At 35.2% G+C, this 72,089-nt stretch overlaps 5 protein-coding genes across 20 annotated transcripts; 3 read left to right on the forward strand and 2 right to left on the reverse strand.

Moving 5' to 3' along the window:
* Positions 1-2,308: 2,308 nt before the first annotated feature.
* LOC114403114 (phosphatidylinositol N-acetylglucosaminyltransferase subunit A-like) lies at positions 2,309-20,896 on the reverse strand. 15 transcript variants are annotated; one of them, XM_028365866.1, is made up of 11 exons: positions 20,588-20,709; positions 19,415-19,481; positions 18,350-18,434; positions 8,900-9,043; positions 7,568-8,140; positions 4,073-4,227; positions 3,792-3,882; positions 3,520-3,636; positions 3,334-3,437; positions 2,846-2,936; positions 2,309-2,764 (listed from the first exon to the last, which is right to left on the reverse strand). In XM_028365866.1, the coding sequence occupies exons 3-11, from the start codon at positions 18,353-18,355 to the stop codon at positions 2,678-2,680; spliced, it is 1,368 nt and encodes a 455-aa protein (XP_028221667.1). In that variant the 5' UTR covers positions 18,356-18,434; positions 19,415-19,481; positions 20,588-20,709; the 3' UTR covers positions 2,309-2,677. The 15 variants fall into 15 exon arrangements, 13 of the variants coding, with proteins under 13 accessions (XP_028221667.1, XP_028221668.1, XP_028221669.1 ...); XM_028365867.1 differs by having other exon boundaries at positions 19,415-19,531; positions 20,588-20,699; XM_028365868.1 differs by lacking the exon at positions 20,588-20,709 and adding an exon at positions 20,461-20,488.
* Positions 20,897-21,737: 841 nt separating this feature from the next.
* On the forward strand, positions 21,738-32,763 carry LOC114401446 (ABC transporter G family member 3-like). The gene is made up of 15 exons (XM_028363956.1): positions 21,738-21,891; positions 22,609-23,244; positions 23,349-23,428; positions 23,896-24,182; positions 24,303-24,474; positions 24,714-24,827; positions 24,931-25,055; positions 25,526-25,724; positions 25,826-25,912; positions 30,880-31,034; positions 31,225-31,315; positions 31,471-31,587; positions 31,670-31,773; positions 32,171-32,261; positions 32,343-32,763. The coding sequence occupies exons 2-10, from the start codon at positions 22,773-22,775 to the stop codon at positions 30,997-30,999; spliced, it is 1,656 nt and encodes a 551-aa protein (XP_028219757.1). The 5' UTR covers positions 21,738-21,891; positions 22,609-22,772; the 3' UTR covers positions 31,000-31,034; positions 31,225-31,315; positions 31,471-31,587; positions 31,670-31,773; positions 32,171-32,261; positions 32,343-32,763.
* On the forward strand, positions 31,114-32,429 carry LOC114401867 (phosphatidylinositol N-acetylglucosaminyltransferase subunit A-like). The gene is made up of 6 exons (XM_028364447.1): positions 31,114-31,133; positions 31,225-31,315; positions 31,471-31,587; positions 31,670-31,773; positions 32,171-32,261; positions 32,343-32,429. The coding sequence occupies exons 1-6, from the start codon at positions 31,114-31,116 to the stop codon at positions 32,427-32,429; spliced, it is 510 nt and encodes a 169-aa protein (XP_028220248.1).
* Positions 32,764-33,663: 900 nt separating the features above from the next.
* On the reverse strand, positions 33,664-34,152 carry LOC114401868 (transcription factor TCP21-like). The gene has a single exon (XM_028364448.1). The coding sequence runs from the start codon at positions 34,150-34,152 to the stop codon at positions 33,664-33,666; it is 489 nt and encodes a 162-aa protein (XP_028220249.1).
* Positions 34,153-60,720: 26,568 nt separating this feature from the next.
* Positions 60,721-69,491, forward strand: LOC114401410 (protein argonaute 4-like). 2 transcript variants are annotated; one of them, XM_028363927.1, is made up of 23 exons: positions 60,721-60,939; positions 62,601-62,855; positions 62,964-63,169; positions 63,269-63,490; positions 63,584-63,720; positions 63,796-63,893; positions 63,989-64,086; positions 64,204-64,369; positions 64,495-64,611; positions 64,699-64,806; positions 64,987-65,049; positions 65,179-65,292; positions 65,368-65,533; positions 65,618-65,730; positions 66,061-66,198; positions 66,332-66,462; positions 66,726-66,791; positions 67,148-67,211; positions 67,285-67,396; positions 67,473-67,546; positions 68,601-68,695; positions 68,796-68,827; positions 68,932-69,491. In XM_028363927.1, the coding sequence occupies exons 1-23, from the start codon at positions 60,847-60,849 to the stop codon at positions 69,105-69,107; spliced, it is 2,844 nt and encodes a 947-aa protein (XP_028219728.1). In that variant the 5' UTR covers positions 60,721-60,846; the 3' UTR covers positions 69,108-69,491. The 2 variants fall into 2 exon arrangements, with proteins under 2 accessions (XP_028219728.1, XP_028219729.1); XM_028363928.1 differs by lacking the exon at positions 60,721-60,939 and adding an exon at positions 60,955-61,129.
* Positions 69,492-72,089: the final 2,598 nt, after the last annotated feature.

Raw genomic sequence — 72,089 nt, forward strand, 5'->3', positions numbered from 1 at the left:
CTCTGATCATTTCATATAAAAAAAATTATAAAGGAAACCGGAAAATAAAAAAGATTAAAAAGAATCTGTTAGACACGCTTTAAAAGGGTATGACTCACCAATAAAACACGATTTGACTAGTGGCTATCACACTCGCACGTTTAACGTTTTGTTTGTTTTTCTTGGCCACGTTTGTATCTGATTTCTCGTTAACTTTAAAAGGAAGTTTCTTGTAATGTTATTTTATAACGAATAATGAAAATTTAAACATGATAAATGTTCTTAACATATTTTTTTAATATGTTCTTTATAATTGAGTGGGATTTCAATAATAGAAAATATGAGTCTAGTAATTACTCTTTGTTGTATGAGAATCTAATTTGTGAGTAATCTAAATACTTCTGAAAGTATTATTTGAGTATTAGGTTTGTCTGAATTTCAGTAAATTTTCGAAATTCAATTTACCTAAATTTTTAAATAAAGAAAAAAATATTAATTTATACAATTAAATAGAATCTAGGCGTATTTTACTTAATACAAAAGCATGAAAACAAAGATAGACATCATATTTCAACAAAAGAGATTTTTTTTTTCTTTTTAAGGGAATTTGAACAGAAGTGGTGATCCATTCTTTTAAGGGAATTTGAACAGAAGAGGTGATCCTCAATATATTTGATATTGTATTCCTAGTATTCCTTCACTATTACAAAAAGCACATTTAACATCGTCAAATTAACATCAATTTTATACAGAATCGATGTTAAGGTAAACGTGATGGCATATTTGTAAATAATGTATATTCCTTAACATTGGTTTTCCGTAAAACCAATGTTAATTAAAAGACGTTCACATCGGTTTTTTAAAAAACCGATGTTAGCACCATTTGTTAACATCGGTGTTTTTAAACCCGATGTTAACATATCATACAATAACATCGGTTTTTTGGAAAACCGATGTTAACGTCTTTTAATTAACATCGGTTTTACGAAAAACCGATGTTAACGAAATGATGTTAACATCGGTTTTTCTCAAAAAATCGATGTAACGTTAACATCATTCGATTAACATCAGTTTGTTATTGAAAACCGATGTTGGACTCATATTTTAAAATTTCAGAACCCGACCCCTAGCTACTTTCCTCGCGCTTTGTTCTTCGCTTCTTCTTCTTCGCGACCGTGAGTACAGCTTCTTCAAGTTCTTTGTACAGCTTCTTCGCGACCGTGACACGTAGCCACGTTACCTAGGTACAACTTCTTCTTCTTCTTCTTCTTCTTCTTCTTCTTCTTCTTTGTAACCACAAGGACCTTAGTCTTTGTTGTCTTCTTCTTTTTCTTGTTCTTGTTCTTCTCTGTTTGTTTGTTTGGGGAACTTGTGCTCACTGGAAGGATGTTTGTTTGTGTGTGTTGCAAGGAGTTGGTTTGTGGAAGTCGTGCTTGCTGCAAGGATTAGGTTTTTGCTCGCATTGTGTCATTTTGAGTGAGGAAAATTATTTGATGTCTAAGCTTCATTTCGTCTAACCTACTATGTCTGTGTTGTTTCGGTTCGAAGGGCAAAGTGGTTTTCTACTCAACCTGGTTGTAGTGAAGAAATTCAGATGTTTATCTTTATTGTTTACTCATTTGTTGAGTTTTTAGACTTTACTTATAAAAATAATTTATCAACATCTATTTTTTTTCTTATTATACCATATCACTTATCATACCTAAATTTTTTATTTTGACTTCTTTTTCTTTCTAGATGTTAATTAACATTTGGTGTTCACCTATCTTTTCTCCTTTTAACAACTATAGATCGATGCATTTGTATTAACTTGTTTATGTTTGTCAAGGTACATCAAACATAAATCTTTGCCTCACATTAGATTCACATAACGTAATTTAATGATTTTATAAAAATTCTTAATATAAATGTTCATAGTTTCTTCTAAAATTATTTTCATCCTATTTGGCTTACTCTCAAGTGAAAAAAGCTCTTATAAAATCCTAACAACACACTCTAAAGCACATTTTTTTAAAAAAATACTATCTCCTATTGGCTAGAATAGAATTTATTACAAATTACAAAATTGAGCCTCACTTTTTATTTAACAAAACTCATTGCGTCACTCTATGATTTTGTAGTTCTTAATAATTTTAATCAATGATAGAAAGTAGAAAGTATGTTAAAAAGAATATGTTAATAGTGTATTATTGGCACTCCTCCTATTCAGATCTCACATTTTGAATGTGGGTGGGACTAATCCACTTCTAAGTATCGAGGCTGCTGCTCTCAACATGTTAAATCAATCACATGACAGCAGAGACCATAACTGTATTATGTGAGCTATTTGTTTATTAAATAGCATTTACTTTTCATTCCATGAAAGGGAGAAAAAAAATCTCATTTCATAGAAAGAGCTGGTGCCTATTTGGATATCAGGATCACTCTACAATTACTTCTGGTCCTAGATGCTCCTGTACAGAATACATTCGAACTTTTGATTTCACAGACCAAATTAACGTGCTTCGCTAAAAAAACTCAACAAAGTAAAGTTGACAACAATATTTACACTAAATTAGCACATATTTATGCAACAGATTGATGATTATCTCCATTTCAAGATCTGGGAACTTGGGTTAGTGTTAACAGCACTTGTATTCTTTTGATATTCTGCAAAACAAAAACTCCTTTGGTTCACCAAAATAATTTATCACATTACTCATTTCACTGAATTTTTCTCCAACATCTCTTCATCACAGCTGCATGGAAGAGTGAAATCTGGTACCTCCTCTATATCATCTGCAGGCTAATGATGAGAGACATTCAAGCGATATGGTTACAAAAGGAACATAAGATGAAAATGTCAAACACATCCAAGATAACCTACCTGCCATAATTCCAATAGCTGCCATAACAAGAATCCAACAATCATAACCAAGAAGAAAAGCTTGCCCGCCCATGCTCCACAAAAGAGGTATCTAAAAGAACAAAGACTGTCAGCACTGGTAGAAATAACTCCTTAATTCATTACAGCAAGTATACTTGAATATTGAACTGACATCACTCCTTAGTTCCTTATAATCAGATTCAGGTTCCTCCTTCTATTTGAACTACTAGCCCTGTAAAAAGAATTGCCATGATAGTATGCTGCCGAATGAAGATCCAAAAATACGTTTCTTGTTTTCCATACCAAGTACCAACCAGCTTATGCCTTATGTTACAAGCAGATTAAACAAATTAAGCTGAAGTAATTAACAAGGTCACATAACTAAAACTGAATGAACAATGGAGTTCCTATTACAACTATCAACTATATGTGTATTTGTTACCATTACAATTTACAAGTAAATTGTACCAATGATGTTTAGAGAGTACCGTGAGAGACGTTCAAGTAGATTTTGATTGGAGCACTTGAAAGCACGATCATATACAATTTCAGTCCTTTTGGCAACATCATGCCAGTTGTAGAGTTCTCTCATCTACAGAAATAACAAACAAAAAAGGAACTAATTTCCCCACTAAATGCATCCACCAGAAAGACCATTTAAACAACAAACTCACTCGATTATGCATGGCTTGCGGATCAATTTTTGGCAGCATAGATATTGCCTTTTGAATTGCATGCACCATATCACCAGGATCAGGTTCTGCCAAAACAATCATTTCATCGGGCAAAACCTATAAGCAAAGAAGTGAATTGGTACAAAGCCCCTCAAGATAGCATTCCAAAATTATGGAATTGAGAAGAAACTGAAGTCCATAACAAGACAAACTATATAAAACGCATATATTCTCATACTGAACAGGTATAGACAGAAATATTTTGCATCTACCTCGGGAACTCCTCCGACACGTGTGCTCACTGTTAATAATCCACAACTTGCAGCTTCTAATATGGCTATACAAAAAGCTTCTGTTAAGGAACTGAAACAGTGCAAACATTATTAATTATTAAAAATAGATATGCAATCAAGCATTGTAACTGTTGCTGATCTTGAGAACCCCAACATCTGACAATGAAAGAAACTCAATCATCTAGGATTCCTCAATGTCCAAAATTAGACAACAGATTGAAAAGCTTAATGTAAGGAGAGATTTGCTAAGGAAGCCAAACCTGTTTAAGAAGATGTGCCCAGATATTAGAACAGATCGGACTTGTACATGTTGCACAGCTCCCAACATTTCAACTCGATCTTGAAGAGAATGCTTTTCTCTCATCTCTTCCAACCGCACACGCTTAGGTCCATCACCTCCAATAATGAAACGAACCTTCAAATGGATATATGAGTTATGCCTTTGAAAGTCAATAATTACCAAAAAGAAACTAATCCAAATCATTCCTATATCATTACATATTTCTCTTGGTACTGGCTTCCTGTATGAGGGCATCTATAATGATAATGTATGCCCTAAAAAGATAGCTATCTGTCAACAGATAAAAAGTTTAAATCACAGTGAAGGCACATACTTGAGGACTTCAATCAAGTTTAGTTCAAGCACTAAAAAGGATTAATATCAAAGGTTATATGAATATACTTTTGGTAAACATACAGAAAGCTCATTCTAGAGCATTTATCAAAGGATTAGTACTATGTACATTGGCCAAAATACCAAACAATCTTTGATAGGTATTCCCCTATCAGAGACTCTGCAATTTGTATTAAAAAGATAAAAGGAAGGAAATACAGATAACAATCTGAGAGCAGAGATCCCTCATGTCAGAGAATAACTCTAGACTCCCAATCCTAATCAATTCCCTCCGTGCCTTAAAATTCCCCTCCCCTCCACTAATAACAGACTCTCCGCAAAACTTCTCTCTCCTCTAACTAACTTCCAATCTCATCCCTCCTAACAGAATAGAAACTGAGCTATTGGGCCTTTGGGACCTTTGGGCCTGCAAGTGTACACCTTAAGGGGCCTCCCTACATTAGGCTAGTTCTCATCAATGTCATCCGCTACAAAATCTGCCTTGTCCTCAAGGCAGAAAGAAGGAAACTCGTCCTTGATTGAAGCCGCAATTTCCCAAGTCACCTCTTCAACTGGTTGGGACTTCCATAGGATCGACCACTCCAAAGTGGAGCTCCATTGCATGGCGATTACAGCCTCAGGTTGAGGGATTTCAGGATCCCCTACTTCCATTCCAGGTGGTAAAGCAGCAGCCACAGAACCGCGATTGAGAGAGCGCTTTAACTGGGATACGTGAAACACTGGATAAATCCGTGCTGAATCAAGTAGCTTCACCTTATAAGCTACTTCACCAATTTTGGAGATAACCAGAAAGGGGCCTAAGTATTGGGGATAGAATTTTGGATTGATACGTCGGGCTACTAAATGTTGACGATGTGGACAACGCTTAACATAAACCCAATCACCTACGACATATGTAACATGTCGACAGTGAGCATCAACATGTTTCTTCATAGTTTGTAGGACCCTGTTTAGATGGTATTTCAATTGATACAATGCTTCGTCGCAGTCGATGAGAACGGAGGCAACAGATTCAACTTATGTTTCTCCCACCAAAAAACGAAGCACTGTAGGGGGTGGGCGACCATACACCACCTCAAAGGGAGATTTGGTGGAAGCTGAATGGGAAGAAGTGTTGTACCAGAATTTTGCCCGGATAACCAGGAATACCATTGGTTGGTTGTTTCGTCTGCCCATCGGTTTAGGGGTTATAGGTGGTGCTCATGCGCAGAACTGTGCCCTGAAGCCTGAAAAGTTTCCCCCAAAATTTACTCAGAAAGAGGGGGTTCTCGATCAATAATAGAATTGGGAAACACGTGCAGTTTGGCCACATCTCTGATGAAACTTTCTGCAACTGTTTTGGCTGTAAAAGGGGCAATCCTGTAATAAAATCCATAGAGATATCTGTCCAAACCACCTCTAGGATGGGAATGGATTGCAGCAGATCGGTTGGTGACATGGCCTGATACTTATGCCACTGGCACACATCACAACGAAGGATATATTCCATTATTGTCTTTTTCATACCTTTCCAATAGAAGGTTGCTGCCATCCGTTTGTTAGTCTTGGTAAATCTGGAGTGTCCTCCTATTCAATCAACAAAGTAGGAATCAAGTTGGAGCTCTTAGACAATATAAGTCTGCCCTTGAAAAACATTAAACCATCTCTCAAAGTATAATCAGACATGGCTGCTGGGTTGGAATGCAAAGCCCCCTTGATTCAAATCAAATCCCGGTCATTCAAAACCTCTTCACGAAGCTTAGGGAAATCCACCCAATATGGGCTTATAGAAACAACATTAAGCTCGGCTGATTTAAATTGACAGGACAGAGCATCCGCTGCTTTGTTCTCTGGGCCAAGTCTGTAAATCACCTCAAATTGAAACCCCATCAATTCAGAAAGCTAGCATTGTTGATCCGAGGTTGTAATCCACTGCTGCAACAAATGTTTTAGGCTTCTACGGTCGGTGTAGACCTCGAAGCTCCTACTGAAAAGGAAATCATGGCGCCAATGCTGAACCGAGAGTGCCAACGCCATGATTTCCTTTTCATACACAGACCTCTTTCTTGGTCAGCATTGTCAAGGGAGGACAATCTTGCCATAATCTTTCATGAATCTCATGTATTAGCTCGTGAGGCCCAAGAATCCTCTCACTTATTTTGCTTTACAAGGAATTGGCCAATCCAGAACAGCTTGTACTTTCGAAGGATCCATGTTAACTCCCCGAGCAGAAATGATGTGTCCCAAATACTCAATAGAGGTCCAGTTTTGCCACAACTTGAAAATGTCTATATACTAACTTTTTGAATGTAGCCCCAAGTAACTATGCCCAATTTCTTCCCCTTTAATCTTTTAAGAGGAAATTTGGGGGAGCTAGATTCTTCACTATCTAAGCATAAATTTTGAAAATAGATGACCTCATGCATGTTCAAGTTAGCTGATAAAAATTCATTGATAACAAACAATAAATGACAAAATGAGCAAAACTATTCTATTACTAACATTCCTTTGTGCCCCATATAATTATTCATCATAAAAGTAGGACCAACATCCAAAGTAAAATCATCACTCCTTTTTCTTGAAGGTCAACATGAATTATCCTTCTATAGAAACAATATGATGTTTTATTTTCCAGCAAATTTTCTCAGGTAAATTCTCTAATTATCATAAAAAAGAAATGTGAAAAGAACTCATTAGGGAATTTATAAAAGCTGCCAATAAACCATTGCATCAGAATTTTATTATTATTACTAATTTACTATTATTATTATTAACATTTGGGTGAGTATTTCATAACAGCTTTGAGGTGACACCAAATAAGTGATTGCTAAAAATTCTAATAAAATTTTGAGGACTTAAAAATTACAAAAACGGATTTGTTTAGTAGATAGCACCAACTGCAGCTTTGAAAGCCAGTCCTTAAGCTGTTCTGAATAGCATCTATAATATAATTGTTCAGAGCAACAGAAAAAGCACCATAAAGAGATTTTACCAAACTAAAGTTTGCAACTTTAAGCACCATAATATAAAGGTAAAGCATTCTGAAAAGGGGCTTTAGCTTATTAACATTTCTTCCAAGATGTCAGGGCCCAAATTTCCTAGTTATGCAAAACAAAAACTAACAATATTATCAGCAACTCACATTGGGATGTAATCGGCATACTTCTGGAATGACTTCAACAAGCAAATCAACTCCCTTCCGATAAACCAATCGGCTGATAACAACAATAACAATTTCTGATCCACTTGGACGATCCACTGCTGGCTTGAAAATGGCAGTGTCAACAGCATTGGGTACGACAAAAACCTTTTCTGGTGGCAAACCTGACCGCAACACAGTGTTTTCCTTGCTTGTATGGGAAACACATATGGCTTGACTCACATCTGCCAAGGTAAACTGCAACACCTTGTTCATGTGGATGCTTCCAACATCAGCAAAACCGTAAAGTGAATGATCAGTGAACACAACCTTGTATCCCATGGTTCTTGCATGCATAAGAGCTTCATGACAAAATGTTGAAAAGGCTTGATGCCCATGCACCACTGTAATTCTTTCTCGAATAAGAATAGTTCTAATAATTGGTAGTAACCCATAGAAGGTCGGTAATGTATTCTGCATAACAAATGGACTCCATGGAATATAGTAGACTTTCAGACCACCGGTCATATATCGGACCCCAGATCGATTTCCATAAGCATGAGTTGCAACCACCACCTGAATAGACATTTTATTTGAATTCACATCATTTCAAACTACCTCAGCATAATTAAGAAAAAAGAGTAAATTACTCTCACTCCCATTAGTCCCATATATTTTGCATTTACTACACAAACCTCCCATCCCCATCTATAATGGAAACCTACACAAATCTCTCATGTGCAACTAAATCCAAAATGCTACAAAACCTAATAAACTTGTTAACTATGTGTCCACTAGGTTTGCAAGCAAATCAATTTATGGCTCGCATTCCAATGTAAAAGATGGGATTAATTTTGGCACTCATCTCAATCAACAATTCAAAATCAATCCTACCAAAATTTAAAACAAATAGGCACTAAACTGTTAGCTATTGTTAATTAATTATCACTAGTCTGCTGGATCCAGATAGCCTATAGTCAGCATCATTTACACATGCATTCTCATAATTAGTAATTTGAAAGTGTCAAATCAAAAGATCAGATGGCTCATGTTTTATCTCAAATAAATCAAATTTAAAACACACTTTTGATATTTGAGCCACCCAATCTAGTTGACAAAAACTGACAGCATGAATGTATCTAATTTCGGACTGCATTGAATACATTTCCCAAGTTTGCTGCTACCCCCAAAATTGCATGTCTAAAAAAGGGGGAGACTGCATTTATTTTGGCTTAACGGAACCTTCAATTCAGCCTTTCATCAAATGAAAGCATTGTGATAGAAATACAAAGGTATCATATTGAATCAGAGAAAGAAACAAAAATATAGGCTGACCTTGTGGCCTAACTTGAGCAAACACTGTGAGAGATAATATATGTGATTCTCCACACCTCCAAAGTTGGGATAGAAAAAATCTGAGACCATCAGGATTCTATGCTTTTGGGAATCATCCATCATGTCCCCTTCACACACAGATGGCTGCAGAATAACAGTATTAGATTAGTAATTTTAATCAGAAAACACGCATTATGCAAGAAATACAAAATTTTGAGCCTATACACTCTGAAGAAATAAAGGCTCTGCAAACCCAATACGATCGAGAATGAAATCCAGGTCCCTAGTGGAAGCAATAGTGCTCCCCAGTATCCCTTTCTTACTAGAAATATAATTAGATAAATAGATCCTTACCAGAAAAAAAATTTAATGACCGAAACAAAATTTAAGAGCGGTGATTCAGTGTCAAACACAAATATAGATTTTTTTTTTTTGTTTGAAGATCAAATATAGAATGTTGCTTTCGAGCGAAAAGGACACGAAATAACTCCAAGATTTTCTACTTCCTACCAATTTTGAACTAGGGTTAATTTATCTATGCATTGTTTATCTAAACTTAATGTGAAAACTTTAAAGAAAAATAAAGGTTTTATAATAAGAAAATACTAGACTATCATATATTTTTGTTGAAATACAGTCATATGCTTTATGCTATAAACTAGTAAGTGATCCGTGCAGATGTACAGATCAGGCCGGTCGTTATGCATTTTTTTATGAGTACAATTATTTGTTTAAAAATAAATAATTAAATATGAGATAAAAGTAAAATATTTTGATCAAAATCAAACCATAGAGGCATCTTATATTCTTAAAATTATAAAAAATTAACATGATTGAAAATGAAACAAAATTTTAAAAAAAATACTTATATGTCTAATTAATAAATTTTATAAAAAAATATCATTTTATAAGTTAATTACAAAAATTAAGTGTAATATATTTTTAAATAAAATTTTAGACTTAATTAAAATAAACTTTTTATAAAGAATATTCTTTACAGACAGACAATCATTCTTAAGTTGAATTAAATATAAATATTGTAAACAACAAAATTTTCTTCTAAGTAATTAATACAATTACATTCATAGGACTCAAATTTAAAATCATTAAGCTCGACAATAATCCTATGTCATATCAATTAATACATGCATTGAGTGATTAAAATTTATTACATAACAAATTAATTTAAAAGCTTTCTTTTAAGTATTTAACCCTGTTATATTAATGCATTAATATTTACTATTGAGTAAACAAATTAATTAATGAAATCTATTTTATTTAATTAGATATTTAAAATTTAAATCCTTAAAAATAAAATTATATAAAAGTGTATCACATATTATAAATTATAATCTTATAAGTAATTACATTTAAAATAATTATATATTCATAGTGTTCTCGAATATCAGAGTCTTAAAAAAAGAAATTATACGGATTTTTAAATATTTAATTCCAGAAATAAAAAATATTTAATATTGTGTAAATAAATTAATTAATGAAATCTATTTTATTTAATTAGATATTAAAAATTTAAATCCTTAAAAATACAATTCTAATAAAATGCTCGAATGAAAATATATCCCATATTATTATCTTATAAGTGATTTGATTTAAAATAATTATATATTCTATAATTCATAGTGTTTAAATATTAGTGGTCTTAACAAAGAAATTATACATATTCTAAATATTTAATTCCAAAAATAAAAAATATTTAATTAATAAAAACTTATTAACAAAATTACATGATAATTTTATATATTTCACTTTAACACATCATTGGATAACATCCTCTCGAAAAAGAGAAAAAAGCACAATTGTGCTTCAGATACAAAAACACACCCTATGACATCTAAAATTTATAGAACGACCTAAACCATAACAATACCTTACTACTAAGAAACACATCATCATATCACCCTCAAGAATCAAAATACCCCATCATGCATATAAAAGACTCCCAACATATATAGTTATGAATCTTATACATCAAAACTTTTAATCACACCCCCTCTAAACAATATTCTATATTTGGACCACTGAGATACCAACTTCAAATCATTATTTTGAAGCTTTCTTCAAGTAAAATGAATACCCCTACACGCCTTTTCATGACTCGAAGTATGCTAGAAGAGCCCAACGCTAACTTTATCTTGCAATAGCTTCGAAATAGTCCAAATTGAATCTTATACCATATTGTCTTTGCCAAAATTCGGTCTTCTTTATAGTCCAGTAACCCAATTCCCACATACACAAACTCCTTCAATAAACCTCCATGCCCACCAAACATTTGATACCATGCTTGAACAAAAAAAATATCACTCTTCAAACCATTATCTCATTCAGACATCCCCATGTAAACTCTGGAATTAAGAATCCAACCTGATTAAGGATATTGCAAACCTCTCCCTTCTAGTATTCATTTGCCAGGAAAACACCTGTACAAAAATGTGTTTTTTCCAGCCAAATGAATATGATAAAAAGCACAAGCAGAGCAACAATATACAATAAACATAGTCCCTAGAACCCACCCACCTATAACACAATGCCAAATAACGATACCCCTCCATCTAAGAGCAAAAAATGCTTACATCCCGTGCATATCTCAACCTCCTCCCAAAAAGGCTAAACATCAGACCCAACAAAAAGGTCAAGAATCTTAACCTATACAACTACAAAAAGGTCAAGAATCTTAACCTATAATGAGATATTAATAATTAGATATAAGAGAGATGAGAGAAAGGGATAGAGAGAGAGAGAGAGGGAGAGGGAGAGAGGGAGGGAGAGAGAGTCGACAACATGAGAGAGAGAGACAGCATAGCCAGAGACAGAGGAGTAGAGAGAACATCCACCGTGAAAGAGGGAGAGACAGCAGGGGGGGAGAGAGAGAGAGAGTGTTAGAGCCAGAAGGAGTTCTAGAGGGAGCCACGAAGAGAGTCTCAGACGACACCGTGCAAGGAGCAGTGCTGCCTACAACCAGCACTGGAGTTATGCTCATCACGGAGACCATGACGGCGACGTGGACAACAGGTCCATCAGCAATGATGGTGAATAGGTCCAAGTAACTCGTACGAGGAAGATGATCACAGCAACTCACGGTGTGCCATCAAGACCCAGAAACAACCACAGACTCGATAGAACAGTAATGTGGAGAGACAAGGCTGACATCACAACCTTCTATTTTTGTAGATTCCCTGATTGAGTGAATGAGAAGGACTTATGGCAGATATTCCACAGATGGGGTACGGTGTGGGAGGTGTTTATCCCCAAAACTAAAAACAAGGAAGGCCATAGATATGGCTTTGTCAGGTTCAAAGAGGTAGAAGATGAATTGCGGCTGGAACGGCAACTTAATAACAACATTTTCTTCGGCAAGACGAAAATGTTTGTTAATCGGCCCAAGTTTGAACGGGGTAAGATAGCCAATAGAAATCAAAAGAATCACTTTACACCTGATAATGGCATGCCACAAGGTGTGACCAACTATGGTCAAGGAGTCCCGCACACAAACGTCAACGGCGCAAGACTTCGGTCTTATGCTGAGGTGGTTACAATGGCCTCGCCGGGACAGAGCATCTTATACAACCAGAGGCCAGATTTTTCACAAGCTTCACAAGACATACATAGGCCGTCGGTGGTTTTCAACACAAATATGGACCAAAAGGAATGGCTCCAGAAGGCGTGGGTTGGTCGTCTAAAAAACAGGGGGATGTTCCAAAAGGTAGAGGATGAGCTTAAGTGGGTCTTAGACCCTGAAGTTATTCCTTGCTACTGGGTTGACGATTGGATCATCCTTCTCAACTTGGACGATTCTAAGGCCACCCAGATTATGCAAGAGGAGAAGACGCATGGCTCCACACCCATCCTGGACCTTCAGAAATGGTCCCAGGATATTCGCCCAACCCATAGGCTCGCCTGGATACTTCTGTGGGGCTTGTCGCCGACAGCGTGGGAGTCAGAATACATGGGGAAGGTGGTAGCGGCGATCGGCAATATGGTGGAAGTCGATGAACTGGTGGAACAGAGGCGACACCTTGACGTCGCAAGAATCTTAATCCGGACAACGATGAAACCAGGAATCCGAACGGAGTTGAAGGCGGTCATTGACGGAATCGAAACCACTCTTCATGTGGTTGAAGACACGACATGTTTGGGTACGAGGTTGGACCAGAATAGGATAGCCTCCCGGATGCCGCCGTCTCTGTTCTCGACGGAGCCAAATAGCCCTGTCGCTACCGAAACTGACCTATATGGGGCTGATTCCATGCGTGAGCCCTCTGAAGGTAGTCCAGATTATGACGGCGCCGGTTTCTCCACCGTCGGGAGACTGGACCGCGATCTCCATATGCGCCGTGACCATTGGGTCCAAGCCATTGGGCGCTGCAGCTTGGACCGGTCCTCCACCGATAACGATGACATGGATTATCCACATGAAGACAACGAAATTTTGAACCTTTACCCAACCGTTGAAGCTGCTGTTATGTCTCAGCAAATTAGCTCTGGTCAAAAGGTGGTAAGTGGGGTGCATTAAATGCTTCGAGTCAGGGGAATAGGAGAGAGAGTATTCACAAACAAGCACCGAAAAGGCAAGTTGACTCACTTGCCGGTCAGCAGAGGAATCCATTTGAGGAAACCTCTGCATGCACAGACCGCCCAGCAGAAGGAAAGCAGGAACAGCAACATCTGAAGGTAGTAAGCCTACCAACATCCTCTGCCCAAGCCGACAACAGGGACAATATATCCCTAGACCAGAATGGCATAATAAAGGAAAAGGGGGATATGGGCCTCAGACCTCCAGGCCCAATTCCTGGCTCTGCTGATACTAAATATTAAGTTAGAAGAAAAACGGTTGGGGGGGCTAGAGAACAGGCCCAAAATAACCAGCAATTGGCTGTGGATCCTTTAACATATCCTATACAGGCTTCTCCTAACAAAGGAACCTTGAAGACAGCCCATACCAATACAATATCTCACCTGGAATCAGAATGTAAAAAGCGGGATGATGGGTACGGGCAATCAAACCCCCATATCATCCTGGAAAGACAGTGTGCCTTAATAGAAGAAATGGGTTTGACCCATGGTGAAGACAGCATGAAGATTCGTGAATTGATGTCAGAAATGGAAAAAAGGGACACCAAGCTTGCAGTTGAGATGGGTATTAAATATGTTCAACCATGATTATTCTCTCCTACAACTCAAGAGGATTGGGCAGGGGAATTAAGTGGACTGCCATTAGGAGGATTATCATGAAACAGAAGGTGGACCTTGTCTATATTCAAGAGACAAAAAAGGACTCTTTTGATAAGGCTATTTGTCAATTCATGTGGGGAGACTCCTCTGTATCTTGGGACTTTGTTCCATCAACCCAAGCATCAGGTGGCTTGCTGTGCCTGTGGAGTAACTCTGATTTCCAGGTTGAAAGGAGGGTCAAGGGAAGCCATTTTCTAATGTTGGTAGGCAAATGGGCAAAAGAAAACCAGTGGTTGCATATTGTCAATGTCTATGCCCCATGTGACCAAGCTGGGAAAAGGATCTTGTGGGATGAATTGAGACATCTCAAAGCCTCCAATCCCAATGGCCTATGGTGTGTCCTTGGAGATTTCAATTCTATTAGAAGCCAGGATGAGAGAATCACCTCATCTCAAAGGACTGTTACTACCTCAGATATCTCAGATTTCAATAACTGGATATCTGAGATGGAGCTTCATGATGTTAGATGCCTTGGAAGCAATTTTACTTGGTTTAGGCCCAATGGCAGTGCCAAGAGTCGCCTTGATAGATTTCTGGTGTGTGATCAATGGTTATCCTTGTGGCCTAATACCTCATAGCATGTCCTTCAAAGAGACTTCTCGGATCACTGCCCACTCATCTTGAAGACAAAAATGGTGGACTGGGGCCCTAAGCCTTTTCGGGTTGTGGATTGGTGGTTGAATCAAAAAGGCTACCACTCTATGGTTAAGGAGGCTTGGACTGCAGATCAGCAGGGTGGTTGGGGTGGAATTGCACTTAAAAACAAACTGAGGAACTTGAGAAACTCCATAAAACAGTGGAGTAAAGAGAAGGGGGACATTAAAGCTAATAAGATTCAGCAGTTGAAGCAGAAGCTATCTAATTTGGAGACTCTTGCTTCCCATAGAACTCTATCTGAAAGTGAAGTTCAGACCAAGAGAGCTTTGCAACAAGAGCTGTGGGATACTGCAAATGCCTATGAATCCTTGATGAGACAGAAGTCTAGGGCCAAATGGATCAAGGAAAAGGATCGTAATTCAGCTTATTTTCACAAGCTGATTAATTTCAGAAGATGTTCAAATGCTGTTCCTGGAATTTTCATTGATGGTGCATGGATTCAGCAGCCTCATCTTGTCAAGAATGCAGTGCTTACCTTCTTCCATGAAAGATTCACTGAACAGAATTTTCACAGACCTACCCTGGATGGGGTCAATTTTCCTATGATTCATCATAATCAAAGAGAGGGGCTGACTGCCCCTTTCTCTGATTCAGAAATCAGAGATGCTATTTGGAGTTGTGCTGGTGATAAATGCTCGGGGCCAGATGGTTTTAATTTTAGATTTATCAAGGAGTTTTGGGGGCTGCTCAAACCTGATTTTCGAAGATTTGTGGATGAATTCCATGCTCATGGAAGCTTTCCTAGAGGCAGCAATGCCTCTTTTGTGGCTCTTATTCCTAAGATATCTCAACCCCAGTCTCTAAATGATTACAGGCCCATCTCTCTCATTGGCTGCATGTATAAAGTAATAGCAAAACTCTTGGCAAATAGGTTGAGGATTCTGCTGGATGAGTTAATTGATGAAAGGCAGATAGCCTTCATAAAAAATAGGCACATTCTCCATGGAATTCTGATTCTCAATGAAGTGGTGGATGAAACTATTCACAGAAAGAAGCCTGCTATGATTTTCAAAGTGGACTTCGAAAAAGCTTATGATTCAGTATCATGGTCTTTCTTGGACTATATGATGGCAAGGCTAGGATTCTGTCCTAAATGGAGGAAGTGGATTTCTGCTTGCCTTCAATCAGCCACCATCTCAATTTTAGTAAATGGGAGCCCTACAAAGGAACTAGTCCCATCTAGAGGACTGAGACAAGGAGACCCTTTGGCTCCTATGCTATTTAATATAGTGGTTGAGGGCCTTACTGGCATGATGAGAGAGGCTTAATAAAAACCTCTATAGAAGTTTCTTGGTTGGGAAGCAAAATGTGCCTATAAATATATTGCAATATGCTGATGACACAGTTTTTGTTGGAGAGGCTTCTTGGGATAATATTATTGTGCTAAAGTCCATGCTTAGGGGCTTTGAAATGGTTTCAGGTTTGAGGATTAACTATGCAAAAAGCCAGTTTGGGGTTGTCGGTTTTCAGATCAATTGGGCTCATGATGCAGCCCAATTTCTGAATTGTAGGCAGCTGGACATTCCTTTCCACTACTTGGGAATGCCTATTGCTGTAAAAGCTTCCAGCAGGATGGTTTGGGAGCCTTTGATTAACAAGTTTAAAGCTAAGCTCTCCAAGTGGAATCAGAAGTTCTTATCTATGGGTGGCAAGGTCACCTTGATAAAATCTGTCCTCAATGCGCTTCCTATTTATCTTCTATCTTTCTTCAAGATTCCTCAGAGAATAGTAGATAAACTGGTGTCTCTTCAAAGAACATTCATGTGGGGGGGAAATCAACACCATAATAGAATTTCTTGGGTCAAATGGGCTGACATATGCACTCCAAAGATTGGTGGGGGATTGGGGATCAAAGACCTGTCCAAATTTAATGCAGCCTTGAGAGGAAGATGGATCTGGGACCTAGCCTCCAATCATAAGCAGCTGTGGGCCAGAATTCTAACTTCTAAATATGGAGGATTGTCAGATTTGCAGAATGGTAGGGATAAAGGATGGCACTCCCAATGGTGGAAGGACCTTAGAAACCTTTATCATCAGCCTGAATTTCAAATTATTCACCAGAATATGATCTGGAAGGTTGGTTGTGGGGATAAGGTAAGATTCTGGCAAGACTCATGGCTGGGACAGGGATGCAGCCTTCAGCAGAAGTACAATCAATTATTTTTTATTAGCAGACAGCAAAACCTTCCCATCTCTAAAATGGGAAAGTTCTATCAGAATACATGGAATTGGGATCTTAAATGGAGAAGGAACCTCTTTGATCATGAGAATGAGCAAGCAATAGCTTTCATGGATGATATATCTGCTATTTCTTTTCATCAGCTGCTGCAGGACTCAATGTTGTGGAAAGCAGACCCTACTGGGATCTACTCTACTAAGTCAGCATATAGCCTCTGGCTACCTACCAACAGACCTGGTCAGCACAGCAGGAACTTCAAGATTCTATGGAAGCTTAAAATTCCCCCAAGGGCTGAGTTGTTCTCATGGAGGTTGTTTAGAGATAGGCTCCCTACCAGGGCTAATTTGCTTAGGAGAAATGTGGCTCTACAGGATACTATGTGTCCTCTTTGTGGAAATCACCAGGAGGAGGCTGGGCACCTTTTCTTTCATTGCAGAATGACTATACGGTTGTGGTGGGAATCCATGAACTGGACCCGGACTTTGGGAGTTTTCTCAGATGACCCTGCTGCACATTTTATCCAATTCTGTGATGGGTTTGGGGCACAGAGGAATCACAATAGGCGCTGTGTATGGTGGATTGCTTTAACTAATACTATTTGGCAGCATAGGAATTCCCTGCTGTTTAAGGGCACCCCATTTCAACCTCCCAAAGTGATGGATGATGCTTTATTTCATGCATGGTCTTGGCTTAAAGCTACGGAGAAGGGATTTAATATTCCTTTTAACCAGTGGTCTACCAATCTTCTGGAGTCCTTCGGTTAATTTGTAATATATCCTTAATAGTGGGGTTTTTTGTTGGGATTGCTTTTGGAAGGTGGCACCTTGAGTGCATTGTATCTGTTTCATTCAGTACCTCTGGTACTGTATGTTTTCTATATTAATAATACTATAATTTTGCCTTCCAAAAAAAACAAATTGATATGCCAAGATTGGAGACAAAAACTGTTGTAAACAAACATTCATGAGAAAACCTTACAAAGCAAAAGTATATATTGTAAAAACTAATCCTAACATAAAAAATATCCAGCACTGATAGTCTTGCACAGAATCCCTCTTAGCATACCTGTAAAAATCTATACTTCCATATGGGTCACTTCTACGTTCAAAAAAGATTTTACCATTTCCTATTTTTTCTGGTGAGACAAAGGAAAACAGAGGGCGCTAATCTATTAGCCAATAAGTGTAAACTAATACAATCTGAAGTTACTTCAAAAAAATTTAAGTGAGGAAAAAAATAAATACTAAGCTTAGCTAAAAGATGTGCTGGCTTATTAGCCTCTCTGCTAACATGATTGCATTGGACGTTTTCATCAAGTGAACAGTCGAGAGGGGATTAAGATTCAACTATAATTTTTCTAAAACCTTCATGCCAAATCAAGCAGAGGCCATGATAGGTCCCCCAAAGTTCTGCAATTTAAAGTACTGTCTCTAAGAATTCCACTGCAACCTGTTAGAGGAAAGAAGATATCAATTGAAGCATTAACTTTTACCCAATCAATATGAGGAGGCTGCCATCTTATAGCACTAGAATTTGTTATTTAAAGTTTTGATTGAATGACTCACATAAATCCTAATATTCACTGGCTAAGGAGAAGTCTTGCATGGATTTTTTAATGTCCTTGCTAGTAAAAACCAAATTATTTATCAATCTCCAAATTACATCCACCAAAAAGCCAAATAAAAAGTGTCAATCATTAGGAGAAGCCTTGGTAGCCAAAGTTACCAACCAAATACATACTGCTTCAGAGTAGTGATTATAAGAACCAACAGCTAAAAAAGCATACATTCTACCCCAAAACAAAGAATTGTCATATATCGTTAACTCCACACACTACAGCATCTGATAATAAAGCATTCAGATTCTAGGACCGGTATGCTTTTATCTCACCAATTCTCTTAAGTTGGAGCACCATAAGTTTACCAAAACTACACTGCACTAACTGAGCATATGACTCTTCCTTTCCTTTCTATTCACGCCCCAACACTTCCTAAACTCACCCAATATGTTTTCATAACTCAATGCTCACTCATCTCAGCCCAAACATTCTAAAACTTACTATTCACGCCTAAACACAGGGTTTTTCACATCCGTGATCATAATCATATATACAAAAATCATCTCATAATTAATTACAAACACTTAAACACTTAAAAAATGCTGCAATCTAGTTGGATCAAAAGCAAGTCAAGGATTATTCCAGCTTGAGGTAAAATCATGTAATGTAGGATATACTACACCACCAAGGATATTCCCCATCAGAAACTAAGCTGTGGGGATCACTATGTTTTGGCTCAACACACAACCACATGATTCATGCACAAATCCACATTAAAATCTAACTAAAATTTATAAAAATCAGCACAGGAAAATCTAATAAAAAACCAGTGAAGAGTTTGTATATTCTGGTTTTCTACTCTGCCTCTTACCTGCTCTGCTAACTTCAATTGGAAAATGGAGCTGCCGCAGTAGCTGCTTTGAAGATTGGAAAGAGGCCTGAGAATGCAGGATAGCTTATTGGGGTAAGATCAAAATATGCATATTTCCTATGAAAAAGATCAAAAACAATACATAATAATTGTAAAAAATTCAATCCATTTGGTTCTGGAATGAGATGGATGCTTGCTGAATTTATGAAAGCTTCATACAAATGGAGTTCTCATTTTACCAAACTGATGATATTTTAAAAAATTTCTTAGCAACCTAGCCTTCAAAGCAAAAGTCAATAGATAGAAAGCCAAAAGAAAAAAAGTCAGAAAAGCAACTATAATATCTCAGGATTAAAGAAAGTCTGCAAAAATCAGTGGAAAAACATACAAATATGTTAAATTGACTGGTCCTCCTGATATAATTACACCAAACTGACCAAAGCACAACTACATTTTGATGACTATTGCTATGTGATAGCAACACTATTAGAGATAGAGACTACATGATCAGTTGGTCCCAGGTTCAAATGCCAACGGAAGCCAAGCTACACTGCCTGCACTTAGGCCTCCCTTGCCCGTTTCCACACTACTTCCTGGACCTCTTTTATAACCCAAAAAGGAAAAGGAAAAAATTCTGATATTCTAAAGAGAAGGTTGGATCAAGTCAAAAAGCAAAATATCATTTTAATTTTTACCATTTTCTGATATAGACCTCTATGTTTCAGCTATAGGATACATATTTATTCAGAAACTAATCAAGTATATATGTATTCAGGACAGAAAAATCACAGTAAAAGTAGGTATATTACAAGTAGTTGTAAAAAATCCACAATGAAACCAAATGAAAATCCCAAATGGATACCCTCAAAATAAAAAATACAATATAATGCAGCACAGAATCAATAGTACGTTATGAAACAATTCCCAAATTAGGGTCCAAACTCATGCTAGTAATCATCTATTCAAACACATTCTCAATATTGAGTCAACATCTCAAAGGGTAAGTTCACAAAGTCGCAGTTTCAGGCAACAAAGTTTCAACTTACAACAATAACAGCAGAGGCAAACGGAGATAATTTTTAGGTTTAGCGATTGACAACCCGTAAAAAATGAGGTTTATATAACATTGCAAATAATATGTGTATTTCTATTTATAAATTTCAACTTGCTCACCTTGAATTTGAAATGCCAGGAGCCCGGAGGAGCGTGCAATATTTTTTTTTTATATAGCCTAGAAGGTTCCGTGAGTCCCGAAGCTGGCTGCTGTCCCTTTTCCTTCATCTACAGGTGTCAATAAAGAAAACAACCAAGTGAGGGACTGGGCTGGTGGCGCCCAATACTATACCCACTGCGATCATCTTCTCCATCTTTGCTCCCTCACAAGTTTTTTACACGCGGAACCGTCAGTGCAGCATGATCATGGGCTGGGCTGGGTTATGCTGGGCCTCCAACCCAACCTAGAGCCATTAGCAAAGCTTAAAAGAGGATTCGTATTCAAAACTTCTTATTAAGATTTGCACTAATTAGAAATTCTAAGAAAAATTATTCCTAATACTCTTTTTAGGGACTCCGTATTTTGTTTTATCACACTAAAACCGAGGTGAGTTCTTAAACCATGACATGGTGAACACATAATTGAAATGTCGTTTATAACTAATTAATTGAACAGTGTTTGTATGCTTTGCTAAAAAAGCATGATATGATGTTAGTATTTGATAACATAAATATAATTATTTCAGGTTTGATTTAAAAAAGGTTACCGGATAATATAACATTTTTATTATATTATTAATATGGAATATTTATCGATGATTAATTTATGTCGAAAAACTTATTCGATCACTTTTAATAGGATTTTTTTTCTTCTAATCACATTTTTACTTGAATGTCTATTTTAAATTAAATGATTATTATTTAATTTGAAAATAATTATTATTTTGTTTTAAGTTCAATTGTTAAAAATTTTGTTTTTTATTTACACCATTGATTGCTAAATTAATTATTATTTAAGTTTTATCTAATTAATAATAAATATTTTAAGTTTTTTTAATATTTATCAATAATAGAATTTTCAAATTACAAAAATTAAATCAAACTAAATTATAAAAAATTAGTTTGATTTAAATTTCATAAATAATTTAAGTTGAACTAGAACACATCATAATTTTTTTTATCTTATTCAGACTTTTTAATCCGAAATGGTACTAAACTGTAGTGCAAACATCCATAATTTTTAACTTATATGAACTAGTTCCTCCCATTAGAGTAAAATTCCCTGGTCTTCTGTATAATTTATAACTTCAAATCCTACCCATCAATAAAGATCCAAGGGCTCAAAATAAGCTGGCTGGAGAAGGCTGGAGACAATGGTGCAGGAGAGGATCGGCATCCGTCATGCCGCTTCTTCACTCTCTTTCTCTCTCACTCTACACTCTCTCAAGTCTCTACACATGCTTTGCTTAGATACTTAGATGCTGGTATGTACCACGTTGTTCCCTCTCTATTTTATACACTTCTTCTTTCCTTTAACCAAGTTTGGTCTTTTTGGCCTTCATTAAGGTTGAAGCTTTTGTGGGGTTTTCAGTTTTGTTTTGTGGGCTGGTCAGTTTAACTTAGCTATATATATAACTGTGGAGTCTTCATCTTTTCTTCTTCTTACAACCCCTCTTTATTTATTTGGGTTTTTTATGTTTAGTGTGTTGTGCTAAGTGGTAAACGAGTAGTAATGTCAAAGAGGTGCATAAGGCATGGTTGAGAGAAGGGGTTGTCTTACTTGGATATCACGGGTTCAAGGTTTGATTTTGAGGTTACTTATCTCACTTTTAGAGGGAAATAGATGTGGGTTTTGTGTGTTTATGGAGATGAGGAATAGGACATCCCTGTGTTCCTTGCATCCCTCAATGTCCCTTTTACTTGTTAAGGTTCTGTCATTTTTCTTTTTGGATTTTTATCCCATTTTGCTTTTTTTTTTAACCTATTGTTTTATTTTGCCTTGCATTATTAATCATTAATACTTAATGGTGAGTTTCTATTCCATGAAAAGATAGGGAGAGAGACACTTCATTGCATATCCAGGTTGTCATTGTGGTTGCTGTTTTTTGTTTCATAAACAAGAAGAAAATTGTGATTTGGCCTTGAATTTTGTCCATTTATTTTTCTTGATTTTTAATTTCGATTTTTGATTTGCATGGCAGGTTGTTGGTAGACAGTGTTCTTTGTGTACAGAAAATGTTCTGTATGAGAGATGTGTATTGCAAACAGTTTGAATGCACAGTTGAATTAGTATGCTACCAAGGGGATTCTTCTGGCTGTTAAATGATGTTTAAAATTTGATACAAGGTAAAAGAAATTGGAAGTTATGGAAGAAATACAGTCTCAGTCAGATCATTATAGATCTTCATCATTATCGGCAAGCAGCCCAGCAAGTAGGGTGCCATCAAGTAACTTTTTCTATCTGCGTAAGCCTGGTTCACTCATGCAGCCAATTTCTTTTGAGGATTCACCTGAGTGGGATGATACTGATATTGATGTTAGAGTTGAGGAAGGAGGTGACTCTATCAATGTTGCATCAACGCTGGCTTCTCCTTCTCTTTCAAAGCTCAACAGCAGGTCCCTGCAGTCCCCATACCTACCGGAGGGTGCTGTTATTCCACGGAAAATTGCTGGGGCTTCTGTAGCCTGGAAAGATTTGACCGTTACAATAAAGGGGAAAAGGAAGTACTCTGATAAGGTTATTAAGAGTTCAACTGGTTATGCGTTACCTGGTACCATGACCGTGATTATGGGGCCTGCTAAATCAGAGAAATCTACCTTATTACGAGCCATTGCAGGTCTTGAAGCATGCTTCCTTTGTCCTTTCTTACCAAGCATTTCATGATCTTCCCATGTATATTTGAATGGTCATAGCTAAAATGGATTTTTCTCTTTACCTCAGGAAGATTGCATCCTTCTACCAGGATGTATGGTGAAGTTTTTGTAAATGGAGCAAAATCACAAATGCCCTATGGGTCATATGTGAGTTCAGCATCTCATTGACTGTTTAATATTGAATCTCCATTGTATTTATAGCAGTGTATTTAAATAGCTGATATAGCGCTACTGTAGTGCTATTGCATTGTGGAATTCCTTGGAACCGCGATCGCAACTCCGTCCGCTGTTGCGGCTGCTATGCTGTTGTGGTTGCAGTGACTGCGGCATGCATCTTGCATCCTCTTGTCATCTCCAGCGAGTCTCTGGCCAATTGAACAAGAGTTAATATTATTCCAAAAGTATCTTTGCAATATTTGTCTTTCAGAGATTAACATTTTCTATTATAGAAGTTCATTTGCATCACAAGTACTAAGTTTTGGTTTTTGAAGGTGGGATCACTAGGTGATTACTAGATGATTTTGTCTTGTTCTTTACTTACCTGATTTATAATTGTTAATTTTTAGGTTGCACCATTTATGTATCTATATTGAAATTTGTTTCTTAATTTTCAGGTTTATGTGGAGAGAGAAACCACTTTGATTGGATCCCTCACTGTGCGGGAGTTTCTGTATTATTCAGCTCTGCTTCAGCTTCCTGGTTTCTTTTGTCAGAAAAAGAGTGTGGTAGAGTATGCTATACATGCAATGTCTTTAGGTGATCATGCAAATAAACTTATAGGTGGACATTGTTATATGAAAGGACTTCCTAGTGGGGAGAGAAGGCTTGTTAGCATTGCCAGGGAGCTTGTGATGAGACCACGTATTTTATTTATTGATGAACCTCTTTATCATTTGAACAGGTGTTTATTTTAATTCTTTTATTCCTTTTATGGTAATAATTATCTATCAGTTGTTTGGTTGTGTTCTGTATTTTAGAGCCATTTTTGTTAAATGTTTGCTATTTATCTATTTTTCTCAAGTGTCTCAGCACTTTTAATGATGGTTACATTGAAGAGACTTGCAAGCACTGGTTACACTCTCATATTGACCATCTATCAGAGCAGCACAGAAGTCTTTGGCCTTTTTTACCACATATGTCTACTTTCAAATGGAAACACCCTCTTCTTTGGAGAAACATTAGCTTGCTTGCAGGTAACTTCTAGACATTCTTGAATCTTGCACACAAAATTTGGTTAATGATGAAGTAGTAATCCTTTTTTGTCTACTGGGGCATTTGATTTTTTATGCTTTGTAGGGATACTATATTATTGATCAAAGATGATTTTTGCAAGATTGTCTTGAACTTCCTGTTTTTGCTAACCTTCTCTGATAGTACATGGAAATTTGAATACATATCTTATTACTGACTTCTTTAATTTATGTTGATGAAGCACTTCTCAAATGCTGGATTTCCTTGCCCAATCATGCAAAGTCCTTCTGATCACTTTCTACGTGCAATTAATACAGATTTTGACAGGATTATTGCAATGTGTAAAAACTGGCAGGTAAATGTTTCTAGTGAATTGATGGTTGATGTGCTCGATGCATTTTGTGTCTCTTATTAGATTTTTTATGGTACAAAATTAACATTATTGCATCATATAATAGGATGACAATGGAGATTTTTCTTCTGTGAACATGGACACTGCTGTTGCTATACGCACGCTTGAAGCAACTTATAAGTCATCAGCAGATGCAGCTGCTGTTGAAACTATGATTCTGAAACTTGCTGAGTAGGTATATATATTATCCAAGTGTTTTACTGTAATGTTGTGTGTCTTGGATGACCCACTAATCCTTTATTTATGATGGGCAAATATGATCTACATTAATTACATAGAATCAATCTAATCTAAGTAATAATAAACAAATCCCTAATTGCTCTCTAATGATAAATAAGAGAATAATATATAACTCTAACATATTATAACTGCTGAAATAGAAACGTTGTACAAGTTATATATTCTATTAATGTGGACTGGAGTTTCACCATAGGTCACTTCCTTCACAAATACTATCATATTACAAATTGCCTATTTATAGATTTTAATACATTATTTATACTTATCATTTGCACTTCTCATGATAGCCTACTTAGAAATTTTTTTCAGGCTTTATTCTGCTCTGCTCTACTGCATTTAAAAGGCAGTTAGTGTTGGATGTTGAGCTTTGGAGTATTTTTAAAACATGATTGATTTTGCAGGAAGGTCCAGTTCTCAAAAGCAAAGGTAAAGCTAGCAAATAGCAATGCTAATTGGATAGCAGTTTTGATATGGAGATCTTTATTAGTTGTGTCAAGGGAATGGAAATATTGTTGGCTGCATCTTATTCTTTATATGCTTCTCACGCTGTGTATTGGAACTGTATTTTCTGGTCTGGGGCATTCTCTGTCTTCTGTTGTGGTGAGTATGGACATGAAAATTGCATTTATATATGCCAGCTGTTATTTATAGATACCGTTATGATACTTAGGAACTAAAATTTAACATCTCTCAAATTGCAGACAAGAGTTGCAGCAATTTTTGTATTTGCATCATTCTCTTCCCTTCTAAGCATTGCCAGGGTGCCTGCACTTAAGAAAGAAATCAAGGTAATTTTGTGCTTGTTTTACTTTACTGCAATTTATTATTTTGCCTTGATGTGCTAAATATGCATATAATAACTGTAGTTTGTTCATTTGGCAAGTATTTTTATATGGTTGAGCCATGATCTCCTGAATGTGGTCCTCAATTACAACAATAGGAGTAGTAGTTGATAGAAGCGATGTCGTTTGGTATGCTAAGATTTGTTGAGTTTACATATACCTCATGATGAGCTAAATTAACTTCATTAGACTTCTCAGGCTGAATGGACAATGCTTTTTCATGAGCCTTCTTAGTAAGGGACACAATAGGATTTGATAGGCACTTCATCCAGGAGGGGAGTGGTCAATCTAGTGGTATATGGTGCCTATGGAATTCTGATATATGGAATGTTGATATTAGTCAAAGTTATTTTCAATACATTCACTTGAAGGTGGGATGGAAAAGGCAAACCAATTGGTTTCTTAGTATGGTGTATGATAATCCTCATTACTAGCATCACAAAGCTCTTTGGAAGTCCTTGATTAACATAGTTAAGTGTTCCGCTCTTTTACAACTGCAATCAACAAGTGTACTGAGTCACAAGTAATATAAAACGGTAAAAACTGAGTATCGAATCACAGGGAGTTTGTTTCATTCGGAAAAGCGTTCATTCAATAAGTAGACATTTGAATAAAATCATGAAATGGAAATAAACATAGGATATATTTGCAATTCTAATGATAACTACAAAATTAACTATGTAAATGCGAGAAATAAACAGATGATTAAAACGTTGGGTCCTTCTACTAAGTAACTTGATGCAATTAAAGGTTTTTCTCTATTTAAGGTTGTTTCTGTGTTCTATTCCTTCGTACCCCATTGCCCAGAGGCTCTTCGCTATGCGAAGGTATGGGGGAGGGATGTTGTACGCAGCCTTACCCTTGCATATGCAAAGAGGCTGTTGTTTCTGTGTTCTATGCTGAGGGAAATTCTACCAAACATCGATTCCTCGCATGAATGGACTAATTTTATTTAAACCTCGTTTTTGGATGTCTCGTTGAACTTAGCCTAAACGAATCACATTACAATTATAGCATATTAAAAATTAAATCTCTGTACTCCGTGTCCAGACATACAGTTATCTAGCCCTGCTTTATCCAGTTCTAAGGATTCAAAACATTTTCCAATGTTAAAAATCCTAACTTTACACACACATGGGTGATCAGTCCACAAGCATGCAATAATTAAATGCAGATAGAAGTAATGAACACATTAAAACAACATTAAATAGATAATAAAGAGTATTTACATCAAGGCTCAGCATAAATTCCCAACAAAAGCTTTAGCCTTCCATGGCAAGTTATCACCTTTCAGTTACAATAGGAGGTTTTGGAAGCAAAATTCAGATTACATAATGATAAGGATGTCTCTTCCACCTCTAAGAACCTAAAAATCACTCTCAAACCTAGAATCCTCTTGAAAGCAGAGGTTTTTGGTGCTCTCTTGCCCTGTTGCATGTCTCACGTATATCTCTATTCTTCCACAAGCTAAAGACTCCCTTTTTTTCGCCAACTTCAGCTTTTAAGGGTTTTCTGTCCTCGAAGGCTCGCTTAGCGTCATTTTTGCGCTAAGCGCGAGTTAGTGATTTTTGGCTGAGCGAGTCAAAACCCACATTCTAAGATGGTATCAAAGTCTATCCTAAATCCATTAAACGGGTCACCCACCATGTCATCCATGCACCAAGCCCAATATTGTCTGGGCATGAGGAGATGTGTTGAGAAAAACTCATGTCCCAGATTGACTAAACGTAAGGCCACAATAGAATTTACAAGTGGGAGACAACCCTCATCCTATGAGCTAGCTTTTAGGGTTGAGTTAAGCCCAAACCCACACTCTATGAGTTGGAATGGGATACTTATCCATACTGTTGCCTTCTTCAAAGAAGGCAACAGTATGGATAAGTATCCCATTGGATGAATTGAGTATTGCCTTCTTATGGTTTTGGCCTAGTTCAACTCATACTGTTGCCTTCTTATGGTTTTGGCCTAGTTCAACCCCAAAAGCAAACTCATAGGGTGAGGGTTGCCTCCCACTTATATATTTTATTGTAGTCTTATCTTTAGTCGATGTAGGACTTGAGTTTTTCTCAACACCAACCATCAATGAACTATTGGATGAATTGCATGGTTCTCATTATTTCTCAAAGATAGACCTTAAGTTCGGGTATTGCCAAATTTGTACGAAGGAGCAGGACGTGCCCAAGACAGCTTTTGGTACCCATGAGGGTCATTACGAATATCTGGTCATGCTGTTTGGTCTTGTCCATCAACATTTCAATCCACAATAAACTCAGTTTTTTGTCCCCTCCTTAGACGGTGCGTATTGGTTTTCTTTGATGATATTTGGTTTACAGCTCCACTTGGCATGATCACTTATCTCATCTTGCTGAAGCTGTCTTTTTTATACCATCATCAACTTGTTGCTAACCATAAGAAGTGTCTCTTTGGCTTGACCTCTATTGAGTATTTGGGACACATCATTTCTGCTCGGGGAGTTAACATGGATCCTTCGAAAGTACAAGCTGTTCTGGATTGGCCAATTCCTCGTACAGCAAAAGAAGTGAGAGGATTCTTGGGCCTCACAGGCTAATACATGAGATTCATGAAAGATTATGGCAAGATTGTCCACCCTTGGCAATGCTGACCAAGAAAGAGGTCTGTGTATGAAAAGGAAATCATGGCGTTGGCACTCTTGGTTCAGCATTGGCGCCATTACCTTTTCAGTAGGAGCTTCAAGGTCTACACCGACCATAGCAGCCTAAAACATTTGTTGCAGCAGTGGATTACAACCTCGGATCAACAATACTAGCTTTCTGAATTGATGGGGTTTCAATTTGAGGTGATTTACAGACTTGGCCCAGAGAACAAAGCAGCGGATGCTCTGTCCTGTCAATTTAAATTAGCCGAGCTTAATGTTGTTTCTATAAGCCCATATTGGGTGGATTTCCCTAAGCTTCGTGAAGAGGTTTTGAATGACCGGGATTTGATTTGAATCAAGGGGGCTTTGCATTCCAACCCAGCAGCCATGTCTGATTATACTTTCAAAAATGGTTTAATGTTTTTCAAGGGCAGACTTATGTTGTCTAAGAGCTCCACCTTGACTCCTACTTTGTTGACTGAATAGGAGTACACTCCAGATTTACCAAGACTAACAAACGGATAGCAGCAACCTTCTGTTGGAAAGGTATGAAAAAGACAATAATGGAATATATCCTTCGTTGTGATGTGTGCCAGTGGCATAAGTATCAGGCCATGTCACCAACTGATCTGCTGCAGCCCATTCCCATCCTTGAGGTGGTTTGGGCAGATATCTCTATGGATTTTATTACTGGATTTCCCCTTTTATAGCCAAAACAGTTGCAGAGAGTTTCATCAGAGGTGTGGCAAAACTGCACGGGTTTTCCAATTCTATTATTGATCGAGAACCCCTTCTTTCTGAGTAAATTTTGGGGGGAACTTTTCAGGCTTCAGGGCACAGTTCTGCGCATGAGCACCACCCATCACCCCCAAACCGATGGGCAGACAGAAGCTGTGAATCACGGTTTGGAGACCATTCTTCGTTGCTTCACGTCGGAACAACCAACCAATGGTATTCCTAGTTATCTTGGGCAAAATTCTGGTACAAAACTTCTTCCCATTCAGCTACCTCCAAATCTCCCTTTGAGGTGGTGTATGGTCGCCCACCCCCTATAGTGCTTCGTTTTTTGGTGAGAGAAACACAAGTTGAATCTGTTGCCTCTGTTCTCATAGACTGCAATGAAGCATTGTGTCAATTGAAATACCATCTAAACAGGGTCCTACAAACTATGAAGAAACATGTTGATGCTCACCGTCAACAGGTTACATATATCGTAGTTGATTGGGTTTATGTTAAGCTTCGTCCACATCGTCAACATTCAGTAGCCCGACGTATCAATCCAAAATTCTATCCCCAATACTTAGGCCCCTTTCTGGTTATCTCCCAAATTGGTGAAGTAGCTTATAAGGTGAAGTTACCTAATTCAGCACAGATACATCTAGTGTTTCGCGTATCCTAGTTAAAGCACTCTCTCAATCGCGGTTATGTGCCTGTTGCTTTACCACCTGGAATGGAAGTAGAGGATCCTGAAATCCCTCAACCTGAGGCTGTAATTGCAACGCAATTGAGCTCCACTTTGGAGTGGTCGATCCTATGGAAGTTCCAACCAGTTGAAGAGGTGACTTGGGAAACTGCGGCTTCAATCAAGGACAAGTTTCCTTCTTTCTGGCTTGAGGACAAGGCAGATTTTGTAGCGGATGACATTGATGAGAACTAGCCTAATGTAAGGAGGCCCCTTAAGGTGTACACTTGCAGGCCCAAAGGTCCCAAAGGCCCAATAGCTCAGTTTCAATTCTGTTAGGAGGGATGATATTGGAAGTTAGTTAGAGAAGAGAGAAGTTTTGTGGAGAGTCTGTTATTAGTGGAGGGGAGGGGAATTGTAAGGCACGGAGGGAATTGATTAGGATTGGGAGTCTAGAGTTATTCTCAGATTCTTATCTGTATTTCCTTCCTTTTATCTTTTTAATACAAATTGCAGAGTCTCTGATAGGGGAATACCTATCAAAGATTGTTTGGTATTTTGGCCAATGTACACAGTACAAATCCTTTGATAAATGCTCTAGAATGAGCTTTCTGTATGTTTACCAAAAGTATATTCTTATAACCTTTGATATTAATCCTTTTTAGTGCTTGAACTAAACTTGATTGAAGTCCTCAAGTATGTGCCTTCACTGTGATTTAAACTTTTTATCTGTTGACAGATAGCTATCTTTTTAGGCATACATTATCATTATAGATGTCCTCATACAGGAAGCCAGTACCAAGAGAAATATGTAATGATATAGGAATGATTTGGATTAGTTTCTTTTTGGTAATTATAGACTTTCAAAGGCATAACTCGTATATCCATTTGAAGGTTCGTTTCATTATTGGAGTTGATGGACCTAAGCGTGTGCGGTTGGAAGAGATGAGAGAAAAGCATTCTCTTCAAGATCGAGTTGAAATGTTGGGAGCTGTGCAACATGTACAAGTCTGATCTGTTCTAATATCTGGGCACATCTTCTTAAACAGGTTGGGCTTCCTTAGCAAATCTCTCCTTACATTAAGCTTTTCAATCTGTTGTCTAATTTTGGACATTGAGCAGTCCTAGATGATTGAGTTTCTTTCATTGTCAGATGTTGGGGTTCTCAACATCAGCAACAGTTACAATGCTTGATTGAATATCTATTTTTAATAATTAATAATGTTTGCACTGTTTCAGTTCCTTAACAGAAGCTTTTTGTATAGCCATATTAGAAGCTGCAAGTTGTGGATTATTAACAGTGAGCACATGTGTCGGAGGAGTTCCCGAGGTAGATGCAAAACATTTCTGTCTATACCTGTTCAGTATGAGAATATATGCGTTTTATGTAGTTTGTCTTGTTAAGGACTTCAGTTTCTTCTCAATTCCATAATTTTGGAATGCTATCTTGAGGGGCTTTGTACCAATTCACTTCTTTGCTTATAGGTTTTGCCCGATGAAATGATTGTTTTGGCAGAACCTGATCCTGGTGATATGGTGCATGCAATTCAAAAGGCAATATCTATGCTGCCAAAAATTGATCCGCAAGCCATGCATAATCGAGTGAGTTTGTTGTTTAAATGGTCTTTCTGGTGGATGCATTTAGTAGGGAAATTAGTTCCTTTTTTGTTTGTTATTTCTGTAGATGAGAGAACTCTACAACTGGCATGATGTTGCCAAAAGGACTGAAATTGTATATGATCGTGCTTTCAAGTGCTCCAATCAAAATCTACTTGAACGTCTCTCACGGTACTCTCTAAACATCATTGGTACAATTTACTTGTAAATTGTAATGGTAACAAAAACTTATATAGTTGATAGTTGTAATAGGAACTCCATTATTCATTCAGTTTTAGTTATGTGACATTGTTAATTACTTCAGCTTAATTTGTTTAATCTGCTTGTAACATAAGGCATAAGCTGGTTGGTACTTGGTATGGAAAACAAGAAACGTATTTTTGGATCTTCATTCGGCAGCATACTATCATGGCAATTCTTTTTACAGGGCTAGTAGTTCAAATAGAAGGAGGAACCTGAATCTGATTATAAGGAACTAAGGAGTGATGTCAGTTCAATATTCAAGTATACTTGCTGTAATGAATTAAGGAGTTATTTCTACCAGTGCTGACAGTCTTTGTTCTTTTAGATACCTCTTTTGTGGAGCATGGGCGGGCAAGCTGTTTTTCTTGGTTATGATTGTTGGATTCTTGTTATGGCAGCTATTGGAATTATGGCAGGTAGGTTATCTTGGATGTGTTTGACATTTTCATCTTATGTTCCTTTTGTAACCATATCGCTTGAATGTCTCTCATCATTAGCCTGCAGATGATATAGAGGAGGTACCAGATTTCACTCTTCCATGCAGCTGTGATGAAGAGATGTTGGAGAAAAACTCAGTGAAATGAGTAATGTGATAAATTATTTTGGTGAACCATGGAGTTTATGTTTTGCAGAATATCAAAAGAATACAAGTGCTGTTAACACTAAGCCAAGTTCCCAGATCTTGAAATGGAGATAATCATCAATCTGTTGCATAAATATGTGCTAATTTAGTGTAAACATTGTTGTCAACATTACTTTGTTGAGTTTTTTAGTGAAGCACGTTAATTTGGTCCGTGAAATCAAAGTTCGAATGTATTCTGTACAGGAGCATCTAGGACCAGAAGTAATTGTAGAGTGATCCTGATATCCAAATAGGCACCAGCTCTTTCTATGAAATGAGATTTTTTTTCTCCCTTTCATGGAATGAAAATTAAATGCTATTTAATAAACAAATAGCTCACATAATACAGTTATGGTCTCTGCTGTCATGTGATTGATTTAACATGTTGAGAGCAGCAGCCTCGGTACTTAGAAGTGGATTAGTCCCACCCACATTCAAAATGCGAGATCTGAATAAGAGGAGTGCAATAATACACTATTAACATATTCTTTTTGACATACTTTCTACTTTCTATCATTGATTAAAATTATTAAGAACTACAAAATCATAGTGACACAATGAGATTTGTTAAATAAAAAGTGAGGCTCAATTTTGTAATTTGTAATAAATTCTATTCTAGCCAATAGGAGATAGTATTTTTTTTAAAATGTGTTTTAGAGTGTGTTGTTAGAATTTTATAAGAGTTTTTTTTTCACTTGAGAGTAAGCCAAATAGGATGAAAATAATTTTAGAAGAAACTATCAACATGTAAATTAAGTATTTTTATAAAGTCATTAAATTATGTTATGTGAATCTAATGTGAGGCAAAGATTCATGTTTGATGTGCCTCTACAAACATAAACAAGTTAATACAAATGCACTGATCTATAGTTGTTAAAAGGAAAAAAGATAGGTGAACACCAAATGTTAATTAACAACTAGAAAGAAAGAGACCTAAAAATAAAAAATTTAGGTATGATAAATGATGTGGTATAATAAGAAAAAAAAATAGATGTTGATAAAGTATTTTCAAAAGTAAACTCTAAAAATTCAACAAATGAGTAAACAATAAAGAGAAACATTTGAATTTCTTCATTACAACATGCTAACTATTAATAATATTTATGTATTTTTCTTCTATTCGCACACATCTTCAACCTTAAATTAATTTCATATCCTTTTCAATTTGGTCACCACCATTATATTTGAATAGATTATCAAAACCCTAAATCAGAGTGTTGCAACCAATCAAAGTCGAAATCGAAAGGTGGGATTTGTTGCTCTATCCTTGCACTCGCAACATTGGTGACCAAATTGGAATCTTGAGTAACAATTGTGTTTGGTGGCACCAAGGTGGTGTTGTTAGAAGGCAAAAAGTTGGCACAAGTGGCCGATATAATCGAGGAGGTGTTGTTGGTCACTGTGGTGTTGGAAGGCATAATGCCCGTGCCAGTGGCGGCAATAATTGACGGCTCGGCCTGGCGTAAGAGCCACTCAATGGTCTCACCATTTGTCTTGTTGCCTAGCTCACAGGTGAGTTGGAAGATACGAGCGGCACATATTGTTGATACACGAACTCGACGGTCTCTCCCGTTCACCTTGATGTGGCAGTCCTTCTTGTTGCCCTTGGAACAAGGTTTTTTGGTTTTCATCACTGAGGGACCCTTTTTGGCTGGACAATAATCATATCCCCTCTCTACACCCATGTTATCCATTGGACTCATTATGTTTATAATGCTCTTTGGATCATTCAGTTCCAGTTAGAGCACCAAGTTTATATATTAGACACAATTAAGAAGGTAGGGACTTCTTACTATTTAAGTATATTATTTTTATACATTATATTAAAAGACAATTAAGAAGGCAAGGATTGACTGTGATATTTCTTTTTGTTTCAAAATGAGAATAAATCAGGGCCAACTCATGATCAAAGCTTATTTATTATTTTCTTACACTTGTATATGGTAAAGTCATTAATGTTTTTTGTAACTCCTGTGATGAAGTAATTAAGACAGTGCATCCGGCATCACCCATTTCAAACATGGTGCGTTATGGCTTTTATTCAATGTTTGGTCTATTAAGAGTAGACTTGGTGGTGCATTTTAGAAAGATGAGTGAAATTGTCGTTACCAAATGCACACGTCTATTTTCAACATTCTTAGTTGTCTTCTATACATGACATTTAACTAGTTGACTGAAACCATCTCTATCTTATTGCTTAATATCAAGTCTATTTGTAAAATATTATTAATTAAAAATAGATCATTAATAAAGAGAGAGGGTTATAATTTTTTTAGCAGATTACACTAGCAACCCCTTGTGTTTATCACTTATTAAACTCTATACCCCTCATTGTTTTGACTCTACATAAACCTCCCCTAATTATGTCTCATTACACCGACCACCCTTATGCCCCCAAACAACATTTAATCTATTTACAAAAAAAGCCTCACATGACAGACACATGTTTTTTAAATATGTTTTTCAACATGTGCTTAACTTTTTTCCTCTCCCTTTTTGTTCCAAACCCGTTAAAACAAGCCGTTGGAAAAAAAAAGTTACTTGTAAAATTGTAGAAGCATGTTCATGAACATTTTTTTTTTCAACAATCCATATGTACTCATCTTAATCTTTATTTGTTATTTCTTAGCCCATTTCAAGAAGGCACACCCATCTTTCAGTAAAAGAACTTGTTCAAAACCAATCTTTTTAATTTTTACTTTCCGCTAGTATCAATGGTGATGGAAACCAACTTCAAATTTGTGTGTCAATTATTTTATTTTTGTCATGTTAAATGGAATCATTGCAAAATCCATTAAGGGGAAACATCAAATAAAGGTTGTAGATCACAAACCTAGTAACAGAAACACACATAAACAACATAAAAGCAAATCACCAGATCTTAACCCTCACATCATTGATAAAATCCAGCACTTGTTCGTCCCCACCACCGCAATTCTAAACCTCCTCGCCAATTGTTGCAACCCCTTGGAGATCCTGAAACCTTGACAATCTTCGTTGAAGATCTAACCCAGTGTACTAAAAAATTAGAGCATAGTAGAGTCGCGATGGAGTTTCTCCATGACTGCCATTGCGATCTCGAGTGCAGAAGGAATGTCTTAATCGTTGGAATCACAATAAGGAATTTGTGGGTTAAGTGTACTATGCATATAAATTTATGGTGAGAGGTGGTAGAGGTGGTGAAAGGAAACGACAAACTCAGTATGTGTGAAGATGAAAGAAGGAAGGGAAAGACCTATCATGAACAATCACTACAAAGCCAAAAAGACACCAAGGACAATTTTGTCATTCAACGTGAATTTGTCATTGTTGCTTAACATCGTCTACATAAAGGAGGCAAAAGTAATGTATAAAAGGAGGGGTGTCGACTATAATAAGTGATAAACATAGGACAAGTGAGTGTAATTTGCTCTCATTTTTTCCAATAATTAACCACATTGTACTTAGAAATCATAGTTAAATAAATTGATAACACTTTTTTCTATGGTTTTACCTATATACATAAATACAGATATGGATGCTCAACAAATTATATGTGCATATGAACCGCTAAACCCATGCCTAATGCTTATAGCATTTGTCTTTTGCGATACCCTAAAAATCAACACTCATATTATATGTTTGTGTGATTTAATTATAATTTAATTGAGATTTATTTGTTTTACATAAGAAATATGTGTTATGACTAATTAAGTATGATTAGTGATTGATTATGATGGACAATAGAGGTGGATGGACGACAACATGGGTTGTCTAGTTTGGTTTTTGTTTTGTCTTTTGTATTGGTCGTCCACTTAACTACTCTAAAGGAGTGTGTCGAGTTGCGTAGCAAGGTTTTCGAACCCAGCAAGTGCACCGGATCGCGCAAGTAGTATAAAACTGTAAGAACCGAGTATCGAACTCTCGGGGAACTTGTGTTACTTGGTAAAGTTATATTCAATGAATAGGTGTCTAGTATGAAAAGAGATGTGTGGACCATGAACATGTATGTAAACTAACTATTAAGAGGAAAATCACATGAGTAATGATGTGTAAAGACAAGTAGACAACATGTTGGTCTTCCTATTAGGTGCCTGATGTTAAAAGGATATTCTCTACTTAACAATGCTCATGTGTTCTATGGTGTCTCCTGACATGCTAAACCCCGATTCCTCATGATAGTCTAGCCTAATCCCGATCAAGCATTGTCCTCAGATTCCTCTTGTTGGACTAAACTCGACCAGAACCGCATTAAGACAAACATACAAACAACTAGGTTACCGTACCCCGATCTCTCGTGATAATATGATAAACTAGTCCTATCCTATCAAGTTCTAAGAATCAGACCAGTTTCCACTGTTGAATGATCCTAACAAAGCATGCATCTACGTGATCAAGGCAAAAACACACTGAAATGACATACTGATAGCACAGAGAACACATAAAACATCATTAAATAGATATACAGGTATTTACATCAAGTAACTACAAGGAAGAACCAACAGAAGATTTAGCTCTCCATAACTGGGAAGCTTCCTTTACAACAAATAGAAGAGAAAAATGAAGGATTGAAGAAATACAAGCGGTGAAGATGTCTCCTCCACCTCTAGAACCTCACAATCACTCACAAACTCATCTCAAACTCTCAGGACAACTTCCTCTTCAAGCTCCATTCTCTGCAGGTCTTCACACAACAAAATCTCCCAAAACTCTCTGGACTCAGACCCTTCTCTCTCTAGAATCTCTCACATGCATAAGCTCTTTGAGAAAATGGCCAAAATCTCCTCCTATTTTTTATTTCAGACTTAAATAGGTGGCCTTGTTGGTGCTTGCGCGCTTAGCGCAACTCTGGACCGCTTAGCGCGAATTAGTGAATTTTGGCTTAACACGCGTCTTCTCGCTCAGCGGATGGACTCAAGTGGTGCGCTTATCGGGATGAACCCTCGCTCAGCGAACATGCACAGCTCATCCTTCTTCCAGATTCTTCCTCGCGCTCAGCCAAGGGAATGGTGCACTCAGCGAATGGCTTGCTAAGCTAGCAGATTGGCTTAGCGAGCAGATGAAAATCAGCACTTCACAAACTTGCTTAATTAACCTGAAATTGAGAGGAAATGATTATTAAATACACAAAATGGGAGCACTAAATATTTATTACCTATATTTAATCAAAAAGTAATTACAACACTACAAATTAACCTTAAATTGGAGGAGTTTGATACACTTTACACAGGTTTTATACACAAAAGTTAATCGTATTCATCGACTAACACAAGGGAATGTCCAATCCAATGCTAGTTAGTCTATAGTGGTTCATTAACAATTGTTTTGTATTGTAACTACTTTAACTATTTTTTGTTGTAATTATTTTTTGATTAATTTGTTAGTTGTCCACTCCTAAATAAGAAGTCTATAATTTGGGTTCTGAAGAGAGCTGAGAGTGCTTGTGGATCCAACTTCATTGTAAGTCTATTATTCACAATAAACTTACATTTTTTATGATATCTTTCTTCTCCTTTTATCATTTTCTTCCCTATTTGTTTCATATTTCTTAGTCTTAAACCTAACAAATTGGTATCTAGAGCTTTAGTTCAAGATCAGTTCCATATTTGCTTTGTGGTAGGTCTAAGTCATCAGAGATCAACCATTTTTTTTATTTATTCGTGTTGTGTCTTTGAGATTTGATCAAGAACATGGTCAACACAATTAATATTGATAAATTAACAAGGAAGAATAGTTTCAACTTCTGGTGCATCAAGATGTGTACCTTATTGAAAGAACAAGGAATTTAGGCACCTCTTTCTGGTCAATTGTCGAAGGTAGATAAGTCATTGCTTGAGTTGTAAGATAAAAAAGCTCACTCATTCATTCTCTTGTCTCTATTTGATGAAGTTCTTTATGAAGTTTTTGAAGAATAAATCGTTTCTTGTTTATGGCTCAAGCTGGAGAAACTCTTCATGATGAAATCAATTTGCAACAAGTTGCTTCTGAAATGACAATGAGATGGCCTTTGAATGAGAAAAGGTATGCCACTGAAAGAACATCTTGATGAGTTAAACTTTGTTCTAATATAGCTTCGTGAAATTGATGTTAAGATAGAAGATGAAGATCTGACAATGATCATGTTAGTGGATTTGGATGCAAGGAGATTTGTGATTGGGACACGTTCATGATTGGCAACTCTCCAATCAATTAGAAGGCAACACTTTAGGCCACAATGACTTTATCCACTACAAAGGCAGAGTACATGGCTTTGGAAGTAGCAGCAAAGGAAAAGATTTGACTGAAAGGTCTGATTAACAATCTTGGGTTTCCATAGTAAAAATGCTATCATTTTCTGTGACAGTTCGAGTGCAATCTATTTAGCCAAGTATCAAGTCCATCATGAAAAGACTAAGCACATTGACATCAAATATCACTTCATCTGTACTGAGAAGAGGGTCAAAGTCCAGAAAGTTTATAAAAGGGATAATCCAGTTGATATGTTCACAAAGCCTATTCCAAGAAGCAAGTTCATGCACTATCTGGATTTATTTAACATAGATTGCTAGAAATGAATTGAATTACTTGTAATTTAGAAATGTTATTGAACCAAGATGGATATTGTTGATTGTTAGACGATGGATGATAGAGATAGGATGGACGACAACATTGGTCATCTGGTCCAGTACTCTTGTCTTTTGTATTGGTCGTTCAATCTTCTATAATCTAGTGGAACATCCAGTCACATAGATAGGAGCATCCAATCTGGTGTCTTAATAACATAGGTTATTTTATAACTATAATTGTTTTTGTTTTTTTGTTGTAACCATTTTCGGTTAGATAGTTAGTTGTTGTCTGCTTTATAAAGAGTTTTGTATTCTGAATTTAGTGAACTTAAGAGCGTTATGATCCTCTTCATTTTAAATTTTATTATTTGCAATAAACTTAACCATTTGTGCGATATATCTTCTCCTTCTATTGTTCAAACTGCCCTATCTAAATAGAATTTCTCGAATCTTTTCTAACATGTCTTTAGCCGAGTATGAGTATTCAGGAAGGAATCCTTGTTAATAAATTGATGGTTCATCCTTAATCAAGTAGGGGTACTTGAGAGGAAAACCTTGTAAATAAATCAAAGGTGCATCCTTAGCCGAATAAGAGCACTTGGGTGGGAAACCTTGTTAACTTCATGAGCATTCAATTGAAAATAAATAACAAGATATGATTGAACTGATTCTTTATTTTCATATATTTGTTGGGGTCCCTCATTAATACCTTCTCGCCAAGAACTCCTTTGGTTTCAATTTGGTGTTAAACCTCTTAACCATCCTCTGCTTACATGCTTCAGCTGTTACCATTGCTTGATATTTGGATTCTTTGACGAGGTCAAGTTCTGCTCTTAAGATGTTAACATTTGTAACACTATGTTTTCATAATGTTTGATTAACTGATTTTAATTAGATTGTAAGATTAATTAAATTTAATTTTGTTTAAGTGTTTGTAATTAATTATGAGGTGATTTTTTTATATATGATTATGATTACGTATGTGAAAAATCTTGTGTTTAGGTGCAAATAGTAAGTTCTAGAACGTTTAGGTTGAGATGAGTGGGCCTTGAGTTATGAAAACATAGTGGGTAAGCTTAGAAAGTGTTGGGGCATGAATAGAAAGGAAAGGAAGAGTCATATGCTCAGTTTTATTGACCTAAAACTAAACCACAACATAAAACATTTTCATTTTCACTATTTTCTCCCTCTCTAAGAAAACCCTTCATTGGAGAGCTTGAGACCATGAATTCATTTGCTTAAGGGACCTTGGACCAGGGTTTTACTCGAGTTTAAGGGCTAGTCCAGTGGTAAGGAACTCTCATCTTTCCCCTCTTCTTTTTCATTTTTATTTTTCCTCCATGAGCACTATTAGAAGCTCATAAATGTGTTCATTTTCATGGTTTTGATGTGGTTTTTGTTGATTTTTGGGGTTTGGATGGTACGGGTGGTGTGGAGTTGTTATGTGAGTGATAAAAAGCTTGCATTTTGGACCCAAAGTCCTTTTCTTTCCCTTCCACTCAAAGTTTGCTTCTTGGTTAATAGAGGTAAGAGAAACTTAACTCATCTTTAAAATATTTGTTTCGTGTGTTTAATCATTATCCTTGAGTTGTTAAAGTGTATTTTCTTCATTGCTTATTGTTGAACATTGAAATATTTGAGTTGAAATTCATTTTGGGGTCCAGGGGAAGAGATTTTGCAGTAAAAATGTGAACTTGCATGTGAGTCGCGCTTAAGCGAGCCTTGCATGGTGCTTAAGTGCACCTTTGGTCTCACTTAAGCGTGAGGTCATAGGAAGGAAGAAGCTAGACCTCGCTTAAGCATGAAGATACAGTAAGGAGACAATTGGACCTTGCTTTAAGAAACTCATTTGGTCATGCTTAAGCGAGGGTAGTCAAAAAGGAAAAAAAAAACCTCACTTAAGTGCAAATTTGGTCTTGCTTAAGTGTAAGTACCTGCCAAAATCTTCTTCCATGCATTTCAATTTAATTTTAAACTTAAATGCTTTGATGTGTTGGTAGATTTTAAAATGAAATGAATTGAGGTGATTTCTTGTTATTTCTCATGCAATTCACATTCATACATTGAGATTTAGTGTTTTACTATGAGTACTTGTGTTGTAAAAAGTCTCAAGAGGTATAGATGAACTATGTAGGAGTTCATGAGTATTGAGAATTATATGAATGGTGAATTGATGAGGAATTGAATAGGATGTATGTGATGAAATTGATGATATGATGGATTGAACTTGATATAGAATGGATTGAGTTATTGATGATGGTGGATGAGTATAATGATGATGTTATATAATGTTGATGGTTAATCATAACATTCATGCATTGATGAATGATATTGCATATGAGTATGCATGTAAGTTAAGGGTGCTTGGTGGACCCTTAACCTAGTGTTGGAGGTTGGTGGTGGTGGCTAACAGGAATGAGCCTATATAATGGATGAGTGGATGAATCCCTCGATTGGTTAAGGTCTTCGCAAGCCTTACCAAGATAAGTCATTACTCATGTTCATTCATTTTCGATAAAATCACACTTCCTTCGTACAATTAGTTCAAGTCTTCTTGAATGGTCAAGGTGGTGACTATGTTAAGGGTTATGCTTGAATTAATCACTCAGACGATGAAAATCTCCTTGGAGTAAAGAGTCAGCATGATATAACATAATAGTTAAACATGTGAATAAAATAATTGTGATTTTATGATGGTGTTACTTGATGAGTCATGGAATGCTTTTATGTCTGATGATGACGATAGTGTATGTTGGTTGAACCTTTATGTAATGGTTGATGAATTAATGATTATTATGAAATGCTCTGTTATGAAAATTCTAAGACTTATGTTTTATGTATAATTGCTACATGTTATGTTCTATATGTGATGATAATGGATCATGTTTAAATTGTTAAGTTTTATCTTGTTTTAGTATGCTTGTTTTGTAAACTTACCTTTATATTGTTGTATGTGTGGTTCATATTTGTGATGATCCTGTATCTAATGTACAAACAATCTATCAATTTACAATAACGTATTTTTGTGTACTTGAAAGATGCTTTCAATAGTCAAGATGGGATAAAAAGTGCAATTATTTTAGCATGTCACGTCAACTTAACGACACAGGTAAAAATTGCAAGCTTTTTTAAAAAAATTGGGGTAAAATTTGCCAATAAATAAAAAAGTTGGTGTAATTTTGTTTAAAAGTGAAAAAGTTGAGGAGTAAAATTATCTAAAAATAAAAAATTTGGATGGTAAGAAAATAATTATTTTAGCATGCCACATTAACTTAACGATATAGGATAAAATTTGTAAGTTTTTTAAAAATTAGAAATAAAATATGTAAAATTATTTTTTTTAAGGATAAAATTCCTCTAAAAATAATTCAAAGCTAAAAAATGGACAATTATTTTAACATTCCATGTCAACTTAAATTCGAAAAAAAATAGAAAGTTGAATATAAAAAATGAAATTAAGTATTTTAAAAAAAATTAAAAAATAAACTTAAACGGCTCAATATTCGTAGAATTCTATCGATGACACTGACCATGACTCTAGGTGTTTTGGTCCAAACGCTTTAGACACGTTCATTTGGATGAAATAAATCTGACATAACATGTTTTGTAGTCAGATAATGCAGTTTCTAAAGCCCAAAACATCTAGACAGAGAGACACACACACATAGTCCCATAAGAGCATCCTTAGTGGTAGATCCCAAATTTGGATTTTAGACTACTTTTTGGTGGATCTCACAATGCCACATAGGATCGAAGATCTCTATCATTTTTTTTCCTTTAATGGTAGATCTCATTTTGAGATCTTAGATAACTTTTAGTAGGTCCCACATGAACCTCACTTTTAAATATTTAAATATAAAATTTTCTTTTAGTAGGGATCTCTATCCCACACGGCCTATTTCTTCATTGTTGCCTTTTTTTTTCCTCCTCTCCCTTTCCTTTCACTCATTGGTTTTTCTTTTGTTTTCTTTCCTTTTCTCCTTCCTCTCTCCTCATCTCATACGTTGCTTCTTCTTTCTTTCTTTCTTCTTCCTCTGTCACGACCTCCTTTCCCATTCCCCTTTGTCACTACCCCTCTTCCCCCTCCTGGAACTTTGTTGTGACCCCCTTTTGTCGATAAGTATTTTTTTTTGTTTTTTTGGTTTGTAAATTTTGCTTTCTTCTTCTTTATCTCCTTTTTTTGGTCCTACGTTTTGTTGTTGTGACACCCTCTACCCTCACAAATATAAATAAAAAATAAAAGGAAATAAAATCATACAAAATTTATTTAAAAGTTTTTAAACACATGATAATAAAAAGGAAAGAAAACCATGCAAAATTAATTATTTTTTTAAAACACGTTTAATTTAAATCAATTCAAAAGGGTAAAAGGTTTACATCCACTTAATGAAATCATAGTAAAAATTGTTCGGATAAAAGATAAAGTTATCCCGGCTCAAAATAAGGTCCCTCATTTTGAATAAATATAAAAAAAAAACTAAAATAGAAAACATAACACAATTATATCATTCACAGAATTATAACATATGAAGTAAAATCATATGCCTCGATGTCACACTTATCAGAGCATATCCCTATCAAAGGCTTAGTCTCTCCATCTTCAGCATGGAACTCATCATATCTTGGCTCACCTGAAACAAAATGACAATCAGCCCAAACACAAACACACACCGGAAGTGAGTTATCACATTTCTAAATAAAATACGGATAAATAAAAGCATAAGCAAAAATACATTATACAACTATTTATAACATAACTCAACTTAATTCAATCCACGTTATTTCAACACTTTATCATTTAAATTTCCTATTTCAATCACCCATCACATGACCCATGAATCACACACTCAATCAAGGCATAATAACACTCACCGATTTCATAATAAACAATTCACATGTGTTATGCAACAATTATACTAAGACTTAAGCTTATATGCAATGTGGTACCATGTCACGGAAAAACCACACTAGGGCGCTTAGAAGTACATAACAAGACACACCACACAATAAGTATGTCAGGTCACTCTCACTAAGTCTGGGTTACTCTGTGTTTGCGAGAATGCTCCAACCACATGGGATCAACATAGGCTTAAAGGAGCACTCAAACTGTGTGTCTTTACCCCCAATGCCTAGACTCTAAAAAATCCATTTGGGTCTCACCTTCCTGATTCAGGTCCAACCCCTAAAACAATTTTTGCACGCAAACATTGTTCATGAATTATACAATACACATGACCTCACATTTATATTTCAAACACATTTAACAAGTTGCGCTACAGTTTAACCCTTTAGGATTCTAACTAGGAATCCTACACTTTTCCTTGAACACTACGCATAAAAACTTTTTTTAAGGTAAACACTGGTCAGGTTATTGTATAACTCATAACTCACAAGACAAGTAATATCATTTCAAGTATTAATCACACACTCATTCACAACCATATCTCATGTCTATAATTTAACATCTCACAATTTAACTAATTACAAAATATACTTAACAATTAAATAAAAATGTATAATAAGAATAACATAAACACATCTAATTTCAAGACTTATAAACAAATATATATAACATAACCTTGTACAGTTACATGTAATATTAAATATATTTATTTATATATATATATATATATATATATATATATATAATTAATAATAATAATAATCATAAACATATTATTCGATAAATATATATAAGTACATAAAAAGGATTAAATATATTAAATATATATATGTAAGTAATTAAATGTATTATAAACGTTAATATATATATATATATAAGTAATTAATATACTAAAAAAATAACATAAATATATTAAAAGTTTATTGAATATATTAACGTAATGATACCTAAACATTAAAATACGTTATTAAATATTTATAAACATTATATATATTAAGACCTTAACGTAAATATTTAAAAACATTAATATAAATATATTAAAACATTAACTATATTAAAACATTCACTAAACATTAAAAATATTAAACATAATTATATTAAAATATATATAAATATATGAACGTAACTATATTCAATATATTTTAACGTAAACATACGTTAACCAAAATATATTAAAATATTAATGTAAAGTTATTAATATATATATATATATATATATATATATATATATATAACCACCAAAAGCTTATATAGATTTATAGGTATATTCTAAATGCATTTTAATGAAGCCATGAAAATCTAACAATGAGAAACAACACCTTGATTATGAATACTGCACCATCTAAAGAAAATCATATAGTAGAGAAATGAAAAGAATACATTTCTCTTCCAGTAAATTATTCCTTACTTAATTATCAACTACAAAAATACCTAATTTTTTTTAAGGATTTCTACTCAACACAGAAACACGTAAATTTCATAAAACACACCGTCAAACACCATCAATCCGTGATTTAAAACATAATAACATAATTACATTTCATAAAACAACCCAAAATGATCCAAAAATTGATTCTCCATAGATTCTTACACATGTTCATTCTAATCCCCAAACATGAGTAACTCATTCCTTACCGTTAGTCACTCAAGCGTTCTCCGTTAGTAATTATGGTGTTTCTGGTGCTCTCTAGAGCTCATCCTCCGGTTGCTCTGTTAGGGGTTCTTCTTAACACCATCTTGTTAGGATTAGTTAAATTGGTTGAAGTTAGTTACGATAGTTATTTGTTGTAACTAACTTCTGGGTAAAGCACCCTTCATGCGCATGTACATATATACTTTCACGTTCACTGAATAATGACGAGATGCAGTTTTGATCATCTAAAACTAAGTGCAGCATTCTTTGCATAATCCGATATTCTCGCTTCCAATATGAGCATCACGTTTTCCTCTTCAGCTTAACCCGATATCTCCTTCAACATGGTATCAGAGCCATATTCTGTCCGGTGGGTGTCGCCAGCCCTCGCTTTGTGGTGACGAGCCCTGGCTTGAGGGGGCATGTTGAGAATAGTCTCACATCGGATATTTAGCAAACTTGATAAGTGCTTATATAGCTGGGTAGGCCACCCCCTTATGAACCGGTTTTTAAGGGGACCTTTCGGATGCCTTTGTTGCACTATAAAATTTAATATGGTATCAGAGCTCTTCTAACGAGGAGCTTTGCTGCGCACTCTCTTCCTCTATCTTTCCTCCCAATATAACTTCTCACCATGAACGAAACAACATTCAGTAATACAGAAAGCTACCTGTATCTTCATCCAAGCGAAAACCCGACCATTGCTCTCGTTTCACCAGTCCTAGACTCAACCAATTATCATTCATGGAGTCGGTCCATGATCACGACATTAAGCGCCAAAAACAAACTAGAGTTCGTAGACGGAAGTGCACCGGAACCACTGAAAATGGACATAATGTATGGAGCTTGGCGCCTGTGCAATAATATGGTGGTATCTTGGATAGTCCACTCCGTTGCAACTTCTATAAGGCAGAGCATACTCTGGATGGACAAAGCGGAAGAAATATGGCGAGACCTGAAATCAAGATACTCGCAGGGAGATCTTCTGAGGATTTCCGATCTCCAACAAGAAGCCTCAACACTGAAACAAGGAGCACTCTCGGTAACGGAATACTTCACTCGACTGTGTGTGATTTGGGATGAGATTGAAAATTTCAGACCCGATTCAGTCTGCACTTGCAACGTTAGATATTCTTGCTCCGCCTTCACCATCATTGCACAAAGAAAGCTTGAAGATCGAGCCATGCAGTTCTTGCGTGGCCTGAATGAGCAATATGCCAGCATTCGATCTCACGTGCTCCTTATGGACCCCATACCCGCTATATCAAAAATCTTCTCGTATGTGGCACAATAAGAACGTCAACTGCTAGGTAACTCTACCCCTAACCTTAACTATGAACCTAAAGATATTTCCATTAACGCTGTAAAAACTATCTGTGATTATTGTGGACGAATTGGTCACATGGAAAGTGTCTGCTATAAGAAGCATGGCATGCCTCTTAATCACGAAGGAAGGAACAAGAACACTGGCAGGAGGAAAACATGCACCCATTGTGGTAAGACCGGTCACACCGTCGACGTCTGCTACTGGAAGCATGGGTATCCGCCAGGATACAATCCCTACAATGGAAGAACCGTGAATAATGTGGTGGCAATAGATGGTAAACCTGAAGATGATCACACTCAGCATCATGAATCCCAGGACCTCGTGCGATTCTCACCGGAGCAGTACAAGGCCTTACTTGCTTTAATCCAGCGGCCAACCGCCGGGAACACGACATCTGATCAAACCAAACAGGTTGCCTCCATCTCATCGTGCACCATTGATAAGCCATCAAGCCCAGGTATGTCTCTACCCCTTGCAACTGGAAAATCCACCTCCTGGATATTAGATTCAGGAGCCACGGATCATGTCACCTCCTCCCTCGACAATCTTCATTCCTATGAACGCATCAGCCCAGCCATAGTAAAGCTTCCTAACGGCCACCATGTCCATGCCACCCATTCCAGAATCGTGAACCTCTCGTCTACCATAACTCTATTCAATGTCTTATATATACCCACGTTTACCTTCAATATCATTTCCATTTCCAAACTTGTGTCGTCCACTAACTATGCATTGATATTTTCTTCCACTTCGTGTATGTTGCAGGATACGAACAATCGTATCAAGATTGGTATAGTTGAAGCGAGACATGGCCTCTATCACCTCATACCAGACCAGATAACAAACAAAGCCATATGCTCGACCGTTATTCACCCTAAATGCAGTATCATTCCCATAGACCTATGGCACTTTCAAATGGGCCACCCGTCAGCTGAAAGATTGCAATGTATGAAATCATATTATCCCCTTCTAAGCAATAACAAAAGCTTTGTATGTAACACATGTCACTATGCGAAACATAAGAAACTACCTTTTCCTTTTAGTATCTCACATGCATCTCATGTTTTCGATTTACTTCATATGGACATATGGGGTCCGTGTTCGAAGCCATCTATGCATGGTCATAAATATTTCTTAACGATTGTCGATAATTATTCGTGATTTACATGGATACATCTTATGCATACTAAGGCTGAAACTCGACCCATTATCATGAACTTCATTGCATCCATTGAAACCCAATATAACAGAAAAGTCAAAGTAATAAGGAGTGATAACGGGCCTGAGTTCCTGATGCATAGCTTTTATGCCTTAAAGGGAATCACACATCAAACTACGTGTGTAGAAACACCTGAACAAAATGGCATAGCGGAGCGTAAACACCAGCACTTGCTGAATGTCACGCGTGCGCTTTTGTTTCAGGCGAATCTACCACCTAGCTTCTGGTGTTACGCATTAACTCATGCTACATATTTAGTAAATTGCATTCCTACCCCATTTCTACATGGCATATCACCCTATGAAAAGCTTCATGGACATTCACTAGATATATCCGACCTTCGGGTTTTCGGTTGCTTGTGTTACGTTAATACACTTAAAGCAAATCGAAAGAAACTCGATCCCAGAGCACACCCATGCATCTTCATTGGTTTCAAATCAAACACAAAGGGATATCTTGTTTATAAATTGCATTCGCATGACATCATCACATCACAAAATGTTATATTTTATGAAGATCATTTCCCGCAATTTTCTGAAACACAGCAATTGAATCCAAGTTCTAGTACACCATTCCCAGCTTCTTTTTCCAGTGGCCAATACGACTCATCTGTAGAACCCACATTATCACAACCCAAATCATCACAACCCACAATACAGGAACCCTCAAACAACGAACACCTAATGGAACCTTCTTCCTCACAACCCAGACGTTCCACGCGAACGAGACACGCCCCAACATATTTGCAGGACTATCATCGTGATGTCTCTTCACACAATACCAGCGATTTGACGATTGTTCGTTACCCTCTAAGTTCTGTTCTTTCATACTCGCGTCTCTCACCCACACACAAACACTTCATCATGTTCATCTCATCAACCGTAAAGCCTTCCTCTTATGCCGAAGCTTCGCGGCATGACTGCTGGATTAAAGTAATGAAGGCTGAACTACAAGCTCTACAGTCGAACGACACCTGGAGACTCACTCTTCTTCCTCCTCAGAAAACCGCCATTGGCTGCAGGTGGTTACACGCAGATGGAGGGGCTTGATTATCTCGATACCTTCTCTCCGGTAGCAAAGTTGAACACTGTCCGTCTTCTTCTTGCTCTTGCTACCATTAACCAGTGGCATCTGCGACAACTAGATGTCAATAACGCCTTCCTCCACGGCGAACTTGATGAAGAAGTTTATATGCAGGTTCCACCAGGATTATCAGTTCCAAATCCTCAACTGGTATGTCGATTACAACGCTCCCTCTACGGACTCAAACAGGCGAGTCGTCAATGGTTCACAAAGTTATCTGGCTTCCTGGTATCTCATGGCTTTCAACAATCTCACTCAGATCATTCACTCTTCTTACAGTTTACTGGTTCTATAACAACGGTGCTCTTAGTCTATGTGGATGATATTATTTTAACTGGAAATAGTATTACTGAAATACAAGACATAACCATGCTTCTTGATCAGACATTCAAAATCAAAGATCTCGGGAATTTGAAGTTTTTCCTCGGTCTCGAAATTGCGCGTTCTTCTGCAAGGATACACCTGTGTCAACGAAAATATGTTTTGGATATATTATCCGATTCGGGAATGCTCGGTTGTCGACCAAACACCACCCCGATGGACTACTCCACCAAATTACAAGCTATGGTGGGCACCCCTTTATCAGCAGAGTCTTCTTCTTCTTATCGGAGGCTTTTCGGGAGACTCATCTACCTCACCAATTCTCGCCCTGACATTACATACGCCGTTCAGAAGCTCAGTCAGTATATGTCTAGCCCCACGAATGTTCATCTACAAGTTGCATATCAAGTACTTCGCTATCTCAAGGGAACACCAGGCTTCGGTCTCTTCTTCCCCGCTACCAGAACTCCTCAGCTTCGAGCCTTCAATGACTCAGACTGGGCAGGATGTCAAGACTCCAGGAAATCCACCACCGGCTTCTTAGTCTACTTTGGTTCGTCCCTCATCTCTTGGCAATCTAAAAAGCAGTCTACAGTTTCACGCAATTCTTCAGAGGATGAATACCGAGCCCTAGCTTCAACCACCTGTGAACTACAGTGGTTAACATATCTCCTCCAAGATTTCCGCATCACATTTATCAAGCCAGCTACCCTGTATTGTGATAATCAGTCAGCAATTCAGATTGCCACGAATCCTGTATTTCACGAGCACACTAAGCACATCGAGATAGACTGCCATATCGTCCGTCACAAAGTCACCATGGGTCTCATCAAGCTCCTTCCAGTTTCATCTTCTCTACAACTCGCGGATATATTCACCAAAGCCTTGTCTCCTACCATTTTTCAACACCTTTGTAACAAGTTGGGAATGATGAATATCCATTCCCAGCTTGAGGGGGGGATCTTAACAGCATCTTGTTAGGATTAGTTAAATTGGTTGAAGTTAGTTAAGATAGTTATTTGTTGTAACTAACTTCTGGGTAAAGCACCCTTCATGCGCATGTACATATATACTTTCACGTTCATTGAATAATGACGAGATGCAGTTTTGATCATCTAAAACTAAGTGCAGCATTCTCTGCATAATCCGATATTCTCGCTTCCAATATGAGCATCACGTTTTCCTCTTCAGCTTAACCCGATATCTCCTTCAATCCGTGATTTAAAACATAATAACATAATTACATTTCATAAAACAACCCAAAATGATCCAAAAATTGATTCTCCATAGATTCTTACACATGTTCATTCTAATCCCCAAACGTGAGTAACTCATTCCTTACCGTTAGTCACTCAAGCGTTCTCCGTTAGTAATTATGGTGTTTCTGGTGCTCTCTAGAGCTCATCCTCCAGTTGCTCTGGTTAAAAGTTAATTTATATAGTGAGGGAATTGATGACCTAATCTTATTTTATTTATTTAAAAGAAGTAAATGAACGACTGTTACAACCTTTAGGGAGAGAGAGTAACAATTTTTTTTAAACAATGATTCTGGTATAAGAACCCATCCTCCATGTCGGAGATATATCTCGTTCCTTTATTAGAAGATCTAGTGAAGACTAGATCTTGAGTTCAAGATTTGACACTAAAAATACTCTAACGTAGACCTTTTATTGTATGCACCCGCCTTCTCAAAATTAAGTTTTTGAATACTCCCATTCTCAAATTAAATTAAGTGTGAGTTTGATTTAAAGGAAAAAATAAAAAATAGAGGAAAATTTTTTAAATTAAAATAAAATATAAGAGATGTGAGTATTATAAAATATAATATAATTTTTTTATATATTATTTTTCAAACACAACCTATACCGTGTGAATTTGGATTTTGAAACACCTAATTGTCAATGTGTTTTTTATGTTTTGGTTATGTTACCTTAAGAATTCAGGTTTCCTATAACCGAATTCTTAACCTTTCTTTTTTGTTTTATTTTTTAATTGTTTAAAAAGTATTTTTAATTAATACAATAAAGACTATTTAAAAAATATTATTAGATAAAATAATTAAATAGTGTCAATAAAAATGAAATTAAATATTTATTTTTTAAAATATTAGCAAATAAGTTTTTCTTAACAAAATTATAATTTTACTAAATAATTGAATTTATTATTTAAAATTTAATTAATGTAAAAATATTTTACATTTATAGTATAATTAGGTAATTATAAATTAATATATCATTTTAAATAATAAAAGTTAATACAAATCAGAATTATTAATATTATTGAAAATATACATTGCAATTAAACTTAAATAACAGTGCGTAAAATAAAAGTTAATAAAAAAACACCCAATACAAGAAAAATTATTTTATTTGCATACAATAATTATATGTGAAAACTTATTGGTGCTTAAAAAACGTATAATACAACAATTCAATAATTTTTTTTTCAAGTCTTTTAAACTAATTCAAGATGTAGAACTTATAATAACATTAAATTCATTTACATTAAGCTTATCAAATTTAATTAATTTTGAAATAAAAAAACATCATAAACATAAAAGAAAACCCTGCAAAAGTTACCCCATGAGCATCATCAAAACTAAAATTTTCAATAACTTTATTAAGTTAAATTTCATAAATAAGAAACCAAAATAAATGTTTTAAAACATGTAACACAAAAAAATTAATAAAAAAGACAAAAATAATTAAGCCTAATTAAAAATATTTTAAATAATGTTTTCTTAAAAAAAACCGTTAAAGAATTCGATTAATGAAAACACGAATTCCTAACGTGGATGAAAAGAAATATTTCAAAAAAACAGTAAGAATTCGGTTTTTGAAACTCCAAATTCACACTAAAAAAAGGGGGGCATTTGTGTATTTAATTTGAAAAGGGAGTTATTTAAGAAGAACTCAGGCTGTGGTTGCTTCAATGGACAATGGACAACGAGAAGGAGATAAGTTTGGAGAGAAATTATGTATTTTATTTTGTGAAATTCACATTTTTTGCTTTTATACAAAGTGATCCAAAATTTAATTTTGATTGATTTTTCATTATAAAATTAGTCAGTAACCCGTATATACACACGGGTCATGTTCGTCAATTGATTTTCGATGCAAGAATTAAAAAAAGATATTGTAAAAAAAGAAAAAAGACTAACATTGATATTAAAGAATTTGATATTGGAAATTAATCCCCAACCACAGGAAGTTAGACACCAAATAACAACACACATCGCCACCAAATTGTCTTTCTCTCTTGACTCCTCCCCAAAACTCTATTAAGTGTTATATGAAAAAATGAGCAAGTTTGATGGAACACAGTTATTGCATCATGACACCTGAGATTTCAACCCTTGATTGTATTTGCCATAAAAAAACAAATATGAACCAAAGATAGCAATCTAACAGAAAGTATATAAATGCATATTTATAAAGCTTATGACAATGAATAACTATTCTTAACAAATTAACAACTAACTAATACTTCTAACAAATTAACTACTCTTAACATTAACTTCCAAGAAGTCACATGGTCTCGAGACTCGACTTTCTCATACAGTATGTTCAAGAAAAGTTTTTTTTTTGTTAACAATTATAAAAATACCACTATATTTATTGTGTATCCAGTTTTATTTTCACAAATAATCATAAAAATATTATTTTCATTATTTTCTGTACAAAATTTTAAAACATGAAATAAAATGGAAATAATATATATTTTTTAAAATTACTAATAAAAATAAAAACAGAAAATATGATTACATACCAAAAGTATATAGCATCTTGAAATATGTCTTACCATTCAAAAGATATCAACATAGAAATATCCAAGTTGATAAAAGCTATACAATTTAATACATATAAAGTTCACAAATATACACCCATTAAACAACTTTTCAAAGATGAGACCAGAAATCCGAGTTAAATCAGCTAGGATCTCCTCAAAGAAAAATAATACTAATATTTAAAAAGAACATTTCTCACCAAGAATGTATTTCTGACACTAAATAAAAGTGTATGTAGGTAATTCTTTCATGCTCCATCTGCACTTGTTTCACATTCGTGGAGATTTCAGAAGCCAAAAGTTTGGTGTCCTTGAAAAGATTCATCCCAATCAATTGTCAGGGACTGCACTTTTGTTGAAAAATGGACCTCACATGAGCTTCATGAAAATTGCTTATCCATTCAGTCGAGAGTATCCATTATCTACTTCACCGCTGCCACAGTCTAGCAGAGCTTTTTTATTAAGCTCCTTAGCATATCTCTACACATAATTCAGACCCATATGCATTAAACAACTTTAAAAAGGAACTCAGAAACACATTTAGATACCAAGCTGCAGTGAAAGAAAAAGAAAAAGAAGCACGTACATCATATAAAATAGCAGAAAATGCTAGCAGAGAAAAGGAAGGTTCAAAAACAGTTATGGTCACTTGACTTGAGTAATAATAATAATAATAATAATAATAATAAGTCCTGATTCATAAGTTGTCAAATAAAAGGCAGAGACAGACATTTAGAAACAATAACATAGAAACAAATACTTTTCATGCATTTTAGGAACAGAACAGACAACAATACTTCTATCCCAATTTCTGAAAATATAAAAACATGGAAAATTTTCTTTTTTGATCTTTTCAATGATACCCATTTTGATTTTTCACTGTAACCACCAAAAGGGTAATCAACATCTTGGGTGCAGTGGTTGATGCAACCCATATTAGGCTGTGATTGTGAACCAAAACCAAGCCTTAACTGCAACTACAATTTAAAGCCTTTGTTTGCACATGCAATCTGGTTTCTCGTTCTTTGCAAAAGGATAAGTGTCATTCAATAATCAAGTTAGAGAATACAGACATATAACAAAAGCTTGCATCAATCATCAGCAAACTTAGAATAACAATATGATATAAATAGTATAAATAACAACATACTTTTGGAGGCTCCAATAATTGTGCCCTCAGTTTTGCTATTTTTTCCTTGAGCTGCCTGAGATGATACTCTACAAGTACCCATATTCAAATTCAAATGCATTAATTTATAAAGACATAGAAGATAAACCCCAAACCAAAATTAGACCATAAGGCAAAGTGAGAAAAAATAAACATGCAACAAAAATAATCACTTTTTGAGAGCAAAGAAATCACGTTTTGGAAAAATTAGTAATAACAACAATAAAATTAAATAGAATCCTAATTCAGCTTTCTGCAACAACAATAAAATTTATGATTTAAAATGCAAGATAGCAGTATGATATAAACAGATACATGACAGCATAATTTTGAAGGCTCCAATAATTGTGTCGTCAGTTTTGCTATTTTTGCCTTGAGCCTGAGATGATACTCTGCATAATATCCATATTCAAATTCAAATGCATTAAATTATCAAAGACATAGAAGATAAACCCAAAACCAAAACTAAACCATAAGGCAAAGTAAGAGAAAACAAACATGGGAAAAAATCACTTTTTGAGAGCAGAGAAATCAGGTTTGGAAAAAATTATTGACCAGAGAGAAGCATACAACTCCTATCATCACAATATAAAAAAAGGACATTCGGGTAGAACCTACATAATAATAATAATAATAATAATAATAATAATAATAATAACAAAAAAAAAAAAATAGAATCATAATCTAGTTTCCTGCAACAACAATAAACTTTATAATTTAAAATGTAAAATTGTAATATGAAATAAACAGTATAAATAGCACCATACTTTTGGAGGTTTCAATAATTGTGTCCTCAATTTTGCTATTTTTGCCTTGAGCTACCCGAGATGATACTTTGCACAGTACATATAATAATAATAATAATAATAATAATAATAATAATAATAATAACAATAACAATAATAATAATAATAATAATAATAACAACAACAACAATAAAATTAAATAGAATCCTAATTCGACTTCCTACAACAATAATAAAATTTATGATTTAAAAGAAAAAGAATGAAGGAAATACCTGAATAGGTTTATTGTTATCAAAGCAAGCATGATGAAATTCTAGGCATTATTCTGAAAGTCATTATTCTATTATGTGCATTCACACAGATATCAAAATAAACATTTTCAACAAAATATACAATTAAAAATTAAAAGTATATAACAACTTACTCCTCCATTATTAAGAACTTCTCTTTTTTGTGGGTAGAGAAGTGCTTGTTGAGTTTTATATTTAAAAAAAATTTATAATTAAGACATTCTAAACTTATATATATTTTTGTTATTAATAATTTTAATATTCATTTGTTATTATTATTATTATTATGTAAACTCTAGTTGAAGGTCATTTTTTATGTTGTTGTTGTTGTTGTTGTTATTATTATTATTATTATTATTATGTTGGCTCTAGCTAAAAGTTCTTTTTTATGTTGTGATGATAGGAGTTGCATGCTAAAATGAAAATGGTTTTCTTTGATATTACAACCTACACACACCAGGAACCTCAAAGAAAAATCTCAATGTTCACTCCCGGAATTAGAATATAAAAAAGGGTCTTCAGCTAGAGTATACATCGTAATAACAACAACAACAACAACAACAACAACAACAACAATAATAATAATAATAATAATAATACAAAAAATCCAACCATGAATTGACCAAAAACCAAAAATTGCAGGAAAGCATCAACAAAAAAATACCCATAAAAAGACTTACCAAACATGTAGTCCTTCAGAACTTGTAGGATGAGAAAAGAAAGAAAGTAAGAAAGTTCCAAAAAAAATATGAAGGAAACTTTGGTATTAGAATCATAAAAGTTAAAATGAAAAAGGGAAAAAAATGGATGAAAACCACTACATACCCATAGCTTCTAGTTGTTGGATGAAAGTCATTTGATTTCTCATATGGAAAATATCAAGAAATCCACTAAAGAAAATTGAGGGAATTAAAAATAAAAACAAATACTGATCTTAGACATAAAAAAACTGTCCAATTAAGAACAATAAGGAGTAGGTACTACAACAATGCAATATGCTCCAAAGATATGTATAGTGGGAGGTTTAGACATAAAAGTTAAACTAACAGGATGGAAATACTTATCTTAAGCTGCAATTTGGATGACAATGTTATTTCCCAAAAAAGCTACCTGTTCAAAAAAAGCAATAGACCAGTACCTTGGGATCCTTCAGGAATCAATAAACAAAATGTCAAGAGTCTATTATGAACCATGGCCGTGGATAATATGGAGTTCAGCTAGCACAAAGCTGCAAAGAAAACATTTGAGTACTGAATATGATAGTCATTATAGGTATGAACAAGGAAACTAAATATAGAAGAGCCTAGACATTCATCAGAAGCAAAAGAAAATAATGATTTGGCCCAAAGAAACCAAACATACAAGAGAAAGAAAAACATGATAAAAATTACAGAACATGAAAGAAAAAAAGTTACCTTTTGTTGATATTGCACCTCCAGTTGCACATCTACCTAACGAAGCAACAATTTATTTTTCTGATTAGAAAATAAACTAAGAAACTATAGAAGAACAGAGCCTACATAATAATAATAATAATGATACAAAACCAAAAATATAAGCATAAGGACATTCCTATGAGTTCGGAAAATATAAGCAACTAAAATTTTGATTTCTTAACATCTACAAAAGATGAACCACTTCTCAAAGTGCATCCTTTATTTAAGGAACCCAAAGAAACCAAACATACAATAGCAAAGTGGAATGTTGAAGTATCACAGTTCTGGGTATAAGGTTTCTAAGCTTATTCTACACATGCATTGAAATGTCATGTATGTTTGTCATTTGTAACATATAAGAGAAAGAAAATCATGATAAAAATGACAGAAAATGAAAGAAAAAAGAGTTATCTTTTGCTGATATTACACCTCAACTTGCACATCCACTCAACAAAGCAACAATTTATTTCTTGATTAGCAAACAAACTAAGAAATTATAAAAGAACAAACTCTTATTATTATTATTATTATTATTATTACTATTATTATTATTATTATGTAGGTTCTGTTCTACTGTAGTTTATAAGTTTATTTTTAAATCAGAAAATAAATAAGAAGGATCAGGGAAGAAAATAAATTGCAAGTCTAATATCTGAACTTTACAATTAGTTTTTTTCCTTATCTTGATTGCAACATCTTGTGGAATGAACCTTTAGCTTCACTATACATTGGGACCCTGCATGAAGAAATTAATTACAAAATAAGAAATCAAAAACTTTTTTTTTGGTAATAAGCAGATCTTAGTATAAACTTTTTTTGTTAATAGGAAATCCCTATGCATTACATGCTTTTCATGGCAATATACAAGGGCTCGGGCCAATGATGCAACATACTACCTCAATCACAAAAGAAACATTAATTTGTCAGTCACTATGGAAAAGAAGAAATGTTGTTGTATGATATATACTTACAATAGTTACACACTTACAATAAGTTGTGGAATTAATTAAGATTGATGCAATTAAATGTGGTTAACTAACTTTCTTAGTTAACACGAAATAGTGTTTTCCCTTAAATTTGAGATCGAAGGGAGTAGACCTTAATGCGTTTAATTTCATACATGTAATCAATTAGAATACATTCAAGATGATTTGGGTTAACAAAATATTTCCCACAATGCAACTTAGATTCTAGAAACCCAAAACCATTCAACCCTATCCATATATGCCACAGTTCATAGAAGTCCAATTTATATTATTGGGCAAAAAGTTCCTAAAATCACATTGCAGAAATATGGTCAATTTAGTTTTTGATTGCTACAGAAAATCTATGGTTGCAGGTTCAAAACTAATTCTGTTTCTATATTTTCTTAATAACTTAGATGTAACAAAATATAATTAATTAGCCATGCATAAAAAGCAATACCACTTTTTTCTTTCTATTGTTTTTATCTATATTTTAGGGTAAACGATAGTGTGTGCATATATACCACCTAAACAACTACATTGGGCAATCCCCCAAAGGAAAGAAAGAAGCTAATTCCCAATATTTACCTGGTTGACTGCATAGGACTTTTTTGAAGCACTGTCATCGTGTTCCAGTCCAAGATATTGCTCCCAAGCACCATATATATCCCTTCTCTAAACAATCAAACAGTGCAAATTTGTAATAACTTAATCATGTAGAAGTTAAACAATATGTCTAAATAGATTCCATTGACCATGTAACACAAATGCAAACCTCCACTGGAAAGACAAACAACAGAAGGAAAACTATATCAATTGTGAAATAAAACCTTGATAGCTCTACACCCAGAAAGTAATTGAAGTAGGGCTAAAACACACATGGACCAAACTTTCACATAATAGTTTAATTTAACTACAATGCAGAAGAAGAGAAAACAAAATTTTAACATAATTAGTAAAATATGCATCAATCTCCCATAAAAAAAGTTGACCAAGCTTTAAAAGGCCTAAAAAGTAGTGCTAGTGCAAATAATTGAATTAACACATACATACATACATACCTTTGAAAACTCCACATCTGGAACTTGTAACCTTTTCTGTATCCGCAATTTGATATCAGCTAATTCTCACTGTCATATATAACAAATAAAAAAGGATCCCCAAAATTCTAATTTTGGAACTGTATATCATTTGGTTTAATGTCTACATTGACTAAACAAATAAAAAACTTGAAATTTAGGAGGAAAAATGTTGAATCTCTAGTACCCGTGAATGTGCTTGTTCTAAAAAATTGAAACTTTTTGGGGCAAAACTCCCCATCCAGCAACACTCAGGCCATCAATCATAGTTGTGAGTGAATCAGTTCCCGTCATTTGTGTTGAACACAACTCTACCAAGGTATTCTAAATTAACCTGCGAAATTAAAATGACAATATTCAGAAAATAAATTTGAATCACGGGATGAATTTTTTTCGCTGCATGTAAAATTAAAAGTATTCTATATCAGCAAAATTAGTATTCAAATTAAAAGTATTCTATATCAGCAAATTGATTTTGGTACTGCATATCATTAACGATTCAAATTGATTTTGGTACTGCATATTATCAAGAAGAACAATATAACGATTGAAATTGATTTTGGTATTGCATATCATTATTCTATATAAGCAAAATTAGTATTCACCATAAAACTAAATAGAGACAACATCTTATCAAGAAGAAGAATATAACGATTTAGATTGATTTTGGTACAACATATCATTTGCTTTAATGTCTACATTGACTAAACAAATAAAAACTTCAAATTTAGGGGTAAAAATGTTGAATCTCAAGTACCCGTGAATTTGTTTTAGTCTATTTTCTGCGCTTGTTCTAAGAAATTGAAACTTTTTGGGGTAAAAATAACAAAGAAAAACGATAAGCTAACATGCATGTAAGAAAGGATGCATGATAACAGCACTAAAAGAGAAGTCGAACCTCGTCCAACACAAAAAAACAAAAATCTAACATGCATGTAAGAAACCATACATGAAACCAACACCGAAAAAGAAGGCAAACCTTGTTTGTATCTGGACAAATGAAGAAGAGAAAAACATCAATAATAGGAAGTCAAAAGTTACACATTTATAAAAGAAAATACAACAACAAAGCTACCATTAAAAAACAGAACAACAAAAGTACCATGAACAGAGAAAAACGATAAGCTAACATGCATATAAGAAAAGATGCATGAAAACAACATCGAAAGAGAAACCAAACCTCGTCCAACACGCATACATGAAAACAACACTGAGAGAGAAGACAAACCTTGTTTGTATCTGGAAAGATGAAGAAGAATAAAAAAGATGGAAGCGATTAACCACACAAAGAAGCAAGAAACAAACGGGAGCAAGTGCAAAGTGTGGTAAATTAGACACGTAACCACCCAAAGAAGCAAGAAGCAAATAGGAGCAGGTGCAAAGTGTGATAAATTAGACATGTAACCACCCAAAGAAGCAAGAAGCAAATAGGAGCAGGTCGAGTCTAGGAGCAGGTCGAGTCTGGAAATCAAACACGTGTAAGAAGCATGAGAGTGAGAAATGGAAAGGCTAAAAGATAAAAAAAACTAAGGAAATGAACATGTGTCCCAGCCTTAGTAGGGACATTTTAGAATTTTCCAGAGACTTCTCTTTTATTAGATAATATATAGATATATCATATTAAAAAAATATTTATTCTGTATGGGTGTATGTTTTCAATAAAAATACATTGTTTCCAACCAGAACTGTTTCATATTATAATTTTTTTTTTCTCTTCATTTTTTTCCTTTAAAATCAAACATATGCAGGCGTAGGAAAAGTCCCGAAACCCGAGGCACGCACGCGTCAGTGACATGCCTGCACGCACTTACTCGCCATGCGTGCGTTTCATCCTTCGAGCTCGCTCACTGCATCACCGCACCCAATCAATCCCACCCCTCCGTGCAATCAACACCAAACATGAATCAACGGTCCCCAACGCATGGAACCGAACCGCAGAGAATAATCGCGTTGTTGACTCACAAGAGAGAGAGAGAGACGATGACAAAAGAGGTGAGTGAGGATTTCATTTATAGTTTATAGAGAGAGAGAGCGTTGACACCTATCCATTTTGAAACCTTCTAAACTCACTCTCTCACTTTCTCACTCCCTCACTCCCTCCGTTGACGTTTTTGTTTTCTTTTTCTCTGTGTTCTGAAGAAGTTTTAGGGTTTCGTTTTGTTTCTCTCTTCGGCCACTTCAGGTCATTTTTTCCTTTTTTGTTTTCTGAATTTTTAACCGTTTCTTTTTGTTTTTTTGTTTGTGACTCTCTCTGGTGTTGTAATTTGTAGTGCTGCATTGCTCTTCTGGCTTCGGATTTTTTTAGCCGTATTATTTTTTTCTTTTCAATTTTGCTTTGTGAGAATGGTTGCCTTATTTTTTATTTTTTTCTGAAGTTGAAATGTAGTACTGTTTTTTTTTTCTTAGGGTTTTGGAAGTTGTTTATGTGTTTGCATGTGTTGGACATGGATCTTGCTTTTTTGACTGTTTATTTTGAAGGAAAAGAGGATTTTGCCTTGGCTACAAACCGTGTTTCGTTTCAGAAATGGAGTTTTCTGTTGTTGCTGGAGTTTTGTATGTTTTTCTTCACTGTTTTGGGTTTGCTCTTTTTTCGTTGTTAAAAGTTGTTATTTATAGCATTTTAGGACTTGTGTTGGTTTTCTTTTTTATAAGTTCTTTTAGTAAGTGGAAAACCCTAATTTCTGCAATGCATGTCTTTAACATTTGGTTGGGTTTGCTCTTTTTTCGTTGTTAAAGTTGTTATTTATAGCATTTTAGGACTTGTGTTGGTTTTCTTTTTTATAAGTTCTTTTAGTAAGTGGAAAACCCTAATTTCTGCAATGCATGTCTTTAACATTTGGGTGGGTATTTTTTGTTGAGGGGTTAGATTTATCTTCTGGATGCTGCTTTTACTGAAGGTGGTTTGAATGAATGCATGCCTTTTCTTTTGTTATCTATGTTAGAGGATGGTACGGCGTTTTAGACTGTTATTTGTTACAAAGGTTAGCCATGTTTTAAAAGTGTTGTGTATATACATTTAAGTAACCTTTGCTGCATTTAGTAATATTTTTGCAATTTATTTGTTGAAGCTTAGCTCTTGCTTTTATTGTTTTTTATTTTTATTTTTTTGGTATGGAATTAGTAATATGTAATGATCGAACTTAACATTTTGTTGCTGCCTTTTTGTTATGTATTCATGTTCACCAAAAGTAGTACATTGATTTTTGGAAGACACTCTTCAGTGACATTATGATTCTCAAGTGCTTGGTTTTGAATTGTGGTTGTGGTAAAACAATCTTTGATTTTGTGGAAAATTTAGACAAATGCTGCAGATGTGGCTGCAAGTGTGGTTGTTTAGGCTTACAAAACCTTGATATTTCTGTAGCAATTGCGGATGTGGGTCATTAATACCTTGTTCTTAGTATTGAATGCTTACCAAATTTACTTTATTATATTTGAGAGTTAAACTGGTTTAATTCTCTTTGAGAATGTTATTTATTTATTTTTAAAAAACCAAACATGGGGAATAAGGGATTCCAACTTCAGACTCATGGGAGACTAAAAAGTTTTCTTGTACCAAACGCCTCCTTAAACTTTTGTCATCTTCATAATTCTTCGTTTATGGATAATGTAATCCCCTGCTTTACCTTATATTCCTAACTTTGTCTATACAGGCTATGAATTCATTTGAGCCAGATGGAAATGGGAAGGAGTCACTGCCACCACCACCTCCTGTTGTTCCCTCTGATATTGTACCTCTCAAAGCAGAGGAGGTGCTCTGTACCCCTACCGAGCATATTAAGAAAAAGGCTTCCCGACTTCCAATAGCCAGATCTGGTCTGGGATCAAAAGGAAATAAAATACAATTACTAACCAATCACTTCAAAGTTAATGTTGCTAAAAATGATGGGCATTTCTTCCATTATAGTGTATGTCCTTCGATTAGTTTTTGGTTTAGTATTAATATCTGTGTTTTTGTTTAAGCTTGTCACTTAAAGTTGATGCTTATGTTATCACTTCACTTGATATGCAAACAGGTGGCTTTTACTTATGAAGATGGACGCCCTGTAGAAGGTAAGGGTGTAGGGAGAAAGATAATAGATAGGGTGCAGGAGACATATCATTCTGACTTAAATGGTAAGGACTTTGCATATGATGGGGAGAAAAGTCTGTTTACTGTTGGCTCTCTTCCTCAAAACAAGCTTGAGTTTGAAGTTGTTCTTGAGGATGTCACCTCTAACAGGTAGAAGTAATTAGAGAGCATTTAGGTGTTGTTTTGGCTCTCCAAATTGGTTTTCGTACTATTGTTTCAATAGCCTTTGATTTATTTTTTGTTTTCTAGGAATAATGGCAATTGCAGCCCTGATGGTCTAGGGGACAATGAGAGTGACAGAAAGAGGATGCGGCGTCCTTATCGTTCGAAGTCATTCAAAGTAGAGATAAGCTTTGCTGCAAAAATTCCAATGCAGGCCATTGCCAGTGCCTTACGCGGGCAAGAGACTGAGAATTTTCAAGAAGCCATCAGAGTTCTTGATATCATTTTGAGGCAGCATGCTGCTAAGCAGTAAGTAAATAGTGCTTTCTTTTTCTTAGCGTGTGGTTAACTGTTTAATATTTTTTTCTTAACATGAGTCTATCTGTACATTGTTTATTGCAGAGGCTGCTTACTTGTACGCCAATCCTTTTTCCACAATAATCCAAATAATTTTGCTGATGTAGGAGGTGGTGTCCTAGGCTGTAGAGGATTCCACTCAAGCTTTAGAACTACACAGAGTGGCCTGTCTCTTAACATAGGTTAAATTCGTTGCCTGTGCAATCTTCTCAAGTCAATATGTTTTGTCTAATTCTAGCAATCTCTAATTTGTTTAGATGTGTCAACTACAATGATAATTTCTCCTGGGCCTGTGGTGGATTTCTTAATTTCCAATCAAAATGTGAGAGATCCTTTTCAACTTGACTGGGCTAAGGTGAACAAGTTTTCTGAATACTTTTTCATCTCCCATCATTGATATTGTAAGGCTCAAATTTGATTCCCCCCTATCCCCTTTTAACATTTTAACAGGCCAAAAGGACCCTAAAAAATCTGAGGATTAAAACTAGCCCATCCAATCAAGAATTCAAAATTTCTGGGCTCAGTGAACTCCCATGCAGAGAGCAGACGTACTTATTTTCTTTGTTTTCATATTGTTAATTTCTTACACTGTATTTGCTGTATTGTAATTTTTGAGTTGTTCTTTAGGTGATGTGTTGAGGTTTTTGATGGTGTGTATTCTGCAGTTTTACTTTGAAAGGTAAAGGTGGGGGGGATGGTGAAGATGGTAATGAGGAAATCACTGTATATGATTATTTTGTTAAGGTTCGTAAGATAGATCTCCGATACTCTGCTGACCTTCCATGTATCAATGTTGGCAAGCCTAAACGACCAACATTTTTCCCCATTGAGGTAAATTAAGGGTTTTTTTTGTTCTCTAAACTGCATTTGTTTGCATTAATTCAGGAGGTACAGATTGATCTTAGCAACATATTGGTTATTAATGAATTTTCTTTCTTTTTTCTTGGTTCTTTTAGGTTTGTGAATTGGTATCATTGCAACGATATACAAAAGCTCTGTCCACGCTTCAAAGGGCTTCATTAGTGGAGAAGTCGAGGCAGAAGCCACAAGAGAGGATGAAAATTTTGTCTGATGTAAACGATTTTTTGCTACATTTTGAGTAGTATAATTTTGATTCATATGTCTAGGATAAGAAATCTTACTATTAACTTTTACTGAAGGCACTGAGAACAAGCAACTATGGTGCTGAACCTATGCTCCGGAATTGTGGAATTTCTATAAGCACTGGCTTCACTGAAGTGGAGGGCCGGGTGTTGCCTGCACCAAGGGTATATATATATATATTATATATATATATATATAGTTATAGTTATACCATTATGTTTATGAATCGTTTTATTAATTCTATTTTGTATATTAAAACAATGATCTTTTTTGTTGAGGTTTGGAAGTATCAATAGTAGTTTTCTTTTATGGTTAGAAAATGATTATTGAATCTTCTTCAATAGTTGAAGTTTGGCAATGGTGAGGATCTCAATCCTAGGAATGGGAGATGGAATGTCAGCAGAGTGGTATTTAATTCAATTCCCTTTCCTGTGAAGTTTTAATATTTTCTCCTTAATAACAATATTGGCTTAGGTTCTAACTTTTTGCATGCTGTGACGTACGAGGACTGTTGCTAACTTTCATGAATGCTTCAGAAATTTGTGGAACCATCAAAGATAGAAAGATGGGCTGTTGCTAACTTTTCTGCACGCTGTGATGTACGAGGACTTGTACGGGACCTCATTAGAATTGGAGATATGAAAGGAATTGTAAGTTCTTTAACTGCATATTTTTTGGTGTGAAAGAGCTATTGACTGACATTATGTTTTCTTTGATTTCTGCAGACTATAGAACAACCATTTGACGTGTTTGATGAGAATCCACAGTTTAGGCGTGCCCCCCCTATGGTTAGAGTGGAGAAAATGTTCGAGCATATCCAATCTAAACTTCCTGGGGCTCCTCAGTTCCTTCTCTGTTTGCTTCCTGATCGGAAAAATTGTGATATTTATGGTTAGTGTTTTTTGTGTGATTATATTTTTATGCCCAAGCAATTTTCAAGAGCCCTGAATAGAAATTGTCTTTTTTTCGTTGAAGGTCCATGGAAAAAGAAGAATCTTGCTGATTTTGGAATCATAAATCAGTGTATGTGTCCTTTAAGGGTCAATGACCAGTACCTGACTAATGTTATGTTGAAGATCAATGCCAAGGTTAATTTAATATTTTGGTTATATTGTACAGTATCTTTGTACATGATCATATAAGCATTTGCATGTAAACCATCTTATCTTAATTTTATAGTAAAAATAGATGAAGTTATGGAAACCTTCATGCCCATTCCTCACTTACTAGGATAAGGCGTGGTTGTTATGATTGATTTTTACTGCATGTGCCTGTAAACCATCTTGTAAACTGATGAAAACCTTCATGCCCTTCCCTACTTACTATTCTAAGGCTTTGGTTACAATTAATTTTTATTGCTTAGTTGATTCATTATGAAGGGTGTTTTCTTTCTGTTGAATTCTTTTATTGTTATGCAGCTTGGTGGGTTGAATTCATTGTTAGGCGTTGAACATTCTCCTTCTCTTCCTGTTGTTTCCAAAGCTCCCACCCTCATTCTGGGAATGGACGTGTCACATGGCTCACCTGGGCAGACTGACATTCCTTCAATTGCTGCGGTAAATGATAATTTGTCTTGTGTTTTATATGAACAGTGTTTCCAAATGCATATGGAAGCCTAATTTTCTGGATGAAGGTATATTGGTTTTTAGTTTTGGCCTGCATGTCTAATGTGTAAATATGCACATGCAGGTGGTCAGCTCTAGACACTGGCCTCTGATATCAAAGTATAGGGCATGTGTTCGTACGCAATCTGCAAAGATGGAAATGATTGATAATTTGTTCAAGCTAGTATCTGAAAAGGAAGATGAAGGCATCATAAGGTTAAAATTTGTCATTTTCTGGCAGATTCAAGCCACTGTAAACTAACTCCAAAGAATCATTTACAAAATATTTACGAGATCAAGGACCCACCCAATTGCATATTTTTTTCAGTTTAAGGACCTAATTAATAATTCTAGATAGTTCAGGAATTTGTTTAATAGTTTAGCTGTTTTTGTTTTTTCCAGTTGCAATAATTGTATATGCATTTTCTGTTGGTCCATGTACAAGGACTGCCTATACTGATGGGTTTCATCTATTGCAGGGAACTTTTGCTTGATTTCTATACAACTTCTGGGAGGAGAAAACCGGAAAATATAATCATATTCAGGTATGTTTTTCCTTCTTTGAGAATGCAGCTTCTGTTTATTTTTCTTATTTTTGCATTTTGATTGTTACATCTGTGTAAATGTTCAACTTTTATGGGTAAATCATTATTTCACCTAGTGAGATGAGGCTTTAGTTGTTGTATATAAACCATGTTTGATGTTTGATATATCTTATTATTGTGAAATTGTTCAATGTGTCTTGAAGTATCTTGCTATTTCAAATAATATATTATCTTGTACATTAACCTTGTATTTATTTTCTATAGATTGACATTCAGATATATATTTGATTTAATGTTAATGTTATTCATTTGATTCAACTGAACATTGTTTTTTCCGTTTTCTATATAATGTGTAGGGATGGGGTTAGTGAGTCACAATTCAATCAAGTTTTGAATATTGAACTCGATCGAATCATTGAGGTACTGATGCTGGTCAATTGTGCTTTTTTAGTACTAATCATTAGTCATAGAGAACTAATCTTTAAAATTTTAGGCTTGCAAATTTCTCGATGAAAATTGGGAGCCAAAATTTGTGGTAATTGTTGCTCAGAAGAACCACCACACTAGATTTTTCCAGCCTGGCTCTCCCGACAATGTCCCACCTGGCAAGTGTTCTGGGTCTTTACAGTAAGATTTTTTAATTGGAAAGTATCTGTTCCCTTATTATTTTTTTTTTGGCAGGAACTGTTATCGACAATAAAATTTGTCATCCCAGAAATTATGATTTCTACCTATGTGCACATGCTGGAATGATAGTGAGTATCCCAGCTATTTAATATATATGTTTCTGTACTGTTTTTCTCGTTTTGAAGTTGCATGATTGTGGCTTGTGTGGCTATCTAGTTGGCTTTTGTATCCCTTCTTGACCTTTGTCCGAAGTATGCAAGCCTTTTCTTATAGAAATCTATCTTTCTTTATCTTTTTTTAATTCCACTTGTTTGTAACTGATTTTTTATTGCTGATAGTCTGATAGTTAAAGAGAATATTTACTTTGATTCTAGTTTTTTTTTTGGTCAGCATTTACTTTGATTCTAGTATTCCACTTGTTTGTAACTGATTTTTTTATTGCTGATAGTCTGATAGATAAAGAGAATCTTTACTTTGATTCTAGTTATTTAAAGAGGTAGTGTGGAATAAAGGTTGGGGATTCTTATTTTCATTTTATTAAAATAGAGAAATCTAGTTACAGTTGAAGTATCTTCTATGAAATGGTAGTTGGTTGCATTACTCCATTTTTTCTGTAAACTGAGGAATTCTTCCAACGTCAAGTTTCATTTGCATTGTTATTTTGATCTGAGTTGAGTGCAGTATTATTTCTGCTGCATCGGGCTTCTACCATACATCTTTGTACATATTTTTAGTTGAACTCAATTTTTTTTTTGTTGACGTTGAATAGGATGTTTGTAAACGTTGTTCCCCCCCGCCCCAGAATGATCTCCCTTTGTACATTTGATTTTGATATAATCAACTGGTGTGTAAAGGTCCTTTTTTGTTTTTTCTGCCGTTTCCTCTATGCATTGCCTGGTCTTGCAGGCATTTAGGGAGTTGTGAAAAAGGTGCCCCTTCACCTGCCCTCAATTACTGTGTTAGTGTTGTTTATAAAGCTGTTGTACTTGAACTACTTAATGCCAATTGGTTGTTAAGATTACAGACATGGAGGGCTATATTTGATTCCTCTTTCCACATGTATTTATAACCTATAAATTAAATTAAATGTAGGTGGACCTAGTTGTGTGTGGGGAAAGGTTTTTAAAATTAAAAACTTTATTAACATTTGTTTTATATTCTCCCTCTAATTGTGGTGCCCAGGGAACTAGTAGGCCTACCCATTATCATGTGCTGCTTGATCAGGTTGGTTTCTCTCCGGATCAGCTGCAGGAGCTTGTCCATTCATTATCATATGTGTAAGTGGAAATTTGGACCTATTTGATTGCATTAGACTCATTTTACGGTTTCAGGTAAAGATCAATCTAAACAATGTAAATTGATTGTGAATATGGGCAGGTATCAGAGGAGCACTACTGCCATTTCTGTTGGTAATTAAATTTTGTACATTATTTATTCCAATAGATGGTTATTGTTTTGACCTAATTATTATTCGTGATTGAATTTTACCTATATATAATCTTCCTCGTTGCAGTTGCTCCAATATGCTATGCGCACTTGGCTGCTACTCAGTTGGGGCAGTTCATGAAATTTGAGGACAAATCTGAAACATCTTCAAGCCATGGTGGATTGAGCGGTGCAGGTGCTGTTCCCGTCCCTCAGTTGCCTCCCTTGCAGGAGAATGTCCGCAACACAATGTTCTTTTGTTGAGGCCTTAATGCTCTGCCCTGTCTCCTCAAGTGGTGAAAATTCTGTACATAAAACTATGTTTCTAATCTTGCAAGTTATGCGGACGAAGTTTATATTGTGGTAGACTTGGTCTTCTTAGCCATATTTAGTCTTTCTAGCACAAGCCTTTTCAAATGTTCGGGGACCTTACCTTACTTTTTGTAGCAAGACTCTCTTTAGCGCAACGTCTTTTTGTAGCAAGGCTTGATCTTCAGCACGTCTTTTGTTAGGCCCCCCCTTTTATAAGGTTTAATTGCACTTTTTACCTCGAATGCTGTAATTTATAGTGAATTTTACTTATCTCCAACAAATTACCTTGGCGTATTTTATTCCAAATTTTTAAGAAACTTAGATTTTATTGTGTTATTTTACTCCTAACGTAACTGTATTTTTTACTCCTATTTTTTTTTTATTTTCTTGGCAAATTTTATCCAATTTTTTTTTTCAAATTTTGTCCTCAACTTTTTAATTTTTTGGTAAATTTTATTCCCAATTTTGGTGTGTTGGTTTGTGCATACTAATGGATAAATGATTTGGATATAATTTGTAAGTTTGTTAGAAGTTATGGATAAAATGTGTTAAATTAAAAAATTGGAGGTAAAAAATGTAATTGAGTCTTTTTTTTTTATGATGGTAGTTTGTAATCTTAGTATCTTACTGCTTATTGTTAAGCTTGGAAGCTGGTTGGGTGGGAGGGAAAGATAACAAACGTGTGGATTTCATGAAATATGAGGCTAATTTGAAAACTAATTTGAGGCTTTGACGCTCAAGTCTGCACACGGATTTCCTTCATGATGGATATGCTTGAGGGATACATTCCACTGAGAGCTGAGTTGGTTGTGAATCTTGGCAGGAGAAGCATGCGTATGAAAAAGTTTGAAATAGACTGAAGAGTAAGGAAATAACTTCCAAAGAATCAGAATAGCAATTATTTTGCCTTATGCCTCTGAACCAAAGTTGATTAAGGCCATGCCATGGGTTTCGCTTGGAGAGTATCAGAATCAGAATCTTCATCTCAAATAGTTTCACCAAAATCTGACTGTCCAGGATTACTGGGAGACTGCTTCCATCAATGTTCAAGACCACTCCACCGTTGTGGGGGAGGATGCCACTGAACCCAAGTATCAGGCGGAGAATCTGTAATCAATAACCAATATTAGAATTTAGAAAATATGATATAAATCTATAATCTTTTATTATTCAATACACTAATTGCAGAGATGAGTTATGAAAGTTTTAGAGTAATTGTAATAGCAATTCATTTGGTTCTTTAGTGGCTGTTACAATGATGCACTAATTGCATACATGAGTTATTGAGAGGATGTGAGCTGGGAATTGAAAGAGACATGATAGAGAGGTGAAATATTGGAGGCAGAGGATGACAAGTCAACAAAACATGTGATGTGGCAAAAACTGTGATATTTACGTGTAAGCGTGTTGCTTCACAACTATATATATATATATATATAATACATCGTTTAAACTCATCTTTATTTTTTGGACTTTGATAATTTATTTTATTTATTTTGGTCAAGATTCTTTATCCTTTAGAAAATTCATTTGATCTTTTATGTTCCAAAAAGGAATCAAAATGATCATTCCGTGAGTGCAAAATGATCCTCCCCCTTCCGTTGCAAGTGCCATCGTTTCAGACACTTAGCCTGTGCTGTTCGGGTGTTTGATTTTGCAGCTGGCGTTGTACCCTTTGTTGTCGCTGAGGCTTCTGTTTTCCCCAACCTGTGGTCAGTTAGGGTTTTCATAGCTTTTGCTTTCGCCCACCGTGTCGGTTCCTAGTCCTCGCTGGAGGGTAATTTGATTGGGGAGGTGAGTTTATTTTACGGGTTGTTGTGTTACCTATACATGGCGCTGGTGCCAGGGGGAATTCAATTTGCGGTGGTTGGACTCTGTAGTGGTCCGATGCTGTATAGTTTATTCTGTAATTGGGATATCAAAGACATCAAAGGGGTACAATTATGGACTTTTTTTATCCAATTATACCTTTTGATTTTTTTATATACCCAACTATTCCTCTCCCCAAATTATTAACATAATTATCCCTCTTTACAATTCAGTGTGAATTCTGACCTTCCAGTAGTCCTGTTTCTACTTTTGCAAACCCCAGTTTAGAATTTGTGAGCCCCAAACGTGAATACTAAAAGGTTTCGGATTTACCTTTTCTTTTTTGCACGCTCCCTTTTACTAACTTTGTGTGCTTTCACACCTTTTTTTACTTTTTGCATACCCTCATTTCGAATTCGGTACCCCAAACCCAAATTTTGAACATTTTTTTGTTTTGATTATTCTTATTTTGTAAATTTTTAAGTAATTAGTAATATATTTAATTATTTTATTTCAATAATATAATTTTTAATACATAATGATGTAGCTAATTAACTAATTGTAAATAATTATTAATAATTACTAATTTTTTTAAAAAAATTATGACAACGGACTACTAAATAATATTATGACTAGATAGACAGAATAAATGATTAGTATTTTGTGATAATCCATAGACACAAACAAGAACAACATAAGTTATCAAACATTTTAATAACAATTTAATTGTGTATTTTGCTTTTATTTTTAGCAACTAGTATATTAACAAATTATTGTCAGTATTTTGTATTTATGTAATTTACTTATGTTAATATGTTAATTTTTCGTCATTCAAAATTTATTGGCCAAGTTTCATAGCTCCTATTTGAACCATATCCAGGAAAAAAAATGACCTTTGCTTCAAAATTTTAGTCCATGAGGATAATTTTTGGCACTTGTATGGTTATGTGTATTAGTTATTTTGGTTCAAATAATGATTCATTCTCATTGTTCATATCGATGAAGCCAATAACAGAACTCCCAGGACTTCAATCGGCCTAAAAATGCATAAAAATTGCAAAAAACAAGAAAAATCACCTTTACTTCAAAATTTCATTTCATGAGGGCAACTTTTGGCACTTGTAT

This window comes from Glycine soja, chromosome 20 (assembly GCF_004193775.1).
Source record: "Glycine soja cultivar W05 chromosome 20, ASM419377v2, whole genome shotgun sequence".
In the NCBI taxonomy this organism is placed as follows: domain Eukaryota; kingdom Viridiplantae; phylum Streptophyta; class Magnoliopsida; order Fabales; family Fabaceae; genus Glycine; species Glycine soja.

Coding starts and splice junctions, on each gene's coding strand:
- LOC114403114 (XM_028365862.1), bottom strand. CDS start 20,695: ATGAAGGAAAAGGGACAGCAGCCAGCTTCGGGACTCACGGAACCTTCT. Junction 9,044..20,587: donor CCTGGCATTTCAAATTCAAG/GTGAGCAAGTTG, acceptor GTTATTCTGCAG/CCATCTGTGTGTGAAGGGGA. Junction 3,637..3,791: donor GTGTCGGAGGAGTTCCCGAG/GTAGATGCAAAA, acceptor CTTTGCTTATAG/GTTTTGCCCGATGAAATGAT.
- LOC114401446 (XM_028363956.1), top strand. CDS start 22,773: ATGGAAGAAATACAGTCTCAGTCAGATCATTATAGATCTTCATCATTA. Junction 24,828..24,930: donor CAATGTGTAAAAACTGGCAG/GTAAATGTTTCT, acceptor ATCATATAATAG/GATGACAATGGAGATTTTTC. Junction 25,725..25,825: donor ATTCTCTGTCTTCTGTTGTG/GTGAGTATGGAC, acceptor CTCAAATTGCAG/ACAAGAGTTGCAGCAATTTT.
- LOC114401867 (XM_028364447.1), top strand. CDS start 31,114: ATGATTGAGTTTCTTTCATT. Junction 31,134..31,224: donor ATGATTGAGTTTCTTTCATT/GTCAGATGTTGG, acceptor GCACTGTTTCAG/TTCCTTAACAGAAGCTTTTT. Junction 32,262..32,342: donor AGCTATTGGAATTATGGCAG/GTAGGTTATCTT, acceptor TCTCATCATTAG/CCTGCAGATGATATAGAGGA.
- LOC114401868 (XM_028364448.1), bottom strand. CDS start 34,152: ATGGGTGTAGAGAGGGGATATGATTATTGTCCAGCCAAAAAGGGTCCC.
- LOC114401410 (XM_028363927.1), top strand. CDS start 60,847: ATGAATCAACGGTCCCCAACGCATGGAACCGAACCGCAGAGAATAATC. Junction 66,792..67,147: donor GAAAATATAATCATATTCAG/GTATGTTTTTCC, acceptor TATAATGTGTAG/GGATGGGGTTAGTGAGTCAC. Junction 67,212..67,284: donor AACTCGATCGAATCATTGAG/GTACTGATGCTG, acceptor TTAAAATTTTAG/GCTTGCAAATTTCTCGATGA.